Consider the following 71171-nt stretch of genomic DNA (forward strand, 5'->3'; position numbering starts at 1 on the left):
GTAAGAACTAGAAAATAAGATATGGTCTCTTGGTGCAGTTAATGCTTTTTTCTTTTCTTTTCTTTTTTTCTTTTGTTTTGAGACAGAATCTTGCTCTGTAGCCCCAGGTAGAGCGCCGTGGCATCATCGTACCTCACGGCAACCTCAAACTCCTGGGCTCAAGCGATCTTCCTGCCTCAACCTCCCGAGTAGCTGGGACTACAGGCACATGCCATGGTGCCCAGCTAATTTTTCTATTTTTAGTAGAGACGGGGTCTCACTCTTGCTGAGGCTGGTCTTGAACTCCTGCACTCAAGCCATCCTCCCACCTCAGCCTCCCAGAGTGCCGGGATTACAGGCCTGAGCCACCACTACCAGCCAACACAATACTGTTGTCATGCGTAGGATTTACAATCCCACCGTGGGACGACTGACACCGTTTCCCAAATCCCAGGCAGCCGTGCGTGAGTGCACAGACCAGAACGAGCGCCCGGCGGGGGACTTCCAGTGCACCAGTAGCCAGCGTCTTCACACCAGGCCTGCCCACAGCCTCCCCAGCGCCACCTGTGCTCCTGTCCCTCACAGGGCTGCCCACGACAAATCCCCCATCTTCCCCTTCTTCCACCCCGCCTCTCACACGTCACACGTCTGTCCAGCCCTAGAGCAGCCGCAGCTCTTTAGGCTAAAGGTCACAGGTCACTCCACTTATCCCCCAGCCTCCTCCTGGGATTTTTTACGCAGCACAAGGGTGCAGATGGCAGTCAAGTGATCAGAAAGACACCTTTCTGCAGGGGGAGGGGTCCTTGGTTGTGGTTTATGGCCATGCCGCCCCTGTCCCCCGCTCCCAGGCCCCCACCTTCGTCTCAGCCACAAGTGGCACCAGTGGGGTGAGGAGGCAGTGAGCGGAGCTGGCGGGGACGGCAACATCTGCTGTAGGAACAATAACGATGGCCCAGGGTCCCACAGTCACAGGTCACACAGCCAGCTCTCTGCTGTCCCCTCTTCCTAAGATGCTCTGTCCCTCCTTCCCTCATTCACCATATGTGTCCTTTGGACCCGTCCCCTCCAGAAAGCCGTCACCGACTCACCCCTCGCTCCAGGCTGGACTGCGCCCCTTCTCTGAGCCCCACCGTGCCGAGGTCAGACCCCGTCACGGCAGCCACCACGCTGTGCCGTAAGTTCCTCCTCGTGTCTCATCTGTTCCCAGGAGTGCCTTCAAATGCAGGACAAGCTCTTTTCTTTTATTTCCACACGGCCAGTGGCTACCGGGCTGCTTGGTTCACAGCTAGCACGCAATAATGTTTCCTGAGGATGTGAGTGAATGAACCCAATATTTCTGGGAGAAAACGAGATGAAGAGAAGGTGACTCACACAACTGGTTAGTTGCAAGGCTGATTCTAGAACCCAGGTCTCCCAGCTCCAAATCCAGCGCTCTCTCCGGGGCACAGCTCCTTCTGGGCCTGGTGGGGACGGGGAGGAGGGGAGCCGGGTCCCCAGGTTCCGGCCATCCACTGGGCCCTGGGGAAGGGGCTTGGTCAGCAGACCGAGGGTCCACCCCTCGACCCTCACCAGCCTGTCCCTCCCGTCGTCTACAGCAGTCATTTCCACTCCAGCTCTCCCAGGGACCACGTCCACACGGTGCCTGATTTGCGCCCTGGACTTAGTGGGGGGACTGTGCCTTCTCAGGAGCCGGGGGAGAAACTGGACCCGGCCCCAGAGCCCAAAGAAGGGAAAGAGCTTCCGAGTGAAGGCGGCAGTGACGGTGTAGATGGGCTCTGGGTGACAGCATTGGCGAAGGTCACCCAGCCCACCTCGCAGTCGAGAGACACCCGCACCTGCCGGGGCGGTTCCGCCAGCGCCAGCCCCACAGGGAAGGAGCCCAGAGCCGCGACGAAGCCCCAGGCCAGCCCCACCGCCACACGCCGTCCTGTGGCCCAGCCGCAGCGCCCCTTCCGCCGCGCGTCCTCGCCCGCCACCCCCAGGGTGCCGCTGCCCCACGGGCCCGGTCCCCACGCACCACCCACGTGTGCCTGCCCCCCGCGGAGCCATCGCGCGCCAGGACACAGGTGGCCCGGCCAAAACGCCGGGGCTGCCTGGCGAGTTCTGCCGCTCGCAGGAGAGCTGGGCGCGCTGGCCGTCCTCAGACCAGAGGAGCTTGGGGTGGGAAGCGCGAGGGTCTAGAGAGACGTGAGCTGTGGGGTAACCACAGGGACACAGACGTCAGCAGACGCGCTGTCACCTTCAGGGAAGGTCTAACCCCCCCGCACCCGCCTGCCGGCACCATCACTGTCAATACCAGCAAGGGTGCGGGGCCTGCGGGGACCAGCCCCCGGGCAGCATCTGGGAACCGGCTGGAAACTCGGCCCCTCAGAACCTGCTTCCCCACCAGCTGCCCGGCGGTTCTCAGCCGGCTCCGTGCCGTCCTGGGGAAAGCTGTCCTCTCGCCGCAAGCTGGCTGGCTCCCAAGGCTGTGCCCGCCGACCCCCTCCTGCTGCCGCACCCTCCCGCCCCCGCCGTCTCTGTCTCAGGAGGCCCAGACATTTCCTGTCCCAGTTTCTGGCCCCTCCGGCTCACTCGCAGACTGTTCACTCTGCCTTAGTGACTCTAAGACCTTCAGAGTCTGAGCACCACTTTTTAGCACCAAAAACTTCTGCAGACCCCTGCATATTGTGACTTTTAGTATTCATAACTTCAGAAAATCTCATAAATTCAGATACAGCAATGGGCTAGCGAGCCCCTTCCAATACCTCCATGACTCCCGGGGTCTTTGGCTGAGTCACTGGGGACAAAGGCCTCAAGGGTCCATTCTGCTCCTTCCTTTCCCGCCCCCAGGCCTCCCCTTCTGTCATCTGTGAAATGACATCTGAGAGGAGGCAGGCGTTCCTGGCTGTTCTAACGACACGATTCTAAACCCAGATCAAAGTGCCCCTTATCCAGAAAGCCTCCCGGGTGGACCCTATCCCGTCCTGATTTGACCTTTCTGTCCACCCCGTGTGCAGATGAGAATGTGGGCTTCACACCCCACGTGCCGTGCATGTGCCTGTGCCTTCATCACGGTTCTCCTGAGAGCCTTGCAACAGGGGTGACAGACACACACACACGTATATCAGACACACATACACATATGTGTGTACACGCATGATGTGTATACACATGCGTGTGTGTGTGCACATATGACTAGCGTGACCCAAAATTGCTGTCCTCAGGGACTCTTCACCTCTGCCGTCCTGATGCAGGCTGCTTACCTGGCTCACAGTCCGGCTCAGAGCAGAGATTTTCTGCAAAGAGGAGACAAAGCAGGATGAGATTTCATTAGTCTCACAAACCACAGGACACTTAGTGCTGAGGACACTGAGGCCCAGAGTGGGGAGGAACAAGGAGAAGCGTGGGAGCCAGACCCCTCTAGCCAGTGGTTCCGACCTTGAGTTTGCCTCAGCCCCACCCAGCGCGCTTGCTACAACACGCCTGTCTCAGAGTCAGGTGCTCCGGGGCGGGGCTGGAACCCGCATTTCTGATGAGTCCCGGGTGCTGAGGCTGCCCTAGCCCTGAGCCCGCAGGGCCACGACTGCCTCGCTCAGCCCTGTATCCACAGAACCCAGGACAGTAAATGCTCAGGGAACACCTGCTTAGGGAAGAGATAAATGGGTTCACTTATTTCTTGTTCTGCTTGGAAAGAATTGTAGGGACAGTCAAAGGTGGCCTTTGATTAAGCAAAATGTCCTTCACTGCCAGGCCACTGAGAAGACTTAGAGGAAGTGGACTTACAGGGAAAGTGCCCGGGTGACACTCTCGCGGGTGGGGCACTTAGAAGCAGGTGGCAGTAGGGGGTGTTGGCAGACGGCCACCTTCGTCAAACCCTCCCGTCCCTCCCCTGCCGCCATTCGCTGTCCCAGAGGAGGGAGGAGGGCACAGTCCCTGTGGGCAGAGCAGCCTGGAGAGCTGGACTGACAGAAAGACAGCGAAGGAGGGAGGGAGGAGTCACTGTCACAGGATACTGGAACGTACGTCGTTGGCTGTTAACTGACAACGCTCATCATCAAAACTCATCACACATTACAGATGCTGCCGGGGGCGTTTTAGCCCACTGAGAATGACACATGTTGTTAACCAGTATCTTTTATGTTGCTTAGCGCCATCTGATCAGATTTAAGTATTTTTCAAATCAGTTCAAATTCTTTTTCCAGAAATCTTCACCTTTATTATCTCTCTTCACTGTCACAATATCCTGATAGGCAGATTTTATAAAACTCTGCAAATAAGGAAATCAAGGCACCAGAAGGCTGCTTTGCCCCAGGAAAGCACCCGGCAGCGGGGCGTGCAGGCTTCGTGCCCACCGCGCCTGCGGAGGCCGGGGGCCTCTTACCCAGAGACAGCTCGGCCTCCCTGCGCAGCGGGCGTGCCTGCGGCCCCAAGTCTCAGATCCTCAGGCCCAGCTCCGCAGACACAGCCGCTGGTTCCCGGCACTTTCTGCTTTCACATCTGAAGGCACAGAGATGGCGGGAATTATCCTTCTGGCGGTGCCTCCACTCGCAGCCGGTCCCCTTCCTCTACCAGGGCGTGGAGGCGCCCGTTCCCGCAGACAGACAGAATTTCTCCAGCTGGACCCCCGCCCGCTCTCGGCAGTGCCACGTGTGGGTGAGGACATGAGACCGCATTGGCACGTGTGCACATGTGAATTCATGTCCTTAATGTGCGACTGTCGTATGTTTACATGGCCATGACCAGGCGAGGTCCCTGTGTGTGTATTCACGTGAGAAGAGAGAAGGGAGAAACGACGTTGCTTACCCTATCAGAGTGCTTCTGACACCCTGGGGGGAGAGAGAAGGGGTTCAGTTTCCAAGATCTCCCCTCCACTTTTCTTATGACTAGAAAAAACAAAATACCATACTCCTCACCCTGCACAGAAAGGGGACACCAGATCCGTCGAGTCACAGAGCGCTGGGGCTTGCTAGGCTGGGGAGCAGACGCAGCGACTTTGTGTTACAGACCCAGAGGGTGAAGTGCCCTGTCAGAGGCAAACTAAGTCCCATACAAGGTCTCTTGTCTCTCGTCCCTGAGGGCGTCCCCCTAAATCGTGCTGCCTTTCTGATGCCTTGTTGAGACCCCAACATCTCTCCTCCAGCCCAAGGAGGTGAAATAGACCAGGACAAACTTCGGGACCAGTGGATGGGAACATTTAGTTTATAGGGAAGGGCTTGGTCTGCGGCCACACCACCCTGAACTCGCCGGGTCTCGTCTGATCTCAGCAGCTAAGCAGGGTCGGGCCTGGTTAGTACTTGGATGGGAGAATGGTTTGCAGTTGGAAACAGCATCTGACATTTGTTCGCAAAGTACTTGGTACTTTCCAAAATGCTACTTCAAACTCCATTTTACTGATGTATCCTCACAAAGCCTGCGGGACAGTTAAGGCAAGTGTCTTCCCTACTGGACAGGTGGCGGGTGGAGACAGAGAGCAAAGTGACCAGGGCACTCTTGAGGAAGCATCGGCCAGAACTGAGGCTGTCTCCCATCGGGGATGGCAGGGGTGTGTGAGGGGACACACGGCTTAGACAAGGCGGGGACGCAGCAGTCACAGGGCAGGGGGGCACAGGCAAGGCGGGGGGCACAGCAGTCATGGCAGCACAGGCGAGGCGGGGTCAGGCCTCCCCGTCAGGAGCTGCCCTGCCGGCCTCTCCTCTTCTCCTCCAGCTCTTCCACCAGAGCACTAAACCTGCAGGTCTCCCCAGCGACCAGGGAATCAAACTCATCCTGTTGCTTCAAGATGTCCCCACCCAGGCTCCCCAGCTGCACCAAGAGGATGCTCTGCTGCTCCTCCAGGAACTGGGTCAGATGTGCAAACTCGGAAATCACCTGTTGTCTCTTGCTGGACACCTGAGCATGGGGGCAGGAGGAGAGGCGGGGAGGAGGTTTGCATGTTCCTCCTCCTCCTCTTCGCTTTTCTTCTTTCCCCTACGTCAGCCCCATCTCCTTCCTGATCCAGGTCTACATCCTCCAAGCCTTGGTGGTGGAAGCAGAACACCTCCCACACACACTTCCTGGGTCCCCAGGCAGTTTGGAGCTGCGGGCGGTTTCCTTCCCCCCCCCCCCCCACCGCCCGTTCCTGGAGCCGGTGCCCAGCACTGCGGCTCTGCTGCAGCTCAAAGGGGCAGGGCTGGGACGAGGGGAGGGGAGGTGGCGGGGACACCCCAGCCGCTCTCCTTCCTAAAGTGCCCGCTAGATGCACAGCCCTAAGCTACTGTACAGGCCCGCCTCATTTAATCCTTACCCAATTCAATGCGGTGGTGACCATATTTAATCTCCGTTTTACAGGTAAGTGATCTGAAATTGGAGAGTAGCTTGAGTTCCTATAGTTAGCTCCAGAGTCAGGACTCAAACTCAGAATGACATCAAAGCCCTGTGTGCTGTGCTGCCTTGGTTTCAGGGACACACCAGACCCTGAGGAAGGGGCGGGTCCTGGGGAAGGGGTGAGGGCCCACCAGCAGGACTTGCATTCTCTTCTTTTCCCTGGACTGGATTTCTTGAATCTCCTCTCTCTCTTTTCTTAGGCACTTGAGACATTTTTCTATTTGTTCCTGGGGAGAAGGAATATAAAACACCTAAGAGGGAAAACACGATTGGTTCAAGGGTGTCACCTCACCCAGCCCCCCACCTCCAGGGTGAAATGGCCCCAGGAAAGGAGAGTCTCCCTGGCTGACAAGGCCTGAGCCTGCGCCTCCCTGACAGTCACTCTCTTTGGGTCTCGGTCCCTTGCTTTGCGCTCCAAGAATTTTGATCAGGGCTTCTCCCCTTTGTCATGTGACCTTACAGCTGTGACTTTGTTTCCCCACCTGAGCCTTTCGTCAGGTTAACACCCTACTTCCTTTTGCTTGTTAAGCAACAGCTGGGATCTGTCCTGAGCTTGATATGCCCTTCACTGGAATTCTTCCAAGCTTCCGACACGTCCCAAAGGGAACATGTGCAAATAACGACCTCCCTTTTACTAGAATCAATAATCTGTGCACGATTCCAGAGGGGACACGAAACCTGGATAAGGCAAAATTAATCGATGAATTGTTTAAAATTTGTTTTCTCTAGAATAGGGTGAGGAGCAGGTAACACACATAAATGTCCATACAGGTATTTTCAAAAATACATATAGAACTCTCAACATCAAATGCTAATGAACTAAGACATCCACACACTCAGATGCCCACTTGTACAAAAACATGATACATAGACAACTAGAACCAGCACACACTGACTTAATGACAGATCAAATGGCATGCCACATGTACCAATATCTACCCAGCCTGCATGCATGCAAACACTAACTTATTCACGGACATGAACTCTCCAGCAGTTACCCGTAGCACACTCAGACACATACACACTCACACTCCCCCTCATGGGCAAACATGCAAACACTAACAGCGGTCCCCAACCTTTTTGTCACCAGGGACCGTTTCATGGAAGACAATTTTTCCATGGACCAGGGAGAAGGGGGATGGTTTCAGGATGATTCTAGCGCATTACATTTATTGTGCACTTTATTTCTATTATTATTACATTGTAATTTATAATGAAAAGATTACACAGCTCACCGTAGGTTGGGGACCGCTGCACGCACACACACACACACACACACACACAGTGTAACCATTCCCTCAGATGCAAACCTCAGACTCACTTGATCTATCTCACAGACACACACTAATGTTTCGGTCACTCATTCATTCAACAAGTATTTGCTGAGCTCCTATTATCCTTTGTCCATCACAGAACACACCACAAACATAAAACATAAACACATGATGTCCCGTGCCCGAGGCTAGTGCCTGGGTAATCATATCAGTAAGGAGAAAGAACGGGCCTCAGGGTGGCCTGGACAATCCGCAGCTCAGCGCTGCTCCTCTCAGTCCAGTCCTGCCCTGGGTCCCGTCCCCCCTCCTACCCTGTGGGGAGCCGCGTCCTCCCGGCACACCGCGCACGGCTGCGCCTCGTCGTCCTGGCAGGGAAGTGGATCTCCCCGCGCTCCCGGCAGAGTCCTCCTCTTCCCAGCCCGGCGGGGACGCCGGCCGGAGGCGCTGGGTGTTCTCCACCTCGCTGGCCGGCTGCCCGTTGGGCGGGAAGCTGCGGGGCGGAAGGGGTCCTCGCAGAGAGGGCAGGTGGGGACTCCTCGGGGTCTGGGCCCGGGATCTCGCAGTGGTGGGCGAGGCAGCTGCGGCAGAAGTTGTGGCCACAGGCGACGGTGACCGGCTCCCTCAGGGTGCCTTGGCAGATGGGGCGCTGACCTCGTCTTCCAGGCTGGTCACAGAGGCGGCCGAGGCCATGATGCTGCCGCTGGGCATACGGCCCCCTCAGGGTGGAAGAGGAAGGGCTGGGGAAGCGGTGCGGACACAGGCGACACGGCACACGGCACACGGCACACGCCACACGCCACACGCCACACGTGCTCACGGCAGGCGCAGGCGTGTGTTAAACACGCACCGGCACCCGCATCGCCCAGACAAGGCGCCGCTCGCACCGCTGGCGGCCGGGGCTCTGCCGTCGGCAGCAGCAGACGTGGAGAACGGGAGCAGGGGCAGGAACGGGTCTCACAGCACTCCAGAGGTGGCCTCCTCACTCCCTGGACTGGTGACCGTCACCTGGGGCTCGCCCTTCCTTTCTGTCCATCCAGAGACGGGGTGGAAGGGAAGTGGCGATAGCTCCACCGCCCCCTGTTGGAAGAGACGTTCTTTTGGGGACAGGAGGGAGACGGGTCACAGAGTGGAGATGCCACCCAGCCTCCCTGCGCCGTGGCCAGCTGTCTCCAGGGAGACTGGAGACATCAGCCAGCCCAGGGCTTGCTGTGGGGGGCAGGAGCGTGTGGGGACGCAGGTAAGGTCCTTGCGCCCTGGTACGCACGGCACCACTGCCTTCAGTGGTGATGCCCACCTGTCCCGCCACAGCTTGGAAAGAGGCTGGAACGTTCCCTGCTGGGGGAGAAAGAACACTGGGCAACAGCCAGCGTCTGTCTGTGATGATCATGCGCCTTCCGCGGACACAGACGATCCAAACCTCCGATCTGGTGCCTCCCTCCTGTCTGCCTGCAGCCCGGCGCTGGTGGGATCCCCACTCCACAGCGGGGAAAGCTGCGGCCCGGCCAGCTGACCTGGCTCGCTGCAGGACACAGCAGGAAGCCGGTGACCAGGACCTGCCGCCAGGCCTGTGTGTCCCCAGCAGCGCTGTCCAGCAGAAACGCAATGTGAGCCGCACACGCAGCTTAAAATTGCCTCGTAGCCATATAGCGAGAGGAGCAAGAAACAGGTGAAATTAATGTAATAACGTCTTTTATTTAGCCCTATGTTTCCCAAATATTATCCTTCCTACATGTGATCTGTATAAAAAGTTACTAACATTTTACATCTCTTTTTATTTACACGCAGTCTTTGAAATCTGGTGTGTATTTCACACGTGCAGCACACCCCGGTCACCCTGGCCACACGTCAGTGCTCAGTGACCGCAGGTGGCTGGTGGCTCCTGTGTGGGACAGCGCAGGGACGGCTGCACTCCAGCGGGCCGGGGGGGCAGGGTGGGCAGGGAGGTGACACACAGAGCGGCTGCAGTGAAAAGGGGACAACACCAGGGCCGGCTGGGCACTCAGGGGAGGACGGGCCGCCGGGTCTGTCCCCAGGTGCAGGCGAGCGGATGAGGAGTCGCGGCTGCTGGGTCGCGGTCCTGGTGGGGCGTGCGGGAGGGCGCAGGGCTTGAAGCCAGGAGCCTGCGATCATCCCCAGTCCTGAGGCTTTCTAGCGCTGTGACCTTGCAGGTTGCATTTCCTTACACTGACGTGAAGGCAACGACCCCTGCCCAGAGGGTTGTTACTAGCCCTGGACGGGCAGTAGGAAAACACTAAGCCCTGGATAAAGGTGGCTGACACGGCTTATCTTTTTGACTAATTGTTTTCTAACATTTATCACCATAAATCATTTGCATTATGGTTTCTTGCCTTCTCCCACCTATGGTAAAAAATAAAATTAAAGTCACGTGTTACCGAAACCCCAGTGGGGACTGTGGTGCCGGCTGGGGGATCTAGGAGCACAGGGAAGGCCAGCGCGGGCAGAGGAGGGGACCGAGTGCGCAGTCGTCACATGGACACCTGCAGTGGCTCAACAGCTTCCCCCACCCCACAGTCTCGGGAAGTCAACCCCCCAGCCCAGCCTGGACTCGGTTGCTCCAGGCACAGCTCACAGCCGGAAGTTCATGGCTCCCGCTGCCCAACCTGCCAGGAAGCGTCTCCTCCCGCTGTCCCCACCCAGTGTGCTCAAGGGATTCCCGCAAATCCCACCTCCCCGTGACCCCACGGTGCCCTCTGCTCCCCACCCCAGGGACAGAAGGAGCCAGGAGGGCACAACCAGCTTACTTGGCTGCCACTGGGAAACGCCAGGTGATCGGAGATGCCCTGGAGTTTGGGCCCACTCAGCTGACAGGGACAGCCGAGGGCACAAGGGGTGGAGCAGGTGGCTTCGCTGCACTGACATCCCTGCCTTAGTCTCCCCTGCCTCCTGGTCCTTTCCCTCCGTGACTGGTTTAAGTGCCACTCAGTTTCAGGGAAAGGGGGCTCGTGTGGGCCGAGGCAGAGGCCTGCGTGCACCAGCTGGGGAAGGCCCGTGACGCCCGCAGCCCCATCCCCGCAGGTGGTGCACGAGGGGCCAGCTGTCCCGCCTGCACAGGCCCTGGAGGGTGTGCTGACCGCCACCTTCCGCCTCCGCTGCCTCCCGCCGCCCGCCCAGGCGGGGGCCCAGCCCTCGGGCAGGGTCCTGCTCTGCCCGCTCTGCCAGGGGCGGAGAGACAGAGGCCCCTGGGCCCCTGGGGGAGGCGCACCGCGAGCAGCACGGTGAGAAGATCCACTTCTGCGAGAACGATGCCGAGTTCCTGTGTGTTCTGCCGGGGGTCCCTCCCCAGGCCCACACCCTGGGGCTCCTTGTCGAGGCCACTGAGCCCCACCGGGTAAGAAGTGCGGCTCTACCTGGGGCCTGTTCAGGGCAGGACAAGGTGCTGCTGGGGTGGGGGGAATGGGTGAGGATCTGGACAAAGGGCCTGGCTTCCATGCCAGGGGACCCCAAGGCTGCAAGGACACCGGGGACACTCCCGGACTGAACAGGGACATGGCTCCACTTGCAGGAGTGGGACTGTGTTGTCTCAGGGGGAGCTGTAGCTCAGCCCTCGGAGGACCCCACGGAGACAGACCCAAGACTGCAGCCCTGGTTTCGCCCGCTAAGGAGAGAGCCCAGGGCAGAGTAGCAAGGGCCTCCCGCGGGGAGGGGCAGGACGAGCCTGTCTCCCAGGGTGAGGCTGGATGTGGGGTTGGCAAGACCCTGATCTCTGGGGCTCAGAGGCAAGAGAGGAGCGGGGAGGGCGACCTGCAGGTGCTGCTCTTCTTCCTGAGAAAGGGGAGGCGGCAGGAGTCCAGCGCTGTGAGAATTTCCCACCTGCTCCTGGGGACACTGTCCGTCCCTGCCTGCCTCTCAGATCTCTCTTGCCGTCCAGTCACCAGGTCTAGAAGTGGTTTCCTCAGAAACATCTGCGGGATCTTGGCCTCTGCCTGTGCCCACAGCCTGGCCCTCCCGCTCACCCTGTGGCGCAGTCTCCAGCCCGCTCCCGGCCTCCATTCTCACCTTCCCAGTGGCCGCCAGTCTGCCGGGACGCACATCTCCAAAACCACAAAGCCAATCGTGTCCCTCCCCTTCTCTAAATCCGTCCATGGATCCCTAGTGCCCAGAGAAAGCCCAATGTCTGAGCAAGTCACTCAAGGCTTTGCAGCCGGGCTCCTCGCTCAGCCCCCCCCAAGGCACCTCGTGTCCAGCCAGACTGAGCTGCAGCTGCTGCTTCCTGAACCGTCGTATTTGTTCCTGCTTCTAATACTTTCTGCACATAGGTTCTTCCTCCCTGCATGCTCTCCCCGCCTCCCACCCCCTTTTCTCTTTTAACATTTTAACTGTTTTTAAATAACAGTTCAGGGGCATTAAGCACTTTTCTCCCCTCTCTGCCCAGCTGGAAATCTGCCCTTCAGGGCCCAGCATGAATGCTTCCCGCCTCCCTTCCCCTTCAGGCGGAACCGTCCTCCCATCTCGCGGTGTGTCCACCACCACTGCTGCATTTTTCTGTCCGTAGTTTAGTCACTCATAGCTGACTCCTGCCCGAGACGGTGATCTCTTTAGGGAACCAGGGCCTGGGCCCCTTTCACCGTCGAACCCCTCAGCTCTGGAAGGCCTGCCCGGGACGTGGCGGACAGTTCGCGGCTGCGACTGAATTATTGCTGCAGCCACCGCCTTCCGCCCCTGCTCCCCCCACAGCAGCTCTCAGGACGCGCCAGCAGCTCTGAGCGTGGAGAGAGATGACGCTGAGGACACGGAGTGTCGAGAAGGGCAGGAGCTCCAAGTGCTTCTGGCAAAGGCCACACCGCTGGCCACCTTCCCCTCCGGGCGTTTCCTTAACAGACTGCGGGGAGACCGCTTGCCTGGCTGGACAGAACCGCAGGCTGCTCCCGTTCCCCTTCCTGCCACCGTACAAGGCATTTGGGGTCTCGGAATGTCGCCGCTGGAGGTGGCTCTGGCGTCTTCTAATCCAACATCCCTCTTATCTGCCGTGTTTTACCGAATGGAAAACTGAAGTCCAGGAAGGTGATGCTCCCCAGCCACATGGCAAAGCCCAAGTTCATGATGAAATGACTGGAACCTGGGTCTCCAGACCCTCAGTCCATTGCTCTTCCTGCCCATTCTGTCTGCCCGAACACGCCACCCGCAGATGGGCGCCGGAGCCGGATGGTGTGTGTCACTGTGTGGAGTCCAGTCCTGCCCGCAGGCTGCCCCTGAGGACAGTGGGCCAATGCCGTGGCTTCCCCTGGCTCCCTCCTGTCCCTTTTTCCTGCTACAAAGTTATCAAGGAGGAACCTGCACTGTGGGAATCTCTGGTCCCCTGAGCAGGGAGACAGAGTGTGGGGACAGGAAATCCCTCGGCATCCCTCAACTGCCATCAAAGTGTGCCCTGTAGATGGCGACCTTCGTGGCTAAGACCAACCTCACACCCTTCCACTGAGTCCTGTTGACTCTAATCACAGCTTCTTTTTGCCTCACTTGCTGTCTAAGAAGTGACTACAGTTATTTCCACCCAACTCTACGAAGGTCTGGCAGGGCTAAGATGGTATCATAGTCGTGGGAAGATTTTTAAAAACTCAAATATGGCTTTAGAGGATACTGTGGCATTATTGTTAGAATCTCTAGCTAAGAAAATGGCACAGCCCTCGCCACTGGTAAGTCCTCCTTCAGACCTGTCTACTTCTCCATAGTATTATCCAGAGGAATGAGTCTTAGGATAAGTTGCTCCGTATCCCTCTTAATCAACAACAAGGATACAGGTGACCCTCCTGGCAGCAGCCCCGAGCCCCTTGCTGACCACGTCTGCCCGTCCACCCCTTGCAGCCTCAGACTGAAAGCAGGAAGCAACAGGCGGACGCAGCTTCTGAGACGCTGCAGCAGGCCCTGAGGGGACAGCGGTGGCTGCTGCTGGCCAGGCTGCGGGGGCCCAGACAGCAGGTGTGGGAGGAGAGCGGTGAGTATACGCCAAAGGTCTCTGAGGGGGCCACCGGCTTGGAGCCCGGGTGAAAGAGCTGGAGCAGCGGTGTCAGCAGCCAGCAAGTGACAGGCACCCCGTCCCCCGAGACAGAGAGGGACCCCCCATCCCCTGAGACAGAGAGGGCCCCCCGTCCCCTGAGACAGAGGGGGCCCCCCGTCCCCTGAGACACAGGGGGCCCCCGTCCCCTGAGACACAGAGGGACCCCCCCATCCCCTGAGACAGAGGGGACCCCCCGTCCCCTGAGACAGAGGGGGCCCCCGTCCCCTGAGACAGAGGGGGCCCCCCGTCCCCTGAGACAGAGGGGGCCCCCCGTCTCCCGAAACAGAAAGAGCCCCCCATCTCCCGAGACAGAGGGGGCTCCGCAGGAAGGAGGCGCCATGCTCCGGGCGGCTGGGAGGCAGGACAGGGAAGTGGGGAGTATCTAACGGGAGGGACTGAGGGTTACCGGCCTGGACACGTGGGGGAGACGCAGGCCCAGGGGCTGGAGACTTGCCCAAGCCACAGACTGCAGCCAGGCTAAGGGCTTTGGGGTCAGACAGTCTTGGGTTTGAGTGTCGGCTCTTCCAACTGTGCGACTCGGGGACTCTCTTAACCCCTCTAAACATGGGGTAACCGTGGCACCTCCTCATGGGATAGTTGTAAAAACTGTAAGATACAGTCCGTATAAAATGCTTAGCACGGTCCCCGGCACACAGAAAGAGCTCAGCGAATGGTGCCTGTTGTTGTCATCGCGTGCTGTCACAGCGGGTCCCGCTGGTACCCAAGGGCTGGCCCTGCTCCCCAGCGGCTGTCAAAGGCTGGAGGCAGAGCCATCCCCGGGTCAGGCTGCCACGGAGAGATCAGCACAGCTGAGCGCAGCCCGGGTCCCAGGTAGCAAGAACAGGCTGACAGTGGGTGACTAACCAGGTGCCGCTCTCTGGGGGAGGCGAGGTTGAGTCGGCGTTTCCAGGAGGAAAGGCTGAACAGCATCCCCGGGGGGGGGGGGGACACGCGGACCAAGTGCGTGTCCTGTCTTCTGTGGGCTGTCACAGGCAACCAGGGCAGGTGGGGCCGCTCGCCAGGCCGCCTGCTTCACGCTCAGGTGGAGACTGGGGGGGGCCCTCGCTGCCCCCCCCGCCCCTCCCCCGGGAAAGCAAAGGCACTGAGCCCACACCGCCTCGCTCCCCTGCGCACGGCCCAGACTCGCCCAAGGGTCGTGTTTAACCTGAGTGGTAAGAACTGCTGGTGTTAAGGACACGTTTTTCCCGCAGAGGCGAGGTTACAAGCGACAATCGTGTTTTTAGGCTGATCCAGGAACGCCCATTGAACCTGGGAAATTCTTAGTCCTTGAGTCAGTACCTAACACATTCAGAGTGTAGTTCAAAGTGGAAGTATGTTCTGGAGACCACGATAAACACGGAGCCTGGGAAGACCGGCCTGACCTTCACTCATCCTTCTCACCCCACTTCTCCCGCTCCCTCAGCATTTTCTAATGCCGCTGTGGAAGGACAGCCACCAGGAGCTGGGAGGTGTCACAAATGCAGGTCCCTTTCCTCCCCTGTCTGCTGTCGGCATTCGCAGTCTGCACCGAGACAAGAGGGGACACAGGACTAGGGAATGCTGGTCCCGTCTTTGTGCCTGTTCGTGTCCAGGAATCAGGAAGTGTCCCCAAACACGCTTTCCTAAGGGTGTTAGAGCTTTGGGTCTAGAAGGGCCTGGAGTCTCCTAGTCTGAGGAGGGAGCTGGGACCCGTGACCTCAGCCTCACCTCGGCTGCTTCTTTCTCTGGCAAAGTCTTCCCTTTCTTTGCCGTCTGGAGAAAAGGTTCCCGCCTCACTTCGAGAGGCTGAGGTGGAGCGGAGGCCAGGCCTCGGCCTCTCCTCACGCCGGAGCGGGGGAGGACGGGTCTCCTTCAGCTCCCTGACACCCCAAAGCTCCCCTGACACGCGGCCCTCTGCGCACTGGCGAGGGGACGGCCAGCGGCCGGCTGCTGTGCCCAGGGCATCAGCGAGGCTGGGAGCCAGCGGGCTTTGGGGGGAGAAATCTAAAGTAAAAATCTTAAAGCTTCCAAATAATCGTGCTGGGAAAAACCAGGACTGTGTCGGGCTTGCAGTAATTCCCAAAGTTGGCTTTTTACCTTGACACACACCGGGAGATGCCTTCACGTTTGCAGGGCTTAGGGCGGCTTCGTCAGCCCCGGGTGGGCCCTTCCTTTCAGCTCCCTGCAGGTCGCTCCTCTAGGCTTGTAGAGATTGTCCCAATAAACCGTGCGACCCACAGACCTCTGCATTTCACGGGTCTAATCGGTGCTGATGAGGCTGAAGGAAAAGCTTCAATCCAGCAGAATCTGTCTGTGGGGACAACTTAGGGCTGACAAGGGGAGGAGGAGTAGGTGCAGAGAGGATGGGTCCTGATCCTTCTGTCACCAAGACACAACCCTGTCCCTTCCTCTTCTCAGGACTCCCTGATGACAGTGGGGTAATCACCAGCCCACGTTGTTTAATAAAATGAGGCTTTTGTTCAGGTCTAACTAACCTCTCCAACATATTTTGTTATTACTATTATTATTTGGACACAGAAACAGACCACAGGTTGGAATAACCCTGCAAAGCAAGGTGTGGGTCCCCGTGATGGTGATGATCCCCTGCCCCACCCTTGGGTCAAACTCTTCTCCTCTCAAGTTGAGCAATCCGGGTTCCCTCTGGCGTAAAACGGTGCTCAGTGTGCAAGAGCATCTTGGTTATTGCACGCTCCGAAAGCATGGGTAGATGCTTTGGAGAGCTTGTACCATATGTGAATTCTATTTAAAACTGTGACATGAATCACTGTGATGTGAATAATTACCCTAACTTACCTCCCGGGCAAATAGAGGCCCTTGAGGTAAAAGAACCAGAGCACTTGAGGTTTCTTCTGTCTCCCAGTGTGGTAAACAGAACCACGTGTCTGATCCAGAAAGAAACCAAGTGTGTTGGTAGTCCAACCTAGTAGGAGTCGTGGTAAAAGTAGTATTGCTTGGTGTTTATTATAAAAGCAGCGTATGCTCATGATTTAAAAAATTCAAACATTTTCAAAGTGTATAGATGAAAAACCTCCCCCTTTACCTGCTCAACACTTCTCCTTGCCCCTGCCCCTAGTTAGTCGTTGGCATTAATGTTTTGTGTATCCTGCCAGTTTTGAATATAAGTATACATTGCTGTTTAACATAAATCAGATTATACCATAAATACTCTTGCAAACCCTCCCAGAAGAAAAACTATATGCAACTCAGGCCCATTGTAACACTTGTCAAACATTATAGAAGGCTATAAGTTTAAAAGGGTTTTTTTCCAAAAATATGCTTCTTTATTTGAACCTTATAATAAATCTATGAAATACATAGGACTTACTGTGTTTTTCTGATTCTATAATTGAGAAAACTGGCACACAGTTAAATGAACTTGTCTACCAAGTTTCACAGCTGGTCCTTGTAACCCGCTGAAGCAGAATCCACAGGTCCTGGTGCAGTGACCTTTCCACCACGCTCAGCCTTCCCAAGCAGACACATCCCAGTGGGGCTTCGCTCTGTTTACTCCCCACTGCGCTCACGTTTTAGGCGGGCAGGTTGGTTATGAAATAGACAAAACAAATGAACAATAAGTTGCAAATGAACAATAAGTTACACTGTATTTCCAGGTCTCTGGTACTTCTAATTTTACAGCAATCCACATAATTCAGGAGTGTGGACATGCACATTTGGAAGCTCTGGGCCCAAATTAAATTGTTCTGCCTAAGAAAGAAAAGAGAAATTTCGAAGTCTAAGGAGAAGGTTTGGGAGAGTTACTGAACTTGAACTTTTGGCACTTGTCCCCAAGGCCACATCGCAAGGATGAGGACAAGTGATTTGAGGAAAAGGAAAGAGAAGTTTATTAGTTTTCCTGCAAATGAGGAGGATGGCAGACCCTTGTTTCAAAGTACCACAGTTCTCTCCATAAGCTGAAATACAGAGCTTTTAAAGGGAGTTTTCAGCTTCCGGCTGTTGCTGTTTAACTGTGGTTGATGGTTCTGATCCATCCCTTCTCATGACCTTGGCCCAGACAATTCTGTTGAGCCAACTCCTGTGGTACAAAGAACAAAGGACACTTCCCTGCCCCTCTGATTACTGGCCTTGGGGCAGGGGTACAGGTTTTAATTCCCAAAAAGAGTGTAGGGGGTAAAGAGACAGCTCATAAGACATTTTACCCTTCTCCAAGCCGTTCCCTGTGTTACTGGAGTGGCTGAGACCACAGGGTGAGGACTGGGAGCCGCCTGTAGAAAAAGCAAAGGAAAAGAATCCATTTGGTGGCCCAGCGGGGTCTGAGGACATCCGAGTTGCTGTGCTTGTTTTGTAAAACCTCGTTCTATCTCTCCTACAGGATCCTCAGCACAACTCACATTGCTCCTAATGTTTTGTAAGCATTGCCAATGAAGGAAATTAGAAATATTTTTACCCCAAAATATGGCATTTTGACATGCTGGACTGACTGAAGAAGCCTCAAGATCTCTCTGACCTCCCACCACTACGGATTCTCCCAGAATCATTGAAGTTTCTTTATCTGCCTGAGAGCCAGACCCATCTAGGAGAACAGTTGCTCTTTTCTTCCCCTCACTGTAAGAACAGGGCTGTGACCACGCCTGTGCAGACTGTTTAAGGAGATAATGTTCCGTCTCTCAGAGTCATTTAAATGCCAAAGGGAACTATTTCCCAGCTAATCTTTCTTCCCCAGCCATTCATTCTCCCCAGCAATCCTTTGCTGACACTCAACAGGATTCCTCTTTTCCTCCCTCCCTCAACCCATTTTACTAGAAAGGCCTCATTGTCTGAGGCTTCCCATGTGTACACTCTAAAATAAATTTGATAGTTTTTTTCTTATTAATCTGCTTCATTGTGCATTGATTTTTCAGCAAACCTTCCAAGGGCAAAGGGGAAGTTTTCCCTTCACCCCAACACTGATTTCTGGGGAATACGAGACTGTCAAGTTCTGTCCACTACTAGGCAGCAAAAAAAGAGACCCCACAAAAAGAACTACCAGATTTGGGTGACAGGTACAGCAACAGCCCTGATTTCACCACTGTATAATTCATCACAAAACCCCTTGTACGTCCTGTGAACTAAAATAAACTTTTAAGGCTCACCCCACCCCCCACTTGCTGACTGAATGGACCCCCTCATGGCCAAAGGAATGTCCTAAAACTAAATTCCTGCCAGGAGGAGGGAGGTCAGACATGCCTCATCATGCCCCCCTCCCTTCTTGGGGACATCCTTTCCCTTAGGCCTGTTAATGGGTCACAAAGGATGGGGGAAGTGAGCCTTAAGATTTTGTTTTAGTTCACAGAAAGTAGGGGTGGAAGAAAATTCAGAGGGAAGATGGCTAGTGCCCAATGCAAGGGAAATGCTGTCCAAACCAATAGTGAGAGAAATTTTAACCCAGATCCTCCAGAGTGGCCACTGGGGTCTCCAAACACTGTGTGACTTGATCCTCCCTATCTGTGGTTGCTCAGGTACCTGCAGGTCAGCAAACAAACCTCTGCGGGATGTAAAACGTGCTGGAAAACTAAGCTCTAGGACGGGCGTCCTCTGGCGGATGGAATCCTGGGTTATGGCCATTCCAGAGCATTCAAACTGTCTCCACAGAAATGCCCCAAACAGGCATCTCAAATACCTTCTTGTAATTGTAGACCATCTCACTCATTGGGTAGAAGCGACTCCTCCACCTGGGGCAACTGCTAATAATGTAGTCAAAGTCCTGATCGAACATATTTGGTCTGATCGAAAATATTGATTTGGATAACGGGAGTCACTTTACTGGTAATATCGTCAAAGGACTCATACAGATTTTAGGAATTAAATAGGAATAGCATACCCCCTGGCACCCTCCTTCCTCAAGAAGGGTGGAAAGAATGAACCAGACTCTGAAAAATCACCTTACTAAATTGGTCCTAGCAACTGTAAGGCTGGTGACAGGTACCGCTCCCTTCCCTAATGAAAAAAGAAGAAGCCCCTCCTATCCCTGAATACCCGCCCCAAAGCTGAAACAAAGAAATTCCTCACTGCTCACACTGACATCTCCTGGCCCAAGAAGCTCCCACCCCCAGCCCTAAGAACCTATATAAACCCACTCAGACTGCTGGGCGGGGCGGCTTCTCTGGTACCACTCCTGGGACTGTGAGGCTCGCCTGGGTCCCTCTCTCGGGGACCCGTTACCCCCACCCAGAAGCGCTCCAATAAAGCCTCTTTACTTATCCCTTTCAACTCTGCTCGTCTTTCTTTCTCTGGCACCGGCTACTTCAAAGAAACCTTACATTTGGTGCCGAAACCCGGGAGGGTACTTTTAACTTTCAGCTACGCTGCCCCTCCCGTGAACTCCAGTCTTAAAACCTTACAGAAACCAGGTTACCTTGGACTAGATTTTGCCTATAGCCCTTCTAAGGATCCAAATGGCCCCTCGAAATGACATAGGCCTACGCCCCCCTCCATGAAATGCTTTACGGGTTACCCTGTCTAATTCAACTACTGACATTCCCATCTTCAAAACCAAGGACCAATTTCTTGAAAACTATACATGCGGTTTGTCTTGCACTCTGCTTTCTCTCAGGGAGGGGGGACTCCTGGCACAAACGCCACCTCTTGAGTTTCCGGTGCATCCGCATGGACCTGGAGACCACGCGCTGGTCAGAGGCTGGAGGGAAGAAAAACTCGAACCAGCCTGGGAAGGACCCTTCCTGCTGCTTCTGGCTACAGAGACAGCAGCCCGCACAGCCGAGGAGGGCTGGGCCCACACACGGGTGAAAAGGGCAGTCTGTCCCACAGAGGGAAGACGGGAGGCCATACCTGCGTCCAATCCCACCAAATAACCTTCCGGAAGGCTTAGTTAGCATTGTCTTCACTTCCCTCGTCCAGCTATCAGCAGGTCTCTTTACAATCAGTGTCCCCACTCCTGAAGACACAACCTTAGAGCCTTTGGAATGGGAGCAGGTACATCAGGTACAGACCCAACTGGACAATTCTCTTTAAAAATAATGCCTCCTGCCTCAACTGTCACGTCCCCCTCCCCTCTATAAAACCCGACAGCAGCACTGTACCTGTATCTTTCCCCAGTGACCCATCTAAGGTGACCATTATAGAGGTCAAGGATTTAAGGCAGACAGTTGCAATAGAAACTAGGTAGAAAGATGGAAAACACCTGGTTAGAAGGGATCAAATATTCTGTCCCCACCCTAAATAAGAGCGACTGTTACGCCTGTGCGACGGGAGACCGGAGGCCCAGATAGTTCCCTTTCCATGTGGATGCCCTGTGGAGCCTACGGGCAGGCACTGGCTGGCAGCCTCTTCCAGGAGACCACGGCGTGGGGAAATGAATCATGCAACACCCTATCGTTGCTCTTCCCTGACATGACATGTCTCACGGTTCAGCTCCCAAGGACCGTGAGGCCACCAGCCTCTGATGCACCTTCACCTTGTGTCTCTCTACACAGGAGGAGGGGGCAGCGTCTCTTGGAAACACGACAGGGTGCAAGGAAAGCCTGGCCTTCAAGGAGCTACAGGATCAGTCTGGCCTCTCCGTACCCCGAGGAGGCTTCTGGCGGGATTGTCAAGACAGACTGAGGTCCTACCGGAAAGCCAGAGTGGCACCTGCGCTTAGCTGCAACTGGCCGTACCTTTTACCCTGGCGTCCATCAGCTCCCAGTTGAGGAAAGAGGAAATCAGACAAAAAGAGAAATAGATGCTCCCAGAGGATCTTTTGATCCCCATATTTTTATTGATGCTATTGGAGTCCCCGAGGGGGACCGAAGGAATTCAAAGCTAGAAATCAAATAGCTACTGGGTTTAATCTATATTCTTCTGGTGGTCCACTGTAAAGAAAAATGTAGACTGGATCAACTACATACACTATAATCAGCAAAGATTTGTAAATTTTACCAAGGATGCCGTCAAAGGTACAGCTGAACAACTACGACCTACCAGTAAGATGACCTGGGAAAACTGAATGGCTTCAGATACGACATTAGCAGAAGAAGGTGGCGTGTGTGTCATGCTTGGAGGCCAGAGCTGCACTCACACCCCCAACAGCACAGCTCCGGATGGCACAGTCACCAAAGCTCTGCAAGGACTTACTGCCTCGGCTAATGAGCTGGCTGAAAACTCAGGGGTAGGTGACCCTTTCACCAGCCTCAGGGAGCAGTGGTTTGGAAAATGGAAGGGGTCGGTGACGTCAGTGCTAACTCCCTTAGTTGTCGTATTCTGTATCTTAACATTATTGGGATGTTGCATTTTCCCTCTTGCTAGAGGACTGATCCAAAGATTAATAGAAACAGCCGTAACTAAACAACTCTTCCACCCCCATATGAAATCAGGTTCTTACTGTTAGAAGACCAAGAACACCAAAGTCACCCCCTCCTCACTGAATTTGAAGAAAAGGGTAAAAAAGTCTAACATAAAAGAGGCGGAAATAACCTTGGCTTGATCTCTCCTGCCAAAGTGTCGGGAAGTAACCCACTTCCGCTTACCTCACTGTGCCTGACGAGCGCCAACTCCAAATACCTACGACCCTAGGAGCCCCCCTCCGTTCCTGTGTGTCTCAGCGACACCCTTAGCCAGTCGGGCAAGGACAAGGCTGCGGGCGAAAATCCCGGCCAAGGGCTGAGCCCCATCCACAGGCCTGCGTTAGGGATAAAGGCGAGGACCCCCCTGCGTTAGGGATAAAGGCGAGGACCCCCCTGCGTTAGGGATAAAGGCGAGGACCCCCCTGTAGCGCTGGCTGCTCCCACTGCCGCTGGGCGCCCTTCCGACCACAAGTAAAGATTTGGCCTTGCCCTGACGGTGTGCGGTGCCTGACTACCCTCTTAACGACACTGCGGGTCATTTCTAGGACCACGATGCCACCCCAATGACGCAGAGTGCACACTGGTACAGGCGACAGCTGGAGGTACTGTCACACTCGCAAGGGAATGCGTGGAAAGGTGTTTGCTAGTCTCTTGTTCATCCAGCTGACCAAGTGCCTGCAAAGTGCCACATACAGCTCTAATCTCATGTCACTGCTGCAAGGATGGGACTTTGTCACTCTTTTTCCACCCCTCGCCTCCCAGCACCTGCACCCTCACTCACACTGTATCAAAATGCCACACTTAAAATCTTCAGAGGGGACAGACACTACCCCCCTCTGCAGGAAAGGACCACTCTCCTGTCATCCCTGCGTTGAACATGGACATGACGCTTAGGCTCCACCTGCCAGACTGTGACCAGGACGAGGTGACACAGAGAGGCTGGGACCGTGCAGAGACATTTTGGTAAAGATAGCCACGTGGCAGTGGTGACGGCCAGTGGCCAGACGCAGCAGTGACAGCAGTCCTCCCCGCAGGGCCCACTGTCCAGCATCAGGGTGTCAGAGTGTGAGCAGTGGCATCTGTCCCCAGCAGCAGGGGCAGGGGTCCCTCCGAGGGATCTGACCTAGGGTGGACTGTGGCTTCTGTGCCTGGCTGTGTAGCCACAAGCCTGGCTGTGTGACCTTCCCTACCATAAAATTAGCCCCCAGTAGGTATGTACGACTTACGTGTAAACTAGAAAAAGTTGGCTTCCCTTGTTCGCTCCGAGAAGTGAGTGAGAAACCCGTCTGGGGAACAGGGTCAGAGAGCAGCGCTCAGGGCTGTTCCCTATGCAGAGCTGAGAGCCGATGCCGGAACCTTCTACCTGGCCGTACCCCCACGGCAGAGAGAACCATGCGACTCTCCCAACGTCCTGTCTCATAATTAACGACATACGTTCTCCCCTTTCCTCCTGAGGGAAAAGAGCACATGAAACGGGTGTAAGACCACCCTGGGCACCCTCTGGTCACGCCTCAGGGCTGCCGTCTGGCCGGGCCGGGCTTGCTGGTGGCGCCTGGACAACACTCAGGCCTCTGCCAGGACCCCCGCTCAGTGTCAGCACCAGAGCAAGGACTCGCGTGTTTACCAGGCCCTGCAGGGGGTGACGCGCACACGAGGGGACCCTGCTCTGTGCTCCTGCTGCGGACGTGTGACCTGAGGCCAGCAGCATCAGCTCCACCCTCGTCACCCACACGGGACCTCACGCCCCCTCCCGACTCTCCGGGTCTCAGCGCCGCGTCGGGGGGACTCCTGCGCAAGGCACCGTCTGGGGCTCCCGGTCTCCGCGCCTTCGGGACGCGGGTCGGAGCTGCGCAGTCTGTCTGGGCGTGTGGTCCGACCGGGTCCTCAGCACTGGAGGCCCAGGGCTCAGTCCTTGTCCCCGTTCTCTTCTGTAGCCAGTCACGCCCTTGGCGGCCTCATCCCCGCTCCAGGCTTTAAATACAAATCACGTGGTGTCACCCCCGAACCTACCCCTCCAGCCCAGACATTTCTCCCAAAGTCCAGACTTGCTGCCCGGCTGCCGCCCCGGCTCCCTCCCCTGAACACCCGCAACCCCCCTCCTCACACGCCCCTGCCACAGTCCCCGCTCCACCACGGCAGTTCCGTCCTTCCGCTCCCACAGCCCACACTGTGCGTGTCCTCCGGACTCCTCTTCCTCACACCCAGACGCATCGGGAGACGCTGTGCAGTCGTCTTCAAAACGGATCCAGAGCCCAGCACTGCCCTCCGTTGCCACCGCTCCGCTGCCACCCGCAGCCTGGAACCTGGAGCCCTGCCCTGCTGCCCTGCACTTCTCCCCGCTCCCCGCTCCTCCCGCCTCAGCCCTGTCCTCAGCACAGCAGCCAGAGAGATCCTTTAAAAAGGGAAGTTGTACCAGTTCCTCTTCTGCTCAGAACTGTCCTCTGAGTCCCCATCTCGCTCAGAGCAAAGGTCAGACCCTCCCCACACCCTCAGGCCTCCCTGCTCCGGCCCCACCTCTGAGCTCATCTCAGTTGCCGTCTGTGCAGCCTCCCAGCCTCGGCTCCCCCACGGCACAGACAGCTGCTGCCCCAGTGTCTTTGCACTGACGCTTCCCTGCCTGGAAGGACTTCCCCAGCATCCTCCAGATACTTCATCCTGTCCTGCAGATCTTTCCTCAGAGCACGGAGCGTCCGTGCCGTCCCTCCTTTGCACCAAGGGCCACGCCGACCCCCCAGTGCCACAGCCACCTTCCCTGTCCCCACACCCCGCACTCTGGGTCTCCTTCCCCTGTAACACTTACAATCTTCTAACATAAAGATGGTTTGCTCTGCTTGTGGAACACGGTCTGTCCCTTCCCACTGGAACACACGCTGCACAAGGCCAGGAATATTTCTGTTTTCACTTTACCCATGTTCCGCACATGCAGGGACAGTCTGTCACGTATCTGGCTGACAAATGACAGTTCAATGAAGGATCACTGTAGAGCACCTCCCTATTCTGCACACAGGATCTTTATCAATGGAGCCTCAGGGCAAGTGCTGCCTTGTGCAGACACAGCACAGTGTCCTGTCACGCTGACATTGTCCCCTCTCATGCTGACATCAGTGCCATCTGCGCTTTTCTCACCTGTGCTGTTGTGTCCCCCTCCCTCCCACACGACCTTCCTGCACACTGCAGCACACAGATGTTCCTCCCCTAGGAATCACCATCATCCTTCACTATGGGTCCGACTTTCCACACAAACATAAACCCAACCTAGAGCCTACTTTATAAATCCATGAGTTTGGATTTGAGCCAGCGACAGGATTACCAGAACTAAGGGCAGGGATGGGGGTAGGTGGGCAGAGATAGAAACCTAACAGGATTTATCTAAGACAAGAAGTGGCGGGATCCGTCCTCTCTGCTAATTCCAGAACTGGGTTCCTTTACAAAGGTTGGGGGCAGCAACAGGGACGGAACAGGAGGACGTCACGTCAAGGGAAATAAGCCAGACACAGAAAGACAGATATGGCTCGTCTCTCTCACCTGTGGGAGCTAAAACAACTGACCTCACAGAGCTAGTGAATCGAACGGCGGTTACTGGAGGCTGGGAATGGATTTAAAAATACAGTTTGGTAGAAGGAATAAGATCTAGTGTTCGGTAGAACAATAGGGTGATTTCAAATCTACTAGAAGAGAAGATCTAGTATGTCCCCAACACAAAGAAATGATAAACGTTTCAGGTGAGGGATGGTCTAATCACCCAGATTTGATCGTTACACATTGTATGCTTGTACCGAAATGTCACATGCACCCCATAAATATAGACAATTATCATGTATCCATAAAAATTAAAAATAAATAAAAAATAAAGGAATAAAAAGATTGGGGAACAGATGGAGAACAGAATCCAGGAAGGAGCCCTAGAAGGAGGGCAAGAGCTTTTTGGGTCTGAAAGTTCATCTTTTGATACTAGAGACTCCCGTGTGCAGGGGCTGCCCTGAGTGGTCTCTCAGCCTCTGTCATCACAGGTCCTGCTCCACAAGGTTCTACTGGGACAAGGACAACAGAGCAGAGAGGATGACCCAGCCAAGGGGTGACACATAGAGCCCATGATGGACTGAGCACAGACTGGGCACAGCCCCGTCCACACTCTGCTCCTCCTCATAGCCTTGTCCTGTCCCCACCTGCAGCAGACTCAGCACAGCAAACACATGGATTCTAGAACGTTCTCAGGTCTTCTATTTATTTCCACTCTCAAATTTTAGGAAACTCCTTCTTTAATTAACCCATCAACCTCTCATTGCAAGAATTTGAGAAAACAGATTTATTTTCCATTGTTATTTTCAGTAGGGAAGTGGCTCAGTGCACGGTGACGGTGAGACAGGGATGGAGACGTCCCCTCCTCCCTGGAACAGGACAGGTGATTGGGCAGAGGACAGGGATCAGCATGGCGGAGGGGGCAGGACACGGTGGGGGAGGGGCTGGCCTCTCCAGCCCATCACATTACAGGAACAGGGACGCAGAGTCATTCAGAGGCCTTTGCAGACAGAGAAGTCAGAGGCTCCTGAGGCCACACAGGGGAGGCGGGAACACGTCCTGCATCGCTCAGTCCACACAGGCAGCTGTCTCACACTGCAGGAAGCAATAATCAGGAACAAATTCGGGTCAGTTATGCTAAGTGGTGACACTAGGAACAGCACACCATAGTCAAAATGTCCCAGTCACAGAATCCCCCCCGCCCAGCTGTGTCTCCCCCCCACCCCACCCCACCCCCGCCCAGCCGTCCCATCAGGCCCCAGGCTCTCACCTTTACAAGCCGTGAGAGACACATCCGAGCCCTGGGCACTGTCGCTGCCTGGGGTAGAACAAAGCAGGACCCGGTCAGAGCCCACAGGAGATGCGGCCACAGGAGGATTATGGGGTGGGGGAGCTCCCCCATGGGCTCCTGTCTACACTATCCCAAAGGTCTCAGGGATAAGCCCCCCATACTTACAGGCAGCCTGAGCGTAGCTCCCTCCTTTCCCACCTGTGGGAAGAAAATGTCCTGTGAGAGGGCAGGGAAGAGGCAGGACCATGAGGTCCCAGAAGATCCCCCTAGTTTTGGACCCCAGAGAAGGTTCCAGAACTGTGACTGAAGATCTAGGGGAAGATTAAGAAACACGAGGGAAGGACAGAGTGGACCAACTGCTCTCCTGGAGGTCTGTGCTCAGCAGGGACCTGTCCTTGTGACCTGTGACTTCTGGGATTCAGGTCCCCATTACCACAATCATCAAGGTGATAAATTTGTTCTTCACTTTCCATGTCCTTTGCAATAGAGCAAGTGTGAGCAAACAGGGCCCCTGAATGAGGCAGGGGACACTCCTGTCTGGGGCGTGAAACCCCCAGTGGGACAAGAAAACCCCGACCCCACCCCACCCCTTCCCCACCTGAGCTCTTCTTCCTCCACATCACAGCGGCGACCACAGCTCCAGCGAGCACAGCTCCAAGGAGAACCAGGCCAGCAACGAGGCCCACCATGGGGACGCTGGGCTGGGAAGGCGGCTCTGGGAAAGGACGGGAAGGTGAGGGCCTGACCCCAGGCTCAGCCCTGACCCTGCTGAAGGGCTCCAGAAGGGCCCCTGCTGTCCCTGAGAAGGGACGTGACCCCCACCCCCTCCTTACCCCATCTCAGGGTGAGGGGCTCCGGCAGCCCCTCGTGCTGCACAAGGCACGTGTATCTCTGCTCCTCTCCAGGCGGCACCACCACAGCGGCCCACTTCTGGAAGGTTCCGTCCCCTGCAGGCCGGGTCTCCACGAGCTCCGTGTCCTGGGTCTGGTCCTCCCCGTCCCGCTGCCAGGTCAGTGTGATCTCCGCAGGGTAGAAGCCCAGGGCCCAGCACCTCAGGGTGGCCTCCCGGTCAGAGACGGGGTGGTGGGTCACGTGTGTCTTTGGGGGGTCTGAGGGGAAGAGTCAGAAAATCAGGCCCTTTGCATCCCTCGTGGGACACACCAGCAGTGCTCATGTGACATCCTCACAATGGACAGGACAAACGGGGTGGGGGAGGGAGTGCGAAATCCAGACACCAGGCTGGACCCAGGGATCTGGGGTAATCTCCTATTCCTTGGAAAGTTCTAGTCTCTGACGGGGAGAATCGGACGTCCGGTCCTGGCCTGGGTGGAGGCCGGCGACTCAGAAGGGCAGGAATCAGACCCCCAAACACCGAGTGTGAGGCAGAGAACGAGGCCTGGGAGGAAAAGTCACGGCACCCCCGGCTGCTGCAGGGTCAGAGGGAGCCACTGGTCATATTCCAGGGACTGTCTTCCCCTCCTCCCTGGGGGACTCATCCCTTAATTGTCCCAGAGGGAAGGGCGGGTCCTCGGAGTCCCTCCCTGGTACAGGATCTGGACACCCAGGAGGCGTCTGCGCTGGGCCAGAGGGAAGGCCATATTCCTGGAGGTATACCAGGTGTCCTGCAGCCTCTTGTACCTGCGCGCAGCAGCGCGTCCTTCCCGTGCTCCAGGTGTCTGCGGAGCCAGTCCACGCACGTGCCCTCCAGGTAGGCCCTCCTCTGCTCCGCCGCACCGGCCGCCTCCCACTTGCGCTTGGTGATCCGAGCCGCCGTGTCCGCCGCGGTCCAGGAGCGCAGGTCCTCGTTCAGGGCGATGTAGTCGGCGCCGTCGTAGGCGAACTGCTCATACCCGCGGAGGAGGCGACCGTCCCGCCCCACGTCGCAGCCGTACATCCTCTGGAAGGTGTGAGACCCTGGCCCCGCCCCCGCGGTCAGCCACGCCCACTCGGCCCCGCCCCCCACCCGCGGGGATTTGGGCCTAAACCGAAAATGAAACCGGGTGAAAGTCCCCGCGGGCTCGTCCGGGGTCGAAGGTCTCGGCGGGTCCCGCAGCCTCGGGGTGACTCTCGGACCCGGAGACTGGGGGCGACGCGGGCTTCTGTGTGGGGGTGGAGCGGGGTCGTGACCTGTGACCCGAGCCCGGGGTCACTCACCGGCCTGGCTCTGGTTGTAGTAGCCGAGCGCGGTCCGCAGGTTCACTCGGAAAGTCTGTGCGTTGTCCTTGGAGATCCGTGTCTCCCGGTCCCAATACTCCGGCCCCTCCTGCGCCACCCACGGAGCCCGTGGCTCCATCCTCGGACTCGCGGCGTCGCTGTCGAACCGCACGAACTGCGTGTCGTCCACGTAGCCGACGGAGATGAAGCGGGGCTCCCCGCGGCCGGGCCGGGACACGGCGATGTCGAAATACCTCATGGAGTGGGGGCCTGGGGGCGGGCAGGGGCTGAGACCGGCCGACCCTCCTCCCCGCGCGGCGCCGGGTCCTGCGCCCCCGCCGGGCGGTCCCCTCGCTCCTCCCGCAGACGCCGCTTCCCCCGCGGCCCCGCACTCACCCGCCCGGGTCTCGGTCAGGGCCAGGGCCCCGCAGAGCAGCAGCAGGAGGGCTCGGGGCGCCGTGACCGCCATCCTCGGGGTCTGGGGAGACAGTGAGTACCACTCGGTCCGTGGAGAGTTTATAACCGGGAACCGCGGGGACGCTGATTGGCTTCTCTGGAAACCGGCACCCAATGGGAGTGAGAACTGTTGTCGCGTCATCAGTATCCAGGAAGAAGGACCTGACTCGGGTTGGGTCAGGGAGAAGTGAAACTCTGGGCAGGTGGGGAGTCCCCAGCGCTGAGCTCCCCGCCCCGGACACCGCCCTCGGGACCGAGAGCCACACCCGGGGCCCTGCGACATTGTCCTGACCCCTCTCCTCCTGCACCAGGCGCTCTTTGTCACACTGTCTCCCTGAGTCCCGGCCCAGGGGCTGTCAGAGGAAACCAGAGATAGACCCCCAGGCTGGCCCAGCCCTGCCCCTTCACTTCCCGCCCTGAATCCCTCTCCCTGAACTGGACTCGCTGCCTCCTACTCCTTTCCTCTCCCCCTGGACTCTTCTAGAAGAAAACTCACCCCAGGGCACTTGATGCCAGAGTGAGCTCGCCCTGCGACTGGGGATATAGACACGGGGGTTGTCTCTTTAAACCTGGAGAAGTTATGTCTGAATGCACCGCAGAGAGACTCTCATAGAGGCCAGTTTCCTCTTTGGTTATTAACTAGGGTGGGCAGCACAATCTAGGTAACCTCTGAATGATCAGGAATCTTTTGTTTTTTATGGAATCATTTATTTTCTAAAGTTAGGATTAAATTGTTTATCTTCTGTAAGCAGAAGTTAGGTTTGGGGAATTCATGTCTGTGAAATGACAAAGATGATTTATTAGAACCCCTCTGACCACCCATTATAAAATAGACACCAGGTCATTATCTGTCACAGCCCTATTTTAGTTCTTTGCATAGTGCTAATGACTATTTTATTTTTTATTTTAACGTGTTGCCTGTCACCCTCCACTGTAATAAAAGTTCCATGAGTGCAGGGACTTTGTTAACCTCATCACTGTGGTAACATAGGAACATTCTGGCACATCACAGGCACTCAATGAATGAGTTCAGGAGATCTAGGAAGCCTGGAGATAAGGGATTTGAGAGAACAGAGAAAATGACGGAGAAAAAAATAGAATGAAAGAATCCACTGAGTCACTCAGCACAATGAGGGGGAAACCTCATATGAAGGATATCAAGAAATCTAAGAGTGAGAACATAGAGAAGACCCAAAAACTTCCAGTAAAACAAGCCATATGCAAGGATTGGGAATAAGGAAGCCACAAAAATTCCAACAGCAACAGTGGAGGCCAGAAGGCAGCAAACAATGTCTTTGAAATTCCACAGGAAAATTATTTCTCACCAAGAATCCTATACTCAGTGAACCTATTAAGTATGAAACTGGGATAAAGATTTCCAGATACTCGTTATTTTAAAAATCCAACTTCCATGCACCATTTCTCAGGAAGCTACTGGATGATGTTTCACCAAAATGAAGTAAATTAAGAAGAGCAAAAACACAGGATAGAGAAATAGAAGCAATGCAGGAACCCAGCGTGATGAAGAGAGATCCAGAAAGCTGTGCACAGGTGAGGAACAGCTATTCCAGAGCCCTGGTCAGGGGACTTCAGAAGACAGACATTAAGAAAGGACTGGTATGTGCACTTGGTGCTGAACATCTTGAGGTCTCTGACAGCTGGTGAAGAATGCAGGACACAGGAAATGAAGCAAAATAGGGGGAAAAGGCAATTATTAACTCCAGGGAAGACAAAATATTGTGTGGGAAGGAAAGGTAATCGTGGCCAGATGCATGGCCCAGGTGTAAACAGCTTTTGCCAACGTAATAATTAGCATAGTGAATACTGAATACTTAATCAATGAGGACCGCAGTGAAAGCAGGAGGACAAGGTGGGAAGAGAGAGACAGAGAGCAGAGGGCTAAATCTTCCTTCTCCAGCAGGAAATCAGAGGATAAGAACCCAAACTCAAGTTATTTAGAAAAAATGAAGGTAAACACCAAAATAGTCTGCCCAAAAGGATGCACTGGGTCTCTGGGGAGAGGAATGGAGAAGGGAAACGTTATTTTTTGTAATAAGCGTTGTAGAAACAGTTAACCATACGTGCAAGTATAGTTCATAAAAAAGTAAAAAATATGAGTATAAAAACTACAAATAAAAAACTTAAATGAGTCCACAGTGAGAGTACAGGGCGCAAATATGCTCTTTGCCTCTAGTGTAATCTTAGAGGTAGTTTTGTACAATCTCCCTTTTCCATCTTTAAGATGGCAATTTGTTAAAAATCAGAAAGGACAGACGAGAAATGGTTAAACAATTGAAACTGTTAGGATGAGGAGACAAGACGGAATCTCCGCAGCTCTGTTTCCTTGGAGACGCTGTTTGTCTTCCAAGGAAGGATTCTGGGTGTGCCATGCTGGGCGTCACCCTCCCACGGAGGCTCATCACGGGCTCCAAGACGCTGGACCTCAGCCCAGGGGCTCCGCTGCAGGAGGAAGAAAGCGGTGGGGCCACGCAGTGGCTGGTCTGTGTCCCACGGGAGGCTCTTTTCTGGGGACTTCCAGAAATGACCGCATGTATGCAAACAGAGGACAGAAAGCAAAGTCCCAGAGTTCTAGACATAGAAGAAAAACCCTGGGCTGCTGCTATCAGTGGACCCTCTTTGTACCCAGACTGAGGTCTGGTGACATCCGAGTTGCACACGTACATGTGTATCTCCAGGCCGTTCATCCAACAGGCCTCCACTGAGCGCCCGCCCCGTGCCCGGCGCTGCACCAGGAGCCACGGAGACTGCGAGGTAAGGCACGGCGTCCGCCCGCCGGGAGCTTACAAAGATGCACATGTGACTCAAGCAGCGTGTGACACAGACAAAGTGGGCAACTCGGAGACAGCGTGGTGGCTAAGAGACCACCGCGACCCAGAACTGTCGGAGCAGTCTCTTAGAGCAGGTGGAGGAGTTAAGACTTAGCCCAGCAGGGGCGGCAGTGCTTGCAGTGGCCGAGGACCAGGCTGGGGCGTCAAGCTGGCGGGAGCGGGGAGCCGCCTGCACACAGGCCGGGACTGAGGACACTTTACTCCCTCTCTTGACACTCCTGCCGCCCGCCTTCCTCTCCCCACACGGCCTGGCTTCCCACCCCTACTCTCTCCTGGGGAAGCGGAACCTGGATGCTGAGTAGGGCCCGGACGGGAGCTTAGCACCCTCCTGGGGCAGAGGAGCCTTTGCTGCACCAGGTATTTGCCCGTGTTCTTAAATGCGCTCATCAACAGCAGGGTGTGCGAGATTGTGGCAAAACAATGCCACATAACATAAAATTTACCAACTTTACCCATTTTAAAATGGACAGTTCACTAGTGTTATACATATATATATATTTATTTACATTGTTATGTAACTAATTTCCAGAAATTTTCCATCCTGCAAAACTGAAACTCTATACCCATTAAATAACAACTCCTCATTTCCTCCTCCTACAACTCTGGCAGCCGCTATTCTAGTTTCTGTTTCTATGAATTTGACTGTTTTAGGCACTCATGTAAGTGGAATCATGCAGTATTTGTCTTTGCGACCAGCTTAGTTCATTCGGCACAGTGCCTTCAGAGCTCATCCACGTAGTAGCTTGTGTCAGAATTCCCTCCATTCTTTAGGCTGAACAGCGTGCTGTCGTATGTATACACCACACTTTGTTTGTCCGTCCTGTGCTGGCAGACACTGGGGTTTCTTCCGCCTCTCAGCTGCTGTGGACAGCGCTGCTGTGAGCCTGGGTGTGCGTCTCTTAAGGACGCTGCTTTCGGCTCTTTTAGATACATGCCGGGCAGTGAGACTGCTGGATTGTACCATAATTTTATTTTTAATTTTTTAAACTGCCATCCTGTTTTCCTCAGCCGCTCAATATTCTTTTACCTAACTTTTAAACATGAAATATCTTTTTTACCAACTCTGGGACTTACTGTCTATGATTCTCTACCTTAGTGTAGGTGACATTCTTAGGTAATATTCGCATTGAAAGACTTCCTGGTTTGGACTTATTTGGCGTCCCTCCCCAGTGTCCCTGCCTGGTATGAGGGACCTACACAACAGCAGAAAGAAGCCAAGGCAAGAATCAAAAGCTAAGGGAACGTCATAGAGAAAGAAATAGGTTTTCTGGGCTCAGAACCCCTTCTTCATCCACTCCTTTACTATGGAACCCTCTGAGTCCTTTCTGTAAAGAAAGAAGTTTATCTGAAAATTTCTCTGCCTGCTTTTGATTGCAGGACTGATAGGCTTTTCAATCCAGAACTTCTTCCGGGGATACCTAGAGAGAGTAGAGTCACACTGGGAACCACTGGGAGAAAGACTCGGGTCCCACCGTCACCACACGCACACAGCAGTGGGCCGGAGAGGCAGGGGGGACGCCGCATCTCCAAAGGGTCAGTTCCAACACCGGAGTCAAAGAGTAGGATCTATGGAGTTCTGAAGAAAGTGTCATGGTCCAAATATTCTCTAGCCACCCACATGTCACTTATGTGTGATGTTAGAAAAAGAAAGCAAGCTATTTTCTGCCTTGGAAGGTCTTTGAAACATCCTACTACTATTACAACTTCTAAAGAAATTACTTGGAGATGTACACCAGATACATGAAAATTAAGATAAAGCTTTAAATTTAAATTTTTTCTGTGCCTACATGAAAGAAGGAAAAAATAAATTTAAATGTTTAAATTAATATAAAGCTGGGCAGAGATGTATAAGCTAAACCTAAAATGAAAGAAATCTGAGATCTCAATCTCATTATTAGACAGAACTGAATTCGAGGCAGAAAAATGTTAAATAAGACAACAAAAGGTATTTTATGGTACTTAAAAGATTATAATCCACAATTAAGATATAACTCTCCTTAAAGGTCATATTGGGGGAAAAAAGCATTAAAATATAAAAAGCAAAAGCTACAAAAACATAAGTAAAATGAACACAAGAAAAAATGGGCAAAAACTCACTGCTAGCAGGAATCTTTGACCCCTTTTCAAGAAGTCATAAAACAAATATTAGTACAAAATACTTAAAACTACTAAGGAAAACCTTGTGGAGATATACAAAATACTATTCCAAGAAAACAGAGTGCACCTTCTTTTCAAATGTTTGGAACTGTCAAAAAATTTACATAGAAGGCCTCACAAAAGTCCAAAAGGTAGAAATAGCAACAACCATTTCTTATCATAAGACTAAAAAACTATGCAACAAAAAAACTTATTAGAAAAAAACCTAGCACATCACTGACAAATATCCTCTTTCTTAAACAAATCTTATGTTAAATAGCAAATCAAATTCAAAATTTCAGAATATCTAGAAAAACAATAATAATAAAAATACCATATACCAGAAATTATGGTATATTGCAAAAGCAGGGCTCATAGACAAAAACTAACAATTCATTCAAAATACGAGGAACAAAAGGGGACAGGCAAGTAGAGGAGATAAAAGCAGAAATACACAGCTGGGTGTGGTGGTGGCATTTGCCTACAGTCCCAGCTACTCGGGAGGCTGAGGCAGGAGGGTCACTTAAGCCCAGGTGGGCGAGTCCAGCCTGGGCAACAGAGGAAGACCCATATCTCTAAAAACAAACGAAAGTAGAAGTACACAAAATAAGAAATGAGGTGTGTGGGGGTTGGGGCTGCCTAAAATAAAAAAGAAATGAAAAATATTCAGATATAAAAAGAAAAATTAATAAATTTAAGCATACTATCTTGACCAACTATGCAAATTATTTGGATAATGTGAATGAAATAGCGATTTTTTCCCCATGGACAAATATTAAATATTCCAATTATAAATTGTCAGAATTGATTTATTAAAAAACAAAACAATTTTATGTTGCTTATAAGAGACACACTAAAAAAACAACACAGACCAGGGGTGGTGGCTCACGCCTGTAATCCTAGCACTCTGGGAGGCTGAGGTGGGAAGATTGCCTGAGGTCAGAAGTTCAAGACCAGCCTGAGCAAGAGCAAGACCCTGTCTCTACTAAAAATAGAAAAAATTAGCCGGGCATAGTGGCATGTGCCTGTAGTCCCAGCTACTTGGGAGGCTGAGGCATAAGGATTGCTTGAACCCAGGAGTTTGAGGTTGCTGTGAGCTAGGCTGACGCCACAGCACTCTACTGAGGGCAATGGAGTGAGACTATGTCTCAAAAAAACCAAACAAAAACAAAAACAAAAAAACACAGAATGGTTGACAATTAAAGGATAGAAAAAGAAATGCCATGCAAACACTAATCAAAAGAAAGCTGTAATAAATGCTAATATTAGGAAAAATACTTCAAAGGCAAAAAGTATTACCTGTTCTGTATCACCCCCATTTCTCATATCATTGCTCCTCTCTAACGTGTGTCTGTCTAGTCCCGGCAGCCAGAATCCGGTGGCCTGTCTCATTACCCTCGTGTGTGCCCAGCATGTGGCCCGCAGTAAAGGCACGCTGGGTACATGCCACTGGTGCTGGGTGTCTCTGGAGACGAACTGTGCATTATCAGAACACCCAGCTTTATCCTCTCGGTTCAAAGCTTCTGCATATCATGTGGGTACGATTTTGAAAACGGTCAGTGTTCAGTGTTTAGCACACATTTCCTCAGACCCTCTGCCAGAGAATCATTATACGTATGACCCACGTAAATGTCCTCGTCCTACGGACAGAGTGCAGGAAACCATCACTGTCAAGCAGGGAGGACAACCTGACCATGGAATTTGCTCTACAGAATGCGGGGGAGACCGTGGGCAGGAGCGGAAGCTGGGAACCGTGTCAAACGGGAAGAGTGAAAGGAAATTGGTTTTAGAAACAACTGTGCATTCTAAGTTTTCTGTAATATTCTTCTATCATCTCCTCCCATTCCCTTTCTCTCTCCTCAGCCTGTTACCATCCTAACGTAAGTTCCGTGATAATTTTTCTAGAACTCCCTCCTCCATTCCATGGAATACCTTTCAACGTACCCTCCGAGAAGAATCTCTCTTCCCTTTAATCCCCTTTCTAACTCTTGTCAAATTTCAGAAAATAAAGAAAGGAGAACGAGAAGACAGAGGGACACCACAAGTGGTTTAAAAAAAAAAAAGCAAAGGTGCGCTTACCTGCTTATTGTATCACCTGGGCCTTGGAAAGGAAGAGAACACAGACACTGTCATGCAAATGGGGTTCTCAGGAGCTGTCACCGTTCTCCACTTTGGGGCCTTGGGGAAGGGCACGCAGGGCTGGACAGAGAATGGTCCCAGGGGCCTGGGCTTTCTGCCCTCCACCGTAGTTTCACTTTATAAAGACAGATGCTTCCCCCTCATGTCTTCCGTTTGAATTCTAGACTGTCTCCTCCAGGAAATCTTTTATTTATAGATAGATAATAACCTATTAAGCATCCAATTGTCAGCTGGGCATGGTAGCCCATGCCTGTACTCCCAGCTGCTGGGGAGGCTGAGGCAGAAGAACTGCTTGAGCCCAGGAGTTCCAGGTTACAGTGAGCTGTGATCACGCCACCACTGCACTCCAGCCCGGGCAACAGAGTGAGGCCCTGTCTCTTAAAACAAAAAAAAAAAAAAGAAAGAAAGAAAGATTGCAGTTGTCTATCAAGTTAAGACTGAAACCTCAGCCTGCCTTGGAAGGCCCCTACTCAGCTGGCCCCGTCTTATCTACCTCCTCTTCCCTTTCACTTCTTCCTTACTTAATCTGAGTCTTCCAGAAAGGAGCTCCCGTCCCTCTACGTCCCCTTCTGTCTTCTTACCTATCTTGGCATTCCTGCCGTCCTCAGCACCCCCACACACACCGAGTTTATTATCTCATTCATTCGTCCAGTTCTAACCAACATGCCCCACCTCCCGCCCAGCGGAATGTGCAGCTCCTGCGGTCTCGCAGTCCAAAGCTGTGCATCTGCTCCAAGACCAGCATCAAGAGCCTCTTCTGTGAAGCCTTCCCGAACTAAGCTGTTCCCAGATTCCTGTGGCCTCCAGTCTGACCACGAGATTTGACACTGGATTATTTGCTGTAATCATAAATGTGCAGATCTTAATATTCCATTGCATATTACAGTCCCCTGCCCACTGCAGTTTGGGGCTTTAAACCTATTGGTTGGCTGGTTGACTTATTAAAGAACTCAATAAATGAGAATAAAACCTTCTCTCTCTTGACTTCTGGTCCAAATTTCTTGCGAATAGAGAAGCCGCACTGCAGCTTGGAACAAGAGGACTCATACAGTTTAGCTGGTCCCTCAGCTGCGGGAGTTCAGGTGCTGGCTCTGAGCCTTCTTCTCTTGCTCCGACATCAGAGTCCCAGGCCGGCCCAGCTCCTCAGAGCCGCGGGTGACACGGCTGCTGCTCCCTTCAGTGAGCTCCCGCTCTGGCCCCGCCGGCCACGCCGGCAGGCACTGCTTGCTTTCCCGCAGGGACGGATAGCCCTGTCCCGACACTGATGCAGTGTCTTGCCTGTGGTTCTGGAATTTGGTCTACAGTGAACAAAGAAAGAGAAAGGTGATTTCTGAGAAGCTAGGAAATACCAGAACATCTGTGAGATCTGGGGATGAGTTCAAAACAGGAATCTCTGCAGCCCCTCCCATTCTTCACACCCTCCCCCAGGCGTGCACCACCGCCCTACCCCTACACCCCCCGTGGCCCACACCCCCACCCCATACACACACTTGTGCACAGGACACGCACTGCAGGCCTCTCTTACCAGCAGGGCCTGAATCGCATCTTCTCCTGTAGCCTGAGAATTCTGAATTCTATCCCTGTCTCCCTTCAGAATCTTCAGATGGTTGAAAATTTTACCCTATGGAAATAGACACAATAGTTTCAAGATCACAGTGAAGAGGGCCAGTGATTCCAGAGTGAAATCAGATGGCGTCTGACTGTGTAGTGTAATAGTCATAGGGAACGATTTCCATTCTAGGTATTGAAGAAGAAACAGTGAGTGCTGTGTTGGTGTACAGCAGTTTCTTCAAAGTGAGATAAAATAATAATCCATTATTACAACTACTAATTTACTAATTACTAATTTTCTAACAACTAAACTACTTATGGTGGAGTTTTTATGTATACTTACACTGTTTTTTCTACCAAAAATATAGACGATTTAAATTAAAATTAATTCATAAAATAAAAATAGAAAATCAACACAAAAAGTGAAGGAAAATATATATGCCAACTCCATATTATTGAGAGAATGACTACATTGGTTTTAAGATTTCTGCCAGCCAAGGAGAGAAGGGAAACAATGAACTCCATAATTCTTTAGCAGACAGGAGGAAATATGCTAGTCCCTCAGAGGAAATAATATGTTCCCTGAGATTAAATTCTGAAAGAAAATTTATATGGGAGATTTTATACAAGATGCAATATCCTCAAAAAATATTTTTACAATAATTATGTGCTAGAGAACACACATTTGAAGCTATATACTTAAGGGAGCTATCAGGAATGTTGGTACTCTGTACAGCTGATGAGACTTGATCCGAATGCCTCAGAAACCAAACCGTCAAGGCAATGGAATAGACTTGGTATTATAGAAGGTATGAAAACAAACCGGCTTTATTACCAAGGGTAGCAGTGTACCAGGAACCTTCCGCGATAGAGCACGTGGACTGTATGGACTGTTAGCTCACAGCTGTGAGAGAGGCTGTGATTAAAAACACAGAAGGGAAGTGCTGGTGAAGATGTGGAGAAAAGGTAACCCTGGTGCACAGTTGGTGGGGGTGTAAACTGGTGTAGCCATTATAAAAACAGTATGGAAGTGCCTCAAAAATTAAATTAAAAATTAAAAATAGGCCGGGTGTGGTGGCTCACGCCTGTAATCCTAGCCCTCTGGGAGGCCGAGGCGGGTGGATCGCTTGAGGTCAGGAGTTCGAGACCAGCCTGAGTGAGACCCTGTCTCTACTAAAAATAGAAACAAATTATCTGGCCAACTAAAATATACATATAGAAAAAATTAGCTGGGCATGGTGGCGCATGCTTGTAGTCCCAGCTACTGGGGAGGCTGAGGCAGTAGGATCGCTTAAGCCCAGGAGTCTGAGGTTGCTGTGAGCTAGGCTGACACCACGGCACTCACTCTAGCCCGGGCAACAAAGTGAGACTGTGTCTCAAAAAAAAAGAAAAAAAAATTTAAAAATAGAACTACCATGTGACCCAGTAATCCCACTTCTGGGTGTTTATCCAAAAGAAGTGAACTCAGCATTTCAGGGAAAGCTCTGCACTGCCATGTTACTTGCAGCATTATCCATAGTAGCCGAGATATGGAGACAACCTACGTGTTCATGGATGGATGAATGAATAAAGAAAATGTGGTACCTGCATGCAATGGAATATTGGCCTAAAAAGAAAGAAATCCTGCCATTTGTGACAACATGGATGGGCCTGGAGGACATTATGCTAAGTGGAATACGCCAGACACATACTGTATGATCTCACGTCTATGTGGAATCTAAAATAAGCAAGCTCATAGAAACAGAGTGGAATGGTGGTCACCAGGGGTTGGGGGGAGCAGGGAACGGTGAGGTGATAGTCAAAGGGTACAAAGTTTCAGTTATGAAAATAAATTCTAGAGATCTATACAGCATAGTGCCTATAGCTAACAATACTGTACTGTATACTTAAAATTTGCTGAGGGGTAGATCTTATCTAATAATGGGGATGGGAGGAAACTTTGGGAAGTGGTGGATATGTGTATGGTCTTAATAGTGGTGACAGTTTCACAGGTGCATACCTACTGAGTTGTATACATTAAATATGTACAACTGTTTACATGTGAATCATACCTCAATAAGGTAGGGTAAAAAACTGGGCCTTATCCTGAAGGTGCTGTGGAATTTTTGGGCTACAAGATCAGAGCTGGGATGCAACAGGGCTCTCACCGATAAGGCTGTGCAGCCTTCTCCGGGAGAGCGGCGGCGTGGACCCGGTGCTCCCGAGACTCCCGGCACGCCACCCGCAGCGTCTGCTGGTCATCCGGGCAGCAGTAATGGAGCTTCTCCCCGTGTGGCCCACACGGCTGCTCTGCTCTTTGCTCAGGCGGTCTTTCCTCTCCGGGTTGTCTCTCCTCATCTGCTTTCACCTTCCAGATTTCTCTACGGGCTGCCACCTGCCGCTCACAGCGGATGTGCTCTTCCTCAAAAGCTGTCTTGCGCAGACGGCGACGTAACGGCTGCCTGGCAGATTCACAGATCTTGATGACGCAGTGGTGGCAACAGATGTGACCACAGTCAGTGGGCACCGGGCCTCCCCGGCAGTCGAGGCAGCTGGAGCACAGCACCTCGGCCTCCAGGTTTCCCAGAGGGGAGGCAGCGGCCGTGACTGCTATGCTCAAGGCCTGCAGAGTTTTCTCTCAAAATGAGGAAATTTTCTAAGAAGACATGAAGGAAAAAGGGAAATTGTGAGTTTAGTAAACATCAAAATAGAATCCATGAGAAATAGTTTTTACGTTCAGACTGTTCCCAACCTTTTTCTTGAAATCTAGAGTTCCCTCCAGAGCACTAGTCAGAGCAGGCCACGGCCTGCAGATAGGTCGATGTTACCTTCAGGCAGCTCTGCTGCAGGCACTTCAAAGGGTGCTCATATGTGTAATTAGGTGGGTATATTCTAGAAGATTTAGGGAAAGTAAAGTCCCAATCAAGTCTAAAGCATTTGTGCCTACCTCTTAGTAGATAAGCTCAGTAAAAAAAAAAAAAAGAAAAAGAAAAAGAAAAGAAATTGCTGTAAATAATTCAGTAGTAGAGAATAAGAATTATAAAATTCAAAATTTAGAGCTGTATCTTAAAACTCATCTGAGAACATGAAAGTTAGATGTTAGATAGATTCAACTATAGGTCTGTTATTCATAGTCTGCCTAAGAAATTTGATCATCATGTTTTGTTTTTTTTTTGTTTTGTTTTTTGAGACAGAGTCTCACTTTGTTGCCCGGGCTAGAGTGAGTGCCGTGGCGTCAGCCTAGCTCACAGCAACCTCAAACTCCTGGGCTTAAGCGATCCTACTGCCTCAGCCTCCCGAGTAGCTGGGACTACAGGCATGCGCCACCATGCCCAGCTAATTTTTTCTATATATATTTTTAGTTGGCCAGATAATTTCTTTTTATTTTTAGTAGAGATGGGGTCTCGCTCAGGCTGGTCTTGAACTCCTGACCTTGAGCGATCCACCCGCCTCGGCCTCCCAGAGTGCTAGGATTACAGGCGTGAGCCACCACACCCGGCCCGATCATCAGGTTTTAAACTAAGTTTTTCAAACATTTTTTTGCAACTCACTGTAAGAAATGCATTTCCATCCCAGTCTAATATACATGCATATGCATGCACACATGGACACAATCCCCAACAAGTTTTGTTAAGTATTATTTGCTCTTCATTATTTTTAATACAGTCTATTTTTTAAACTACAGTCCATTTTTAAAATGCTGGTTATAATCCACAAAATTAATGTCACGATACAAAGTATTATGACCTACACTTTGAAAAACACTGATTTAAATCACCACAACATTATCACTAACCTTGAACTCTATCTACAGATGCAAGCTCTGGGGAGCTATCAAGGTCTATTGTACCACCACATAAATGAACTACTTGCATCTTATACTCACATATACACATCCATGATCTCCTCATTATTCCTGTTCTTTAGAAACAAGTACCAACAGCCACACCATTACTCAAGTCAAACACCTAAAAAGATTTTAAACACCTCATTTTCTTCCACTACCAGGCCCCATATCTGGTCACTGAATTAAATAATAAACTATCAGAAATTAAAATTTAAATGCATGGCCTCAACAGCAGAATGGAGGTAAGAGAGAAAAGAGTCAGTGAACTTGAAGATAATGCAATCCAAATATTAATAATCCAATCTAAATGATACACAGAGAAAAAAAGATGAAAAAATAAAAAGCAGAACCTCAGTGACATATGGAAAAATATCAAAAGTCTAACATTCATGTCATTAGAGTCCCAGGAGAGGAGAAAGAAATTGGTCAAGAAAAAAATTATTTAAAGAAAAAATGGCTAAAAACTCCCCAAATATGGCAAAAGACATAGATTTATGTCAAGTAGCTCAACGAATGCCAAAGAGGATGTATCTGGTAAAACCATCCCAGATACATCACAAGCAAACTGCTGCAAACCAAAGATAAAGAAAAAAAGTCTTTTTTTTAAATTCTTTTTTACTTTAACTCCTTTCACCATCATTCCCAAGGCAAAAAAATCTTGAAAGCAGACAGAAGAAAATGATGTATTACATCAAGGGGAAAAACAATTCAATTGTTGGCAGATTTCTCATTGGAAATCACAGAGAACAGAGATAGTGGGAAAATATCTGTAAAATGGTGGGGGATTAGGAGGAAGAACTGTCAATCCAGAATTCTATGCCAGCAAAATCTGCTTCAGGAATGAAAGCAAAATAAAAGCATTTTCAGACAAAGAAAAACTAAGAGAACATGTCACCAGCAAACCTGCTGTGAAAGACCTGCTAAGGAAAGTTCTTTGGGCTGATAGGAAATGATACATCAAAAGGAAATCTGGAACTTGAGGAATTAAGAAAGGACAGCAGAAATGGTAAGAATTTGGATAAATGTAATAGTCTATATTATACCTCACAAGTTCTTTAAAATATGTAAGTCTGTTGGAAGCAAAAATTATAATCTTTTTAGGGAGGGGTTCATGTGTATAGATGTAACAATACAGAAGACAACTACAGGGAAAGAAACCTCCATGGTCATAAGGCTTCTACATTTCACTTGAAGTCATAAACTTTTAACTCTAAGTAGACCATGAAAAGTTAGGTATGTATATCATAGCCCAGAGACCACCCACTAAAAAACAATACAATGAAATACAGCCAAAATCTAACAGGTAAATTAACTTGGAATACTAAGAAATGTTCAAATAAACCAAGAGTGCAGCAGAACAGAAGAGTTAAAAACATAGGGGACAAAATAGAAAAATAAAATTGTGGAATTAAATTCAATAATATCAATAATTGCATTAAATGGGAATAGTTTAAACATACCCATGACAAGACACAGACTGTTGGATTGGTTTTTTTAAAAAAGACCAAATTATAGTCTATCTCAAAAAATCCCATATTAAATATAATGATATAGATAAACTAAAAGAAAAAGAATTGAAAAGATATACCAGGAAAACACCAAAAGAAATCTGCAGTAGCTACATTAGTATCAGATAAAGTAGACTTCAGAACAAAGAATTTTACAAGGACAAAAGAGATCTATTACATTATAATAAAGGGGTCAAATATCCAAGAAAACATGACATTCTCAAATGTGAATGCAACTAACAACAGAGATGCAAAACACATGAAGCAAAAATGATAGCATATGAAAAGTAGGCAGACTAAAAAGCTTCTGCATAGCGAAGGAAACAATCAACACAGCGAAGAGAGAGCCTACAGAATGGAAGAAAACATTTATAAAGCATGCATCTGATAAGGGGCTAATATCCAAAATAAAGAACTCAATTCAGTAGCAAAAAAAACAAATCATCCAATTCAAAAATGGGCAAAAGACCTGAATAGACATTACTCAAAAGACATACAAAGGGCCAACTATATGAAAAAAATGCTCAGCATCACTAATCATCAGGAAAATGAAAATCAAAACAATGATGAGGTATTACCTCATCCCAAGTAGAATAGCTATTACCAAAAAGACAAAAAATTAACCAATGATAGTAAGGATGTGGAGAAGGGGGAACTCTCATACACTATTGGTGGGTATGTAAATTAGCACAGCCACTACACAAAACAGTATGGGGGTTCCTCAAAAAATTAAAAATAGAACTACCACATGATCTAACAATTCCACTCCTGGGTATATATCCAAAGGAAAGGAAATCAGTATGTCAAAGGCGTGTCGGCACTTCCATGTTTACTGGGGCACTACTCGCAATAGACAAGGCATGGAATTGACCTAAGTGTCTATCAAAGGATGATTGGATTAAAAAGTGTGTTTACATACAAAATGCAATTGTGAACTAAAAATTTTAAGGCTCCCCCCCACCAGCTGACTGAATGGACCCCCCTCTTGGCCAAGAGGACATCCTAGAACTAAATTGCCTGCCATGAGGAGGGAGGTCAGACATGCCTCATACTGCCCCCCTCCCTTCTTGGATATATCCCTTGTAACCTATTAACAGGCCTAAGGGTATGCAAGACAAACCTGCAGGTCCTCAACTTACACAACAAATATATGTCCAGTGGCTTGTCTCTGATTAACAGACCTCCTTATCTTAAAAGATTCCAAGCTTCAGACAAAGCTTGATGTCTTTCACCAGTTACAAGTCAAAGAATCTTTAAATCCACCTGTAAGCCCCGCCCCCCCTCTTCAAGATGGCCCACCTTTTCGGGCCAAACCAATGTATGCCTCCCACGTATTGATTTATGATGTTACCTGTAACCCCTGCCTCCCTGAAGTGTGTAAAACCAAACTGTAACCCAGCCACAGCGAGTCCACTTGCTCAAGGCCTCTTGGGCGTGGCTCTGGGTCACAGTCCTCAAATTTGGCTCAGAATAAATCTCTTTAAAATTATTTTACAGGGTTTGGTTTCTTTTCCATTGACAGAAGTCATAAAAAAGAATGAAATCCTGTCATTTTTGATGATGTGGATGAACATAGAGGACATTATGATAAATGAAATAAGTCAAGCACCAGACAAGTAATGCAAGATCTTGCTCATACGCGGAATGTACAAAAGGTGACCTTATAGAAGTAGAGAGTAGAACAGTGATTTTTAGAGGCTGAGGAGGGGCGTGGGGAGGGGGAGAGGTTGGTCAACAGGTATAAAGTTATATTTAGATGGGAGGCGTAAGTTCTGGTGTTCCATTGCATAGTAGAGTGACTATAGTTAATAATAATGGACTGTTTATTTCAAAGTAGCTAGAAGAGAGGATTTTGAATATTCTTACCACAAACAAACAATAAATGTTTGAGGTGATGGATATGCTAATTACCCTGATTTGATCATTATACAATGTACACATGTATCAAAATATCACATGGTACTCCATAAATGTGTATGTATAATTATAATGTGTCAATTAGAAACAAAATAAAATTAAAAAAAGAAATAGACAATCCCAAATTATGTCGGACAATTCAACACTTTTCCTTCAAAAATTGAGAAAAATTAGAAAATCAGTAAAGATAAAGAAGACCTGAACTGACTTCACCTAATGACATTTACAAAACACTCTACCCAACAAAAGTAGAATATATATTCTTTTCAAGTGCATATGGAATCTGCATATAAAGAGACCATAAAATAAACCTTAACAAATTCAAAAGAAATAAAATTATACAAAGTGTGTTCTTACACCATAATGGAATTAAACTAGAAATAAATGACAGAAAAATATTTGGAAAATCTCCAAACATTTGAAAAATAAATAATACACTTGTAAGTAAAGTCATAGATTAAACAGGAAATCATGAGGGAAATTAGAAAGTATTTTAAACTGAAGGAAAATAAAAACACAACATATGTGAAATTCAGCTAAAGCAATCCTAGAGGGATGTTTATAGCATTACATGTTTATATTAGACGAAGAAATGTCTCTAATCAATTATCTAAGCTTTCATTTGAGGAACCTGAAACAAGAAAAGCAAATTAAGCTCAAAATAAGTGTAAGAAGAAAATGTAAAGGAAGTCAATAATATTGAAAACAGAAAAACAACAGAAAATGCCAAGGAAATCAAAAGGTGGTTCTTTGAAAAGATCAACAGAGTTGGTAAACCTCTAGCCAATATGACCAAGAAAAAATAGCGAAGACACAAATTACAAATAATAGGAATGAAAGAGGGGACATCACTAAAGACCTCATAGATATTAAAAAGATAAAATAAGGGAATACTAAGGACAACTCTATGCCCATATATTTAACAACTTAGACGAAATGGACAAATTCCTTTAAAGATATAAATAGCCAAATATTACTCAAGAAAAAATAGATAGCCTTTGTTAGTTCTATTGTCCATAAAAGGATTAGAAGACTCAGTATTCTTAAGATAGTAGTTCTCAAACTGATGTATTAAGTGAAATTCCTATTAAAATCCCAGCAGGATTTTTTTGTAAAAATTAACAAGTTGATTTTACATTTTTATAGAAAGGCAGAGAAACTATAATTGCCTAAATAATTTTGAAAAAGAAGAAAGTTGAAGTATTCACACTACCTGATTTTCAGACTCTAATGCTGTAGTATTCAAGACAGTGTGTATTATTGAAGAAAGGATACACATACAGCAATGGAACAGAATAGGTGTGGGGGGAGGAGGGGATGGATAAGTTCACACCTAACAGGTAAAATGCACACTATATGGGTGATGGACAGACACACTTATAACTGATCCAAACTGTACAAAAGCAATTCATGTAACCAAAATGTACCCACATAATATTCTAAAATAAAATAAAAATTTAAATTTAAAAAATGGAACAGATTAGAGTCCAGAAGTGGGCTCACACCAAATGTATTATCAATTAATTTTTGAAAAAAGACTCAGTAGAAAAAAGATAAACAAATGATGGATATTACATGTAAAACCTAACACTATAAAATTCCTGGAGAACAACATAAGTGAAAATCTTTGTGTCCTTGGGTTAGGCAAGGGTACATAGATAAAATATGAAAACCACAATCCTTACAATAAAAAATTGATAAATTTGACTTTATCAAATTTAAGAACTGCTCTTTAAATAATTATTCAAATAATAAAAATTCAAGCCACAGAGTGGGAAAAAAATTTGCAAATCCTTTATCCAATAAAACACTTTCATCCAGGATATTTAAAGCCCAATAAAAATACGGGCAACAATTTACCAGGTGCGGTGGCTCACATCTGTAATCCTAGCACTTTGGGAGGCTGTGGCGGAAGGATCCCAATAGATCAAAGTTGCAGTGAGCTAAGATTGTGTCACTGCACTCCAGCCTGGGTGACAGAGTGAGACTTTGTCTCTAAGAAATAAAAATTTTGAAATATATACAGGCAACAGTTTGAACAGATAATTCACCAAAGGGAATACACACACACACACACACACACACACACACACACACACACACACACACACACACACATATATGTAGTTCCAGTCCAAAGACCAGCAGGCTGAAGACTCAGGAAGAACTGATGTTTCAGTTCAAGTTTAAAGGCAAGAAAAAGCCAATGTCCCAGTTCAAAGATAGGCAGGAAAAAACTCTCTTACTTGAGGGAGGATCATCCCTTTTGCTCTATTTAGGCCTTCACCTGATTGGATGAAGCTTACCCACATTAGGAAGGGCAATCTGTACCTGGTCTACCAATTTAATGTTAATCTTACTCAAAACCACCCTCTTAGTAACACCCAGGATAATCTTTGACCAAATATCTGAACACCCTGTGGCCCAGTCGGACTGACACATAAATTAACCAACACAGGAAAGAACAATACCTAACTCGTTCCGTTAGGTCATCATTATCCTGATACCAAACCCAGACAAAGACATCACAGGACAATTACAGATCAATATCCTTTACGAATAGATAGATATGCAAAAATCTTGAACAAAATTTAGCAAACCAAATCCAATGGCATATTAAAAGAATTATACACCATGACCAAGTGGGATGTATCCCAAGAATGAAAGATGATTCGACATAAGAAAATCAGTGTAGTACATTATATTAATAGGATGAAGAAAAAAAATATGATCATCTCAATTGACAGAGAAGAGGCATTTGGTAAAATCCAACACACTTTCATGATAAAAATTCTCAAAAAAGAAGGATAGAGGGAAAATTTCTCAGCTTAATAAAGAGAAAGACCCATGGCTAACATATTACTCAATGGTGAAAGACTGAAAGATTTCTCCTTAAGATTGAGAAAAGACAAGGATTCCTTCTTTCACTGCTGTTATTTAACATTGTATTGGAAGTTCTAGCCAGAGTTATTAAACAAGACAAATAAATGAAAGTTATCCAAATTAAAAAGAAAGAAATAAAACTATTTCTATTTGCAAATGAGATCATTCTTTATATAGAAAATCCCAAAGAATATATAAGAAAACTACTAGAATTAATATATAAATACAGGAAAATTGCAAGGTATGAGGTCAAGACACAAAAATCTATTGTGTTCTATATACCAAAAATCAACAATCCAAAAAGAAAATTTAAAAAGCAATTCCATTTATAATATTAATAGCATCTAAAAAGAATTAAATACTTAGGAATAAATCTAACCAGGTAGGTTAAAGACATGTACACTGAAAACCACAAAACATTGCTAAAATTAAAGATCTAAATAAATGCAAAGACATCCTGTGTTCATGGAAAGGAAGACTTAACATTGTTAAGATGTCAGTAATACCCAAAGTGACCTATGGATTCACTATAATTTCTATGACTATTCCAACAGCCCTTTTCACAGAAATAGAAAAATAGATCCTCAAATTCATATGGAATTGTCTGCAATAGCTAATTGGGTTTGAAGGAAAAATAGGGTTTTGGCAGACAGCTCAAAATCTACACATTTTTACAACCATAACACTAACAAAGCCATAACAATCCCAATAAAAATACTAGCAAGTTTTTTTTAAAGATATTAAATTTGTAATTGATGAAAGACTTTACTTTTTTTTAAAAAAAAGATAAAAATACGTTAAGGGTTTAAGGAAACATGCAAGGTGCCGATTTAGGGAGCGAAGGCGGAGGTACATCACCGCCAGAAGTTGCAGGAGGATAAGCAGTTGAGGTTTGCACAAAATGTAGGTGCCAAAGACGGGTGGCTCTGGCTTACTATTTTGTGCTTGTTTCCTTTGCACTGGCTTAAGAAAGTCACTTGTTTTTATTTTTGCTTTTGTTTTGCTATCTTGCTGCTTTCCTTCCTTCTTTGAGAAGCTGGTTTCATGGCTCCAAAGAGGACCTTACGCCAGGAAGTGCAATCTGCACTGACATATCTGCAAAAGTGTCTCATTCACACTGAAAACAAAAGGCCCCGAGAAAAAGAAAGCTCTCCCGGAATTATTCTAAAGCCTAAAGCGATTTTTCCTCCCTCCTCTTGAGGGGCACCTCAGCAGCCGGTGTGGCTCTTGAGTAGAATAGGACAGCGGCAGCATTTTAATATTCCCATCCTCAAAAAAATTATCAAAAAATGCATGAAAATGGGGGGAGCTATTAATAAGCACTTCAGGATAAAGAACGCAGGCCGAGCGAGCGGCGCCTGCGGCCCTTGCGACACCTCCGGCCCCTGTGGCGCCGCTGCGTTGCAGAGAAACGGTGCTGGCTGGGAAAGTCGTGTCGGCACATGGCAGCCTCCGCGTTACGCTGACCCGTTCCTCCACCTGCCCGTCCGCTGTGAGACGCTCTCACCGAGGCAGGAGGCTGCGCCCTGAAGGGCCTCGCTCCCGGCCCGTCCGCGGACCGCCCGGCTCAGGTCTCACGTCTGAACAGGTAACCACCTTCGCTACCTTCCTGTGCACCTTCCAGTTTCTTCACGAGAACATGAATGACTCTTGAGTCCCCCTCTTTCACAACACAGATGCAGCCTGTGACACGTTCTTCATCTTGTTCTTTCACTTTGCAGTGCGCCTTGGAGATCTTACCAAAGGTACTCAGAGAACGCCTGCTTTGTGATGAGTTTTTCATTGCATAGTGTTCCGTCATTCTGTGTGTGTGTGTGTGTGTGTGTGTGTGTGTGTGTGTGTGTGTGTGTCTTGATTTATTTAGCCGGTCTCACATTGATGGATGCAGAAATCTTTCCAATCTTTTGTTAAGACAAACTGCAATAAGTGAACTTGTACATAATATTTTTGCATGTATTTACATTTCTTGGAATGAATTCCAAGAAATGGAGCTGCAGGGTGTAAAGTTATAGGCACATACAATTTTGAGAGGCATTGCCTAATTGTCCTCCAAAAGGTTTGTCCCAAGCTGGACTCGTACAACGAATAAATGCAAGCACTTGTTTCTCCATAGCTTTGCCATCAGAGTGTGTAGCCACACTCCTGCATTTTTGCCAATCTGACGGGGGGGACATGGAATCTCTGTAATTTTTCCTCTTTCTTTAGTAAGAGTGAGACTGTGTGCTTTCTCATGTGTTTAAGAACTATTTTTGTTTCCTTTCCTGAGTTTCTTCACAGTTCACAAGACAGTGTGAACTGTCCATAGAAATGCTTTATCCTTTTGTTCTGTAGGATTGCTAATCTCTCTCTTCTCAATTTTAGGTGCTTTTATTTATTAAAGAGATCAGTTCTTTGGGTGTGATATGTATTGAAAATATTTTTACTAGTTTTTGTTTTTTGATCTTTTATGTACTTTGCTATTCAGAACTGCATATTATTTTTATGTAGTTCAATTTATTAATTTTTTTGTCTTATGGCTTTTTAGGATTTGGAGTCACAGTTAGAAAAACTTCCCCATTCCAAAATTATAAAGGAATACTTTGTTTTCACTGAAAACTTTGACAGTTTTGTCCTGCTGAGCAGTGGGAGTTATGCTCAACTTCAATTATTATTTCCCATATATTAATAGTTATCCAGTACCCCAAATCATTTACTGAATAGTCACTTATCTTTCCTACTGATTTGAGATCCCATTTTGTCATCCACTAAATTACTATATGCTTGGGTCTATTTCTAGGCTTCCTCTTCTTTTCCATTGATCTGTCAACGCAGGAACCAGCATCACATTGTTTTCATTATTGTGGCTTCAGATGTTTTCGTGTCCGGTAAAGCTAGTTTCCCTCAAGCTCCTCTTGTTTAGGGTTTACTTGGTATTCATCCTTATTTATTTTTCATATGCATTTTTGAATTGGCTTGCCTAGTTAAAAGAATGCCTGTGGTATTTTTATTTTTTGTATGTTAAGATATTAACCAGGAGGAATGATAACTTTATGATGATCGATATCTGTATTCAAGAACTATTTTTGTTTTTTCAAAGTATTTTAAAGTTTGTTACACATAGGTATTATGCTTTCATAGTAAGTTCTTTCCTGGGTATTTTATCTTTTTGTTGATATTGTAAATATTATCTTTTCTTCCATTATACCTTCTACCTATAGTTGATTTGGCTACATGAAAACTATTCACTTCTTCCTATGTTTTATCCTGTGTGTTAGGGTAGAAAACAAAACTACAATAATGGAGAAAACTAAAAATGAGATGGCTCAAACAAATTTCTGTCTCACTTAACAGTCTGGGGTAGGTTTATCCAGATGGTGGGTGGTTGTACTGTATGAAATCATTCAGGGACACGTGCTAGTACAGCTTCTTCCATCTTCAACGCATGATTAACAAGACTAATTTGCTTCCAACCAGTGATGAAGGGTATTAAGAAGGGCTGAAGTTCTAGGTCTCTTAAACCCATAAGGTGACTGTTTCATTTATCACAACTTACACATTCCCTTGTTAAGACTCTGGTCACATGGCTACATCTAGCTGCAGAGCAGGGGAGAGAATGTATCCCCGGCTATGCAGCCAGGTCTCAGCTATCCTCTGTTATTATAGTGTGGAAGAAGGAAAATGGATTCTGGTGGGCAGCAGTCATTACACAGACCACAAATGGTCACCAAAAATCCACATATACCCTACTTTCCACATTTAGAAAAAACTCCCCTCAACCCCTAGGGAGATATCAAAGTCTCATCCAGTTAGGACGTCTGGCTCAAAATCCAGGATCTTGAAGTGATGTGCAGTTCTCTCTATTGGATACACACGGGGGTCCTCACGGCCCAGCGACCTATGAGGTAGTAAAGTCCAGTTATCTCCCTGCCCCGATACACAGACACTACACCATGGTGGGGCAAGGGCAGGATAATGGCAATAGAAGCCTTCGTTAAGCAAACGAGACACACAGTCATTGCCCATAGCAGCGACTCAATCTTAGCAGTTGGGAACCCTAAATGCTCCTTGCCCTCTTGGTGGAGTAAGTCCCAGAGTTAGCCCATCGGGTCCTTTCTGCCGGGGGGGGGGGGGGGACCCTCTTTTTGTCGTCCTGTCTGACCTATGGCTTTGCTTTCTGGAAGATTCTTCCTTCTCCACTGTGCGCCATGGCCAGCGTAGAAGGGGGTGAGGATTACCCGTGTCCTCGGCTTGCTCTTTACAGATCTTCAGCCTGCCTCCTGCAGATGCCATCCGGGCCTGCCGGTTATTTCAAGACTTAACCACAGGCTTTTTTCGGTCAGGCTTATGCCTTCCTGGGCAATATGATTTCCTCAAAAACTTAAAGGGCTGCTTGTGTATTGGCTTCATGTATCACCAGCCATGACCAAAGTTGTTGTATACGTCAGTTCTTAAGTCTTCATTCTGTGCTCCCTTGAAAGACTCATGCCTCTCTGTCAATTTAGTGGCAGTGACTTTGGGTGGGATGAGAACCTCTGTAATCTGATCTTTTCCTCAGGCCTTTGTCCCTCTGTTTGGCTTAATACAAGGCCTTTGGGAAAAGCTTTGAGTAATGTATCAGTTTTCTGTCAGTGACCTAACAAATTACCACGAACTTAGTTGCTTAAAGCAGTATACATTTATTGTCTTACAGTTCTGTAAGTCACAAATCCACCACCGTCTCACAAGGCTAAAATCAAGGCATCAGCAGGGCTGCTACTCTGGAGGCTCCCAGGGAGAATCTGTGTCCTCGCCTCTTTCAGCTTCTAGACACACCTGTGTTCCCGGGCTCCTGGCCCCTCCCTGCACCTCCAGAGTCCCAGTTCTGACCCTTGTCCCATCACCACATCTCTGTCACCGCAGCTGGGAAAGGTTCTCTGCTTTTAAGGACTCGCGTGATTAAATCGGGCCACTGGACAATGCAGAGTGACGTCCCTGTCTCGAGACCGTTAATCCTAATCACATCTGCAGAGTCCCTTTGCCAAGTAAGGTACCACAGTCACGGTTTCCAGGGAGGAGACTGTGAATATCTTTAGGGGTGGGGGTTCATTATCACACCTGCCACAGCAAGTAGAGTCTTATCTCCTGCTACCTGACACATGAAGGAGGCAGGTTGCCCGACCCGGTAAGGGCTCACACGTCCGGACTCACCCTTTAATTTCTGCTTGCAGTCTGGCCATTTCTTGCCTGAGTTTGCACTCTCTAACAATGTTTTGTTAAATGCAACCAGGAGCAGGCAACACTAGCGACAACCTAAATTTTCATCCACGTGTGACCAAATAGACACACTGTGGTACACTCATACGACAGAATACCATACAGCAATAACAAGAAACGGATGATTGATGTACTCCACAATGGGGATGGATCACAAAACAGTTATGCTGGAAGAAAGGTGCCAGACAAAAACAGAGTACACACTATGAGTCCATTTATGTAAAATTCTAGAAAATGGAAACCCATTTGTAGTGACAGAGCAGATCAGCTATCTGCCTAGGGATGGGCTGGAGGATGAATGGAATTCGAAGAAGTGGGGAAAAACTTGAGGGTGATAGATACGTTCATTATCCTAATTGTGGTGATGGTTTCACAGGTAGATACCTATGGCAAAACTCATCAAAGTGTATGCTTTAAATATGTGCAGTTGCTGAATATCAATTGTACTCAATAAAGCTATTTTTAAAAGTGCACTGAAAATAAAGAGACGCACTCATGGCATCGTGTGTGTGATTTCACCGGGATGTAAGCCCACGTAGGTTGGGCTTTGTTCATTACTGTATCCCCAGAACTTATGCCAGCACCTGGCACATAGTAGAGGTTCAGTAAATCCCATATAACTTCCAGCAGGCAGAAGAATGAACCCGCACTCTAAGATGTTCGTGTCCTAATCCCCGGAACCCATGACTATATTATGTTATGTGGCAAAAGAGAATTAAGGTTACTGATCAGTCCACTTTATTAAAAATGGAGATCATTAGGCCCTAGTGGGTCCAATTTAATCACATCAGTCCTTAAAAGTGGAAGGAGCAGTAGCTCAGAGAGATGTGACAGGAGACGGACATATCAGCTGTCACTGAATCTGAAGACGGAGAAAGGAGACCATGGGCTGAGGAATTCTGCAGGCTCCGGGAGCTCATAAGAGCTCTCAGCTCACAACCAGTAAAGAGAAAAGAACCTCAGTCTTCCAACTACAAGGAACTGAATTCTCCCAACACCCAGAATGAGCAGGAAACAAATTCTTCCCTAACGCCTCTGAAAAGGAACGTGACCATGCTAACCCCTTGATTTCGTCCCACTGAGGCCTTCATTAGACTTCTGACCTACAGAAATGTAAGAGAATAAATTCGTATTGTTTAAACTGCCAAATCTGTGGTAATTTGTTACAGTAGCAGTGAAAAACCAATCCACAGCTAAAAGAGGCCCCGTGCTTGTCACTAGAGGCAGCAGGTAAGCTGTGGTGTGCTCTGTCCCCAGTTCAGGGGGTGGAGTGGATGTGGGAAGCTTCTGAGAGGAGGGAGGGCTCGAAGGAGGAGAGGCGAACTGGGCACACTCCTACCATTCACAAGGGCCACCCCCTGCAACGGGACCCGGGTGCAGTGTCCACTCTGGTTCTCTGTCCCATGCTGCCCTCCCTAAAGCAGGCACTTTGCCATAGGTGTCATCCTCACACCTGGGTGATTAGCTCTTCTTGGCTTGCCTGGAACTTTCCTGATATTTTCACTGAACGTCCTGCGTCCTAGGAAACGCCTCAGTCCCAGGCATCCTACACCACTCATCATTTGTCACAAACCATGACTAAAGGAATTGTGAACAGTGACTTTGCTGTAAAACATTAGCGACTCTACCTAAAGCAGTTGTATGGTATGCTGTGAAATGGGAAATTTTATTTGTTATCTGATTTTCTAAAACTTTTCTGATTATAAAAGCATTAAACACACATTTGGAGGTACTTGAAGAGACAGAGGAAGGCCCAAAGCAATGGTTTTCGAACTTTGGTATGTGTAAAACTGTCATGCTTGTTGAAATGTGGACTGCAGCCCGAGAGTGTGCATCGGGAAGACTGGAACACTGCCCAGAAATCTGGAGAATAAGGACAAAGGATAGCCATTAATAGTAGCTAAAATGAACTGTCTATCCAGTGGTCTTCTTGGCACCAGGGACTGGTTTCACAGAAGACAATTTTTCCTCTCACTCTTTGTTGATGTATGGTATTATCTAGAAAACCCCAAGGATTCAACCAAGAGACTCTTGGAATTGATAAATGAATTCAGTAGAGTCTCAGGATACAAAACCAATACACACAAATCAAGGCATTCATATATGCCAATAACAGTCAAACTGAGAACCAAATCAAAGACTCAATACCCTTCACAACAGCAACAAAGAAAATAAAGTACCTAGGAATACATTTAACTAAGGTAAGACCTCCACAAGGACAATTATGAAACACTGCGGAAAGAGATAGCAGAGCACGTAAACAGGTGGAAAACCATACCATGCTTGTGGATCGGAAGAATCAACATTGTTAAAATGTCTCTACTACCGAAAGTGATCTACAGATTCAATGCAATCCCTATTAAATTACCAACTACTTTTCACAGATAGAGAAAAAATAATTTTACGCTTTGTATGGAACCAGAGAAGACCCTGTTTAACAAAAGCAATTTTAGGCAATAAGAACAAAATGGGAGATATTAATTTACCAGACTTCAAACTATACTACAAGGCTGTGGTTATTAAATCAGCTTGGCATTGGCACAAGAACAGAGACACAGACCCGTGGAACAGAACTGAGAATCCAGATATAAAACCATCCTCACATGGCCATCTAATCTTTGACAAAGCAGACAAAAACATAGACTGGGGAAAAGAATCCTTATTCGATAAATGGTGCTGGGAAAACTGGATAGCCACATGTAGAAGACTGAAACAAGACCTGCACCTTTCACCTCTCACAAAAATCAAATCATGGTGGATAACAGACTTAAACCTAAGGTGTGAAACTATTAGAATTCTAGAGGAAATATGGGAAAAACTCTTATAGACATTGGCCTAGGCAAAGAATTTATGAAGAAGACCCCAAAGGCAACCACAGCAACAATAAAAATAAATAAATGGGACCTGATTAAATTGCAAAGCTTCTGCACAGCCAAAGAAACTGTCACAAAAGCAAACAGACAACCTACAGAATGGGAAAAATTTTTTGCATGCTACACATCCAATAAAGGGCTGATAACTAGAATCTACTTAGAACTCAGGAAAATCAGCAAGAAAAAATCAAACAACCCTCTCAAAAAATGGGCAAAGGACATGAATAGAAATTTTTCAAAAGAAGACAGAAGTATGGCCAACAAACATATGAAAAAATGCTCAACATCTCTAATTATCAGGGAAATGCAAATCAAAACCACAATGAGATATGACTTATCTCCAGTGAGAATGGCCTTTATCAAAAAGTCCCAAAACAGGCTGGGCGCGGTGGCTCACGCCTGTAATCCTAGCACTCTGGAAGGCCGAGGCAGGTGGATCCTTTGAGCTCAGGAGTTTGAGACCAGCCTGAGCAAGAGCAAGACCCCGTCTCTACTAAAAATAGAAAGAAATTAGCTGGACAACTAAAAATATATACAGAACAAATTAGCCGGGCATGGTGGCACATGCCTGTAGTCCCAGCTACTCGGGAGGCTGAGGCAGGAGGATCACGTGAGGCCAGGAGTTCGAGGGTTCAGTGTGCTATGATTGTGCCTGTGAATAGCCACTGCCCTCCAGTCTGGGCAATATAGGGAGACCCTGTCACTTTTTTTTTTTTTTAAAGGAAATATTTCAAAACAGAAAGACCTTAATTTCTCTCCCCTTGAATATGGACTGGATTTAGTGACTTACTCCTAACAAACAGAGAACTGTGGAGGTGATGGCGTGTGAACCTGGAGTTGGATGGTCTGCCTTCAGGTAACTGCAGCTTGAGCCGGTATTTTGAATACAACCTCATGAGAGACTGAGCCAGAACCACCCAGCTAAGTTGCTCTCAGATTCCTGATCCATAAAAACTTTGAGATAAAAAAATGTTTGTTGACTTGAACTGCTAAGTTTTGGAATGATTCGTTATAGTGTAGCAATAGCTAACTTAGGCAAGTGCTTTCCCGCAACGAGCACTTTGGATGTTTCATTCCCTTTCAGTTCTAATATTTTTAAATTGTCATGATTTCCTCTTTGATCCACAAATAATTGAAGAGTATGTTCGTAAATGTATAGGATTTTAAAATTGTCTTTGTTTTTTGAGTTTTAATTTTATTACATTGTGGTCAGAGATTATCATCTGCATGATTGACAAGATGAAAATCACTTAGACACATTGCTTTAAAAAAAAGAACTCTATCAGTCGCAACTTTGTTATGCCATCATACATGGAGGGAGATAGGTATTTTTCTAAGCTCTGGCTGATCAGGAAGACTTACAAGCATTTATACCTTTATTAAACATGTTTATTCAAATGTATTACCAGAGCAATTTTTATCAAGCAAGAAAATCATTTAATGAAGAAAAAACTTTAGAGACTAAAAGTTTTGCCAGATTCTATAGAGCATCATCATAATAGCTGAGGTTGAGGAATCTTGAAAGAATCTTTTGTTACAAAGAACATTGGCAAGAGCAATTTTATGACTATAGGAAACAGAACAGGGTGCTTAGGTTATGAGTTGCCACACAACTCTCTATCCAGAACTGTGATGTCCTTGTTAATGCTCTTGGCTAAACACCCGATCAGAACAAGCAGGAGGAAAAGAACATCACTCCCTGTTTCTTTCTGATACTCCTTTCACCAGCAGCTGCTGTGTAGGAGAGACAACATTCCGAAGACCAAGTCCAGGAATTCTAGCTTAAAAACCTACACATGGTAGAAGAAAATGGAGGAAAACTTTAAACAAACAGAATATGGGGCATGTAATATTTTACTTTGACAGTGATATTGTTTTGCTTTTACATCTAGGGCTTTGTCCTTTCTCTCCCTAAATGTTTTATGAGTGTTCAAAAAGACTGTATTTTCACTATTAAGTTCAGTATTGTATAAATGCTCGTTAGGTGAATCTTATTTCATTATTCAAATGTGCTATATCTTTATTAGCAGAATTTTATTTTGTGGTTCAAATATTTTATATCCTTAGTAATTTTTTTTATCTTTAAGTATCAATAACTGAGAGAGATATGTTAAAAAATCTGCCACTTTGTTGATTTATCAAGTTCTTTTGGCAACTCTGTCAATGAATTGATAGGTGCATCAGGACTTAGAATTGGTACAGTTTCCAGATGGATTGATTGTTTCTTTCACCAGAGTGTAGTGTCCCTCTTTCTCTCACCTAATAATACTTCTTTCATTAAAGTATATTCTCTCTGATACTGTTATAGTTACATCAGCCTTCCTTTGGTTATCACTGCCTGTGATAGCAGTTTTAATCTTTCAGTGTCATCGTTTTATTAGTTCTTTTGTAAACAGTGTAACTGAAAATTTTTCCCAATCAATCCAGGAGCCTGTCTTCTGGCAAACCACAAGTTTATTCTGTTTATATCTGTTGTGATTATTGATAGATCAATTAATTTCTATCATATGATTTTGTGACTTTTATTTATTAGTCTTTGGTGCTTTTTCCCCCTTCCTTCTTATGTTTGTTGGATTGGTTGAGCTTTCTTTATTCTATTGTTTCTCCTCTCCTGGCTTTGAAGTTACATATTCTCTTTCTGTTTACCCATAAAATTTCACAGGCGTACTTGCATTAACAAAACATAAAGTTTATCAGTGCCCCTCCTCCTCCCAAATAGCCTAAGACCTTGGGGTGCTTAACTGGAAACACTTCTTCATCTGATATGATATCATTCATAGCTTTCTTCCACATTTGTGTTGTTTCCAGCTTTTCATTGTTACAACAATGCCGGGAATATTTCTTCATTCCTCCTGTTATGCATGTGCAGGACTGTGTCTAGGATACAGACAGGAATGACATTGTAGGTCACAGGCTAGTGTGTTTTCAGCTTCACCAGGTAACGCCAAACTGTGTTTAAAAGTGGTCGTATCAATTTGCAGACCCACCAGTGGTGTATGACATCCCCACTGCTCTTCATCTGGGGCAATGTCTGTCTCGTAAACTCCTGCCAGTCTGGCTGATGTGTGGCAGAATCTCACTGTGCTTACAGTTTGCATTTCCCTGGTTGCCAGGAAGGGTCTGGGCATCTTTATGTAGAGTTACTTGCTGGGTTTCCCTCTCGGTAGCAATTGCACAAGTCTTTTGTTCACGCTTCTGCCAGGTTATCTTTCACTTGTGGTTCTTGACCTGCTCTGGATTCGAGTCCTGTTGGTTCCACAGATTGCCTGTATCTGTCCCCAGTTTGTGGCTTGTCTTTTCTCTCACTTTTTGGTGTCTTGATAACCAGTTCTTACCTATAATTCTGTTCTGGAGACTTTATTCAGATCTGTACCTTTGCGTAAGTGCTTTTTTGTCTTACTTAAGAAATCCTTTCTTGCCCATGAAGATATTCTCCTATATTATATTTTAAAAGCTTTACAGATTTCCTTCAAGTGTTGATATCTAACCCATCTTAAAATGACCTTGAGTACACTTTGTTTGAATATACCTGCAACCCGTCACTGCTATTGCTGCTCTACAGAGTTGATGCTTTGTGTATATCCACACATTGGACACTTTCTTCGCTTACTGCTGCTTCTTATGTCACCCTCCTTCCTGCTGGGTCCGACATCCCTCTTCATGTTAGCAGACCTGCCAGGAAAGGTTCGCTGTAAACTACCTTTATGTCTCTCTGAATTTCCTTTCATCCTTATTCTGCAGCTGCAGTTTCCTGAGAATGGAAATTTAGCTAAATGGTTATTTTCTCAGAAGTTTGAAGAGACTGTTGCATTGCCTTCTCGTCGCTGTCCAGAAGTCTGCTGGAAGTTTAATTGCTCCTCGGGTGATGCGTCTTCTCCTTCGGCTGCTTTTCTGATTTTCCTCTTTGTCTTTGTTTTCTTCAGTTGCTGTGTCTGGGGGTAGATTTGTTATTATTTATCCCAGTCAGGACTTATGTTTCTTGAATCTATGGGTGATATCTCTCATCAGTTCTGGAAAATTCACAGTTGGTATCACTGTCTTAGTTCATTTGGGCTTCCGTGGCAGCTGGGTACAAGCTGGGCAGCTTATAAACCACAGAAATTTATTTCTCGCCATTCTGGAGGCTGGGACGTCCAAGGCCAGGCACCAGCAGATTCGGGGTCTGGTGAGGGCCATTCCCCACAGATGGCGCCTTCTTGCTGGGTCCTCGCGTGGCGGAAGGGCAAGCAAGCTCACTTATAAGGGCACAAGTCCTACTCACCAACACTCTGCCCGCTACCCTAGTCACCTGCCAAAGGCCCCACCGCACGTCAGCATTATCACATTGGTGCTAGGCTTCAGCGTATGAATTCTGGGGGGACACAAACATTCAGACCATCACAATCACCTAAAATACTGCTTCTCTCTGTTTTTTCTCTTCTTTCTTGTCAGAATTCGTATTAGTTATATTTCGGAGCTTCACCTTCCAATCTCCCAATCTCCTAACTTTTCTCCTATCGTCCATCGCCTTATCTCTCTGTTTGCATTTTGGTTCATTTCCTCAGAATTCGAAAACTCTTTCTGCAGCTTTATTTAATCTCATGTTTAACCAAGTCAATAAGATTTTATTTCACTCACCATATTTTTATGTCTAAAAGTTCTCATTGGTTCTTCGCACTAGATTTTAATGTTGTTTTTTAAAATTTTAGTTCTTTAATCACTTAAAAATTTTAGTTTTGTAGATTGTTCTACAGTTGAGGTTCTTGGGGTTTCACTCCTGTTTGTCTCCCGAGGAGAAGGGGTCATTTCTTCACGTGTTTTAATAACCAATTTTGCGCTCATCTTGAGCAGGGCTTTCCGACGGCATTCCGCGCGGTGCGTCTGCCGGCAAGCCCAGGTGCACTGCCAGTTCAACGCCACCCTTGTGACTATGTTTGGGCAGGGGGCAGGGGCCCCAGCATCACAGCCCCAAACGCTGTGCAGGCACTGGGCCCGGGACCCTGTTTCTCAGAAGGATTCCCAGGAAAACTCCCCTGCTGCCTCTGTCGGCTGGGTGTTCTCCCCCACCTCTCCTTGCCCTGCACGAGCCGGCCTCCCCGCGGGGTCCTGGCCTTACCCCAGCCTCCGCCTCACTCCGCCCGCTGCTGCTCCAAGGCTTCAGGTACCGGCTGGTAAAGGGCGGCGGACCTAAGCCCTGAGGCACGGAGTCTGGACCGAGGGAGGTGTCACACTCCGGCCACTGCAGCCCTGATTCTCATGGCCACTCGGGATTTAAATAGTTAAAAAAAAACCAAAACATCCTTGAACATGTCAGGGGTACTCACCTGGATTTTTGTAAAACTGCAAACAAATTTTGACCAACTGCTAACTCACAGTGCCACCGGCAGAAACGTTGTTGACATGGTATTTGGCTTACAGTGCGGTGAAGCTCAGGATGAATTATGCTCATCTGCTGTAAATTTAATTCAAGATACAAATTTCAAAATTTCCCACAGAACTCTGCAGTGGCTCTACGAATTGCCGCAGAAGACAGCATAACCAGGAAGATCGTGAGGTCTTGGCACATGCTCTAGCATGAGAGAACGAGATATTCGAGGAACACCTAGCACCTGACAGCTTCTTTAAAAAAAGAAATTATCCTGGGTCTCATTTATTTTCCTGGAGGAAATAATCCATTGTCCTCATCACTTACCCTGTCTGTGTTTTGGTTGCCCTCTCTGTGAAATGGACATCACCAGATGTGTGCCGAAAGGCAGAAGCCTGGATCTCATCATCCTCTGAGGCTTTTCCCATCATCGGCACCGAGAGCTCACGCTGTGCCAGGCATCGTGCCAGGCACGTTCACAAGTGCTGTCTCTCTTACTCATCGTGCCCATCCTAAGTAGGCCCTTGTTCCAGTTTTCAGACGAGGAGTCTAGAAGCTCCGGGAGACTAAGGAAGCCTCTCTAAGGTCATAGAACTAAAACATGAGTTAGGGTTTCAACCAGGGTCTTCCTGTTTCTAGCACCCACACTCTTCACTCCTGAGCACAAATTTGGGAGGCCCTGTTTTCCCAAGAGACCCGGAAGAAAGTACATGAAACTGGCCCCCACCGGGCACAGTGGCTCAAATCTGTAGTCCCAGCTACTCCGGAGGCTGAGGGGGGAGGATTGCTTGAGGCCAGGAATTGAAGATCAGCCTGAGCGCATACAATGACCCTGTCTCTAAAAACATTTTTTAAAAAGGCCAGGCTTGGTGACACACACCTGGAGTCCCAGCTATCAGGAGGCTGAGGGGGGAGGATCCCTTGAGCCCAGAGGTGTGAGGCTCCAGTGAGCTATGATCGTGCCACTGCACTGCAGCCTGGGTGATACAATGAGACCCCATCTTTAAAAAAATGTAGCAAAAGAAATTTTAAAAATAAATAAATGAAATTGGCCCTTAGTCCTCTGAGAAACAGGTGATATCTAGAGGGTACGAGCAGTACTCTCCTCCCTTAGACGGACAGTTCCTGGAGGACAGGGCAGGTCACAAGGGCCCAGGGTTAGAAGGAACCCTACGAGCTCTTCAGGCCCCGGACAGCTCAGATGATTTTCTCACGGTCAAAGGCACTGGCAGAGCCAAGAATAGAAGAGGCCTTCTCACCCGAGGGCTGGGCATCCTGACTTGTTTGCACTCACTGCTAATCCTGCACAGTTCTTGGGGCCGTCTCCAGTCTCAGAAGAGACTTCTATGAGGATGAGGAGATGATACGGGTGGCAATGGCTTTATTGTCATGATAGGGATAATTAGTTCTTGTGTCTTCTTTCTAATGGGGTGTGGGAGGGGAGAAGTTACAAATGTATTATTCACTGGTGATAGCCCCATAGTCCTAAAGTAAAGATAATCTACCCAACAATCATCATCAGTTTAATCTTTTGTTTTTCTGTGGATTTGAATACATCTCTCTTTAAAATTTCCTGCTCTGACTCCCAGGCAACGAAGCTACACTTCTCTTTGAATTCTGGCGACACCCGGCCTAGAGACGTGGGGAAAGGTGGCCATGACGAGACGCCACCACTGGCTCCACTCCTTCCCTCATCCGGGACTCTGAGTGTGAGCTCTGCCGCCTTGGTTATCTTGCCTTACAGTGCTGGGCTGGACTTGTCCCAGGTTTGAGAGTTTGACCAGAGACTTCTCAGGCACACATAAGAGAAGGAGCAGATGAGTGCGGACTGTCCTGCTCCCAACTGGGTGCTGCTTTGCACACGTGCTCATGGCTCGCACCAGCTGTGTCGTGACCACAGATCAGTCATGTGAGACGTTGGTCACCGAGCTCCTGCCGTGCTTTCATTTAAGAGAGTTTCCCCACTCCAGCACCACGGCCAAACACTGGCATGGACGGCGTATCGAATGCCAGACGCTGTGCCAAGCCCGTGACATGCATTAATCCACTCAGGCCTCACGTAATCCTACAGCACAGGTACTTTATCTCTTTCTCACATGGAGAAGACTAAGATTTAGTGACATAAGTAACTTGATGCTGTCAGAGCTAGAGTTTGACCTCTATTTATAACAAGCCAAATGGCTATGAACTGTACCGGGTACCACTGGCCCAAGGTAGATAGCTGTATGTCATCCGGACATGCGGTGGCACCAAATCAGTACTGAGCTTGTCCAAAGTCTGTCTCGGGGTGTGGCCCAGGGCCAGCGGCACTGGCATCACCTGGGAGCTTTTTAGGAAAACAAAGTTCCCCATTAGCTGACTTGTTCCCGCTTCAGTGGAAAAACAACCACAGCTGACTGTAAAATAGGGAGACTACCCTGGACTGTGCTGTTGGCCCAGTGTAATCACAAGGGCCTAAGAGTGAAAGGGAGAGGCAGAGTTAGAGGTCAGAGTGACACAATGTGAGAAGGATTCAATCCACTGTTACTGGCTTTGAAGGCAGAGGATGCACCAGAAAAGAAAAATAAGTCTTTATCCCAAGATGGCCTCAGCCATGTTCCCATCCCACATGCTCCTTAGCAATGTGACCTTGTCATCCCCCATCAAGACCTGGGCCTAACCCCCCGCCCCTGGGTCTGCAAGTGCCTTTGGTGACTGCAACGTGGGGAAAGTGGGACTGCCTGACTTCTGAGGTTCTGACATAAGGTGCCTGTGGTTCTCACTTGGCTGCTTGAAACACCCCCTCCTGGACCCCAGGTGTGCAGCCAGGAGCAGCCAGGCCACAGGAGAAGCAGGTTGGGGAGAACCCAGGCCACCCGGCTCACAGCCCCGGGGAGTCCCGGCCCACAGCCAGCACCGACTGCAGTCCTGGGAGGGAGCCCTCGTGAATGTCCTGGGCCAGTTGGGCTCCAGGTGACGGCAGCCCCAGCCCATGTCACGTGGAGCAGAAGAGCTGCCCGGCTGAGCCCAGTCAACCCACAGAATGAGAGGTAACAGAAAGGCTGTAGTTTTAAGACTATTTGTTACCCAGCAGTAGATTAGCAGAACACACCATCTAGTCTGCTCCTGTCACTATGTGTGTATTCATTGTCCGTCTTCCTGTCAGAGTGTCAGCATCAGGGAGCAGGTGTTTGTCTCTCTGGTTAAATGATCCCCAGGCCTAGGACACTGCCTGGCACAGAGACACTCACTGAATACCTGTTACATGGGTGAATAGCTGCTGTGACCAGAATGCCTTAAAGCAGGTCTGAGACTGGAAAGGGGGGTGACTGGTGTTGGTTGTGGGGGTTGGACTGTCAGCTCAGGCCTCCGTAACAAAGACCAGGGACTGGGTGGCTCAGGCAACAGAAATTTACTTCTCACAGTTCAGGAGGCTGGAAGTCTGAGACCAGGGTGCCAGCAGATTTGGTTCCTGGTGAGGGATTTTCCTGCCCGGCAGGAGCTGCCTTCTTGCTGTCTCCTCACGTGGTAAAGAGATCGGGAGGTCCGGCTGTGACCACCCGACTGGCTGCATTGCCTGCTGCACAGAGAAAAGCCAACGCACTGAGACAGCAGGGGCTGCAGCAGGGAGAGAGTCAGTGTCACAGAGCGCCACGTGAGGACACATCACAAATTTCTCAAATCTGTCTCCACAAGATTTTGGGGGCCAGGGTTTTTAAAGGTAGTTGGTGGATGGGGGGCCAGGGGATCAGTATTGCTGGTTGGTTGGGTTTGGGGAGAGCGCGGGGTATAGAGATTGTCTGCTTACACTGAGTCAGTTCCTGGGTGGGGTCACAAGATCAGTGGGGACAGTTCCTGGGTACGGACCGCTGGTCTGGTGGGGCCAGTCGGTCCACCAGAACGCAGGGCCTGCAAGATGTCTCAGAGACCGGCCTTAGGTTTCACGAGGGGGGTGTTTTCCACGGGAGCAATGAAGACAGCCAGGGATCTCCACGACCATCAGCGCTGTGACTCCTGAGCAGTGAGCAAGGGAGGGGACGCTGGCTGGTGATGTTTTCACCTACGGCTGTACCTTTGCAGACCTCAGGCCCATATCACACTTCCCACCTTGTGGCCCTTTATTAATTTTATACAGGGCAGTTTCGGTTCCCCCTGGGCTTGATCCCATCTCACCCCTGAGGTGTGGGCTGACGAGATGGAAAAGGCAGATGGCCCGTCTGGCTTCTTCCTCCTGGAAAGGGGCACGTGTGGGGTTGAGCCCAGGATAAGAGGAACGAGGCTGTCGTGCAGCTGTCTGCGAGGATTCGCAGCTGGCTGATGACAGCCCTGAGGTTGGCGTGACAGGAACATCACCACTCTTGCTTACAGTCGTAGTGCAGTGTTTGAGTGACAGCAGACTACGAGACAGGCAGCACACCCTAGGGCAAGCGGTGACAGTCCCAGCTGCAGGAGTCCCTGCAGAACTGATCTGAATTCTGGGGAATCCAAGTGGATAACCTTGAAAACCAATCGGGCTTGGGTTCCCTAGTAGAGACCTGGTGTGGCCACACAGCCTGTTGGGCATTTTCTTCCATTTAGATTTCAACTTCTCCTGAGGTGTTTGTATAGACCCAGCAGGGGTGTTTGCCACCGCCCAGACTCCCCTTGATTGTCTAGGACCACCTGAGCTAGCGAGCTGAGGGATCTTGGTTGAGCCCTAAGGCTCTTCTCAATTTGTTTCTGCGATCAGTCCTAGAGGCGCAGACAGATGTCTGGTCACGTCTCTGTTGCCGTACACTCCACAGCTGGGAACTAGTGCTCCAGGCAAGCCTTGCCACCAGGTGTCTTGGCATCCTCCTGGCAACCGTCCCTTAAGTATGTGGGGCAGGGTGTGCAGACTCCATTGTCAGGGAGGACAGTAAAAGGGGTTATGAAGAGACCTCGCAGGCAAGATCCTTCTGTGTGCCGGCTGTCTATGCAACAGTGGGTCCATCCCAGTGACGGAGGGTTGGACCCCCATGTCACAGAAAAACACATACCCCAGGACATGCATGTAATGTCTCCAAGGGTGTATTCATGTACGGACTCACTCATAGGGAGTCTAGCGAGGTGGAAGCAAACCAAGAGTCATGATATTCACAAGCCTTCCAAAATCCATCGCCGTGGTGTTTCAGGTACATTACCTGCTGGCATGAGGCTGACACCTCCTCAGCCGAATTCCCTGTCTGCTCAGGATGCGTTTGTTAGTCCAGTAAGCTGGGGATCGGCCACTGTTCTTGGCTGATCTCAAGGAGCTGGGAGAAGTCAAAACATGGGGTGGGGTACCCTGATGGGCGACCAACTGAACCTGAAAAGTGGCTGAGGACAGAGGGAGATCTAAGTGGGTGGTCATGTCAGGGACGTCTAAAATGTCAGTAACAGGGGTCACAGATGGCAGATGGTTTTCTTGGCTAGATTTGGAAAGATGTTGGCAAATCCAACAATCAGATTTCCCCCTGTTGAAATACTCTGGGACAGTTTGACTACTGTGCTGTCATGCCATTCTAGGCTGTGTGACAAAACAAGGAGGGGTAAGAAGTGGTTAAGGTCACAGCAGTAAACTGGCATCCTCAATAAGCCTAAGCATTCAGGGTGTCAAACAAAGGGAAGCAGGCACGGTTCTGGTGTAGCCCAGAATATCCCAGATACAGATTATAATCCGGACAATAATGACAATTAGGGTGATGACAAAATAACCATATGAACCACACACCCAGTAAAGGAGGGGCGCATTCTCTCCCACTCCATTTATAAACGGGCAAGGAACGATTCACAGTCACGTGGGATGCACAGCGCATTTATTTACAGTTCACCCTAGGACGATGGTAAGTCCCCTGCCCTCCACAGCACAGTCTTAAGGGATCTGGACGTCCCGCACGTCCTGCAGAATTTTGACTCTGTTCATTTCATTGGCAACATCGTGTTGCCTGGGAGGGACGAGGGAGAGGTGGAAAGTTCGCTGGAGGCCTTGACAAAGCGTGTGCACGCTAGACGGTGAAGATGAACCTTGCAGAGAGTCGGGAGTGGCCCCTGCAGTGACGTTGTGTGGGTCCAGTGGCGAGGGACAGGTAGGGCCGTGTCCTCCAGGGCAAAAGGCAAACGGCTGCATCTCACATCCTCCCTGCAAAGCAGGAAGCTCACTGCCTGGGGAGCCTCTTTGGGGTCCAACATTCCACATCTGTGTTGTTTTGGCCACACTCCGGGTGACACAGGAGGATGCCGCCTTGAGTGGGGCTGGACAGGAAAGGACACGGCAGCAGATCCAGGCCGTGGTGCAGTTGGCCCCACCCCTCAGACCCACGGTGCTGGGGGAGTCGGTGGTGGAACAGGCGCAGGGTGGAGCCAAACCAGGCACCAGTGGGGGAGCCGCAGTGCAGGGCCTGGGACTCCGGAGCAAGGCCAGGCCACCCACAGCAGACAGATGTGCCCTGCTAGAAGCCACTTTTGGTGTGTCCCTGGCCCTGATAAGATAGAATGTTTGACCACCGGACATCAAATCACCTTGTGACTCCAAGTGCTCATGTGACTCTCTCCCTCTCCCTGTATGACCCACGAAGTCACACACTGGACAGTTCCAGCAGGGTCCATGACAAGGAGGAAACGGTCCATGTGGGTTGGGCCTGAATCACATGTTGACACCCACCAGAAACACCCTCCCCTGCAGTGGCCCCGAACACCCAGGCAGACAGACTGAAGTCAGGCAGCCTTCGCTCCAGGTAACCCAGGGCTGGCAGGACGGCCGTGGATGGAGGACATGACACGACGGCAGGGGAGGCTGGGTGTGGCCCAGCAGCATTGGCTCCACCTACCAAGGCCCATACCCCTGCTGCCATTTCTGACATCTGACTTGTCAGCATTAGAGGCAAATCATGGGCCCTGATAGGGCCCTATTTCCTTCAGTGACCAACTAGCCACTAAGCGAGGGGGTGACTGCATTGAGCCCCTTCCGTCCTGCCGATGTGCAGGGTCCACAGGCTCAGAATTGCTCTCAGCGCAGCGTCTGACTGGGGCTGCGTTGGTCCATTTTGTGCTGCTATAGAGAAACACCTGAGGCTGGGTAATTGATAAAGAAAAGAGGTTTATTTGGGTCACGGTCCTGCGGGCTGGACAAGAAGCCTGGCACCCGCGTCTGCTTCCACTGAGGGCTTCAGGGAGCTTCCAGTCCAGGAGGAAGCAGAGGTGTCACATGGGGCGAGAAGGAGCAAGACAGAGGACAAAGTGCCAGGCTCCTCACGCCACCAGCTCCTGTGTGAACCACTGAAGGGAGAACTCGCGTCACCTCGGGGAGGGCCCAGGCCACTCGCAAGGGGTCCTCCCCGTGGCCCAAACGCGTCCCACCAGGCCCCACATCCAACACGGGGGGTCAGATTTCAACATGAGGTTTCGAGGGGATAAACATCCAAACCAATTCTCCCCTGGCCCCCAAATTTCCTGTCCTCACTTTGTAAAATACAATCACCCCTTCCCCTAGTCCCCAAAAGTCTTGACTTATTCCAGCATCAACTCCAACTGCAAAGTCCCATGTGACACTTAAGGCAAGTCCCTGCCACCTGTGCTCCTGTCAAGTCAAAACAACTAATTTACTTGCAAGACACAATGGTGGTGCAGGCGTTGGGTAAACACCCCGGTTCCAAATGGCAGGAATCGGCCAAAAGGAAAGGGCCGTAGGCTCCATGCAAGTCAAACCCAGCAGGGCAGACATTGAATCTCAAAGCCCCAAATGATCTCCCCTGACTCCCCGTCCTGCATCCTGGGCACACTGGCGGGAGGGGTGGGGCGCTGGGGCCTCGGACAGCCCTGCCCCTGCGGGTTGGCTGGGCCAGCTCGCCCGGCTTCTCTCAGGCCTTGGATCCCGGTGCCTGTGGCTTTGCCAGGCTGAGGACGGACACTGCTGTGGCTCTGGAATCTGGAGGGTGACGGCCCTCTTCCCGCAGCTCACTAGGCAGTGCCCCAGTGGGGACCGTGGGTGGCGGCTCCAAGCCCACGTTTCCGCTTGTCACTGCCTTCGTGGAGGCTCCCTGCGGGGCTCTGCCCTGTGCCAGGCTTCTCCCTGGGCACCCAGCGTCCCTGCATCCTCTGAAATGGGTGCGGAGCCGCCGCGCTGCCTTCGCTGTCGCATGGGGGTGGCTGCAGACTGAAGACCCTGTGGACGCTGCCCGGGCCTCCGGCTTGCACCCTCCAGAGCAGTGGCCCGAGTGTGCCTGGGGCCCTTCGCTAAGGCTGGGGCGGGAGCAGCACCCAGCGGGTGCAGAGCGGGGCACCCAGGCCTGGCCCGGCCGCCATTCTGTCCTCCTGGGCCTTTGGCCTGTGGTGGGAGGGGCCGCAAAGGTTTCTGAAACGCCGTCCCCAGTGTCCTGAGTCCTCGCCTGCGAACGCTCTTTTCTTCTGCATCACGCGGCCAGGTGGTGGATTTTCCAAATTTTTATGCTCTGCTTCCCTTTTAATTATAAGTTCCAACCTTAAGTCAGCCCTTTGCTCCCACGTCTGGGCGGAGCTGTTAGAGGCAGCCAGGCCGCCTCCTCAGTGCTTTGCTGCTGAGAGATTTCTTCCCCAAGAGACCCGAGGTCACCACCTTGATTCCGTCCTTCCACAAAAATCAAGCCCGTTGACAGGATGCAGCCAGGTTCTTTGCTAAGGAGCGTGAACTAAATAAAATCCTCACTCCTTCCCCCACCCCCACCCCCGCCGTTAACTGGACGGACCTCCTACTGGCCAAGGGGACCCCAGAAAAACCCTAAACCTGAGTTCCTGGCCATGAAGGGAAGGGAGGTGGGACATGTCTCAGACAGTAAGATGCTAAACTCTGCCCAGGGCCTGGGGCCACGCAGAGCTGAGGCCACAGCACCCGCAGGCCGTCGGTCCCTTACCAGGTGGCTCCAGAGCAGCACTGACAACCCAGATATGTGGCTGAGGCCAAAATCTCAATCGATGACGTTTATGAAGCCGAATTTGCAGACACCCCTGGGAAAAATACAAACCACAGACACAGCTGTGGCTGGTTTTCAGAAGGGGGATTTGGGAGCTTCAGTATTGAAGGGGGGATGGGCGTATGGAAAGAAAGAAAAGCAGCGTGGGGGAGGGGTAGTGAGACAAAATGGTTACATTCTTGGAGACCCAGGAAAATCCACATTTACGTGAGATAAGGCAGATGTTAGAGGAGAAAAAAGGAGTGAGGGAGCAGCAGTGATGTCCCTGCGTAGGTGGAAGAAGGTTCGATCCTGTCTTGTCTCTAGTCTGTACCTGGGAAGGTAAACTTGTCATTCACTATCAGTGTGGCACCAAACAGACTTTAGTGCTAGGGGCTAGAACTGGCCCCAGACCGACAGCTACAATCTGCATGTGTCTGCTTGTGGGAGCCCAGCCAGCACTGTCCACAGTGAACGGTCTGGGGCTGAGTCCTTCCCAGGTGCCTGAGGCCTTGACCTTCTCTTTCACTGAAGGAGTTGGGCGGGGAGGATTCTGAGACTTTTATTTTCTTTTGCAGTATACTGTGTCCTGTCTCTGATTAACAGACTTTCTTATCTTGACTGAAAACATTGCAAGCCTTTAGAGAAACCTTTCTTTCTTTAACCAAATACAAATCAAAGAATCTTTGAATCCACCTAT

At 49.3% G+C, this 71171-nt stretch overlaps 2 protein-coding genes across 3 annotated transcripts; both read right to left on the minus strand.

The window, feature by feature from the left end:
• Nucleotides 1-1581: 1581 nt before the first annotated feature.
• TRIM10 (tripartite motif containing 10) lies at nt 1582-8288 on the minus strand (the record flags this gene model as incomplete). The annotated part of the gene is given in 16 exon segments (XM_045542184.1): nt 1582-1757; nt 1760-1975; nt 1978-2073; nt 2076-2171; nt 3225-3257; nt 4343-4458; nt 4765-4787; nt 5603-5655; nt 5658-5850; nt 6456-6551; nt 7910-7971; nt 7974-8000; nt 8003-8092; nt 8095-8130; nt 8133-8243; nt 8246-8288. Coding segments are annotated over 16 exon segments (1467 nt in total), but the record flags the coding sequence as incomplete, so codon positions are not given.
• Nucleotides 8289-26181: 17893 nt separating this feature from the next.
• Nucleotides 26182-29424, minus strand: LOC123631673 (class I histocompatibility antigen, Gogo-B*0102 alpha chain-like). Of its 2 annotated transcripts, XM_045541522.1 has the most exons (8): nt 29251-29424; nt 28855-29124; nt 28339-28614; nt 27534-27809; nt 27299-27415; nt 26866-26898; nt 26680-26727; nt 26182-26504 (listed from the first exon to the last, which is right to left on the minus strand). In XM_045541522.1, the coding sequence occupies exons 1-8, from the start codon at nt 29321-29323 to the stop codon at nt 26500-26502; spliced, it is 1098 nt and encodes a 365-aa protein (XP_045397478.1). In that variant the 5' UTR covers nt 29324-29424; the 3' UTR covers nt 26182-26499. The 2 variants fall into 2 exon arrangements, with proteins under 2 accessions (XP_045397478.1, XP_045397477.1); XM_045541521.1 differs by having other exon boundaries at nt 28855-29362.
• Nucleotides 29425-71171: the final 41747 nt, after the last annotated feature.

This window comes from Lemur catta, chromosome 2 (genome assembly GCF_020740605.2).
Source record: "Lemur catta isolate mLemCat1 chromosome 2, mLemCat1.pri, whole genome shotgun sequence".
Classification (NCBI taxonomy): Eukaryota; Metazoa; Chordata; class Mammalia; order Primates; family Lemuridae; genus Lemur; species Lemur catta.

Excerpts from the sequence above, each read along its gene's own strand:
- LOC123631673 (XM_045541521.1), bottom strand. The coding sequence starts at position 29,323 with ATGGCGGTCACGGCGCCCCGAGCCCTCCTGCTGCTGCTCTGCGGGGCC. Across the intron at positions 27,810-28,338 it reads GGACGCGCTGCTGCGCGCAG|ACCCCCCAAAGACACACGTG; the intron begins GTACAAGAGGCT and ends TCTTCCCCTCAG. Across the intron at positions 27,416-27,533 it reads GCCCCTCACCCTGAGATGGG|AGCCGCCTTCCCAGCCCAGC; the intron begins GTAAGGAGGGGG and ends GTCCTTTCCCAG.